This window comes from Euprymna scolopes, chromosome 32 (genome assembly GCF_053919585.1).
Source record: "Euprymna scolopes isolate OS-2025 chromosome 32, ASM5391958v1, whole genome shotgun sequence".
Taxonomy (NCBI): Eukaryota; Metazoa; Mollusca; class Cephalopoda; order Sepiida; family Sepiolidae; genus Euprymna; species Euprymna scolopes.
The window spans coordinates 57,959,901-58,031,989 of record NC_136513.1 but is presented as its reverse complement, the minus strand read 5'-3'; the positions used below and the strand labels follow the sequence as shown (position 1 = coordinate 58,031,989).

Sequence of the window (72,089 nt, the reverse complement as noted above, 5' to 3'; positions counted from 1 at the left end):
TTAAAACACCATATAAAGATTATCGACTTCGTAATAAATATGCTAATCGACTTACATTAAATAGTGATAATTATAGTTTCCTAAATGTGTTCTGTAACTGGTTAGAAACTTGGAATAGCATTCCTGGAAGAACTGGTAAGTGAACAAAGGAAACATATACCGCTTTGCACCATACTACTTACGCAAGTTTATAATTGACTAAATATTGTATAAATGTACTGAACATGGTGTATATATTACCAGGAAAGTTTCAGACAGATAACCTTGAAGCAAGGTTTAGCCAGTATCGACAACTTAGTCGAGATCAGTATAATATATCGATACGTCAGGTGTATGAATGTGAAAAAAAAACTCCGAATGTTGTCAGTTTTAAAATTGAGCTTACCAATTAATAATCGTACTATTGAATTGAAAAATTTAAAAGAAACTAACTGGGATGAAATGACAAAGGAGCAAGAGTTACATGTTTATAAATTTAACATAGATGTAACAGAAGATGATGTTAATCAATTCAAGGAAGTACTTCCTGTTATATTATACTTAGCAGGTTATTGCTGTCATGCAGTTTTCAAAGACTGAAATGCAATAGCTGCAAAAATTTAATATCCGGAAGAGAGGCTGTTTGAAGAAATAGCTGAATTAAACAGCTACTTTCAGGGTATTAACAGAGGTTCTCTGCTATACCCAAATGATATAACTAATAATTTTGTCTTATATAATTATATAGTTATAAACAAACTTACAAAATGCGATTCTTTTTTACATTAGATTCATCAGAGAAAATTAGCAATGTACATAACTTTAAATATTTTGGCTGATCAAAATCGATTATTTCATGTTGACTTGTGATGAGGGTCACACTATTCAGCAAATTAAAAGAATGCAGATATGGGGTTCATCGAATTGCCTTATAAACAATTTTTGTCGCAAAGAGAATGACACTATTAGTAAAAAAAATATCAGAAAAAGAAAAATTCAAACTTTTAATTAAATTCTACAACAGATTTTTCAAAAGTTTTAATATTCAATGCTTGAAATATTTCTGCTTTAGTAACTTTGTTTATACTAACATTTGTTTGAATTTAATTTTTAACTTATTGTTTGTTATTCAGTTAAACTAATTGTTCGTATTTCAGTTAAACTAATTTATTGTTCGTTTTTCAGTTTTGATTTTTTAAATATTGTTTTTTTTTATTTAAAAATGATTCATTGTTCATTTTTATTTATTTCTATTGAATAAACTTCAGTTACATACAAATCAAATCGTATTCCTTTTCTTTTTAAACTTTTTAACAACTTTTCTTCCTTTCAATTCGTTTTTTATTATTAATATTTTTATTATGAGTTTCAGTACAAAGTATCATGTCTATCTTTTTTAATCCAATTTTGAAGTTTTATAATGCTTTCTGTAAAAAAAATGTCTGCTCATTATCGACAGACTGTGTTCCACTTATCTTGCTTGCTAAGACCTATGGCGATTACGTCATTTTTCAGCTGACATGACATATATGACGATGGTCACGGTTGAAGTCAGTCATTATGGAAATTTTTAACACGCCACGGGGAGATAACTCCATGTAAAGCGCCGACACTCCCTCCCCATCTTTACTACTAGATTTTCTTCCTAAAAATCAAACCTTTTGCTCGGTATCATAAATTGATTTTCGCTGTCAAAAAAAATAAAAAACTACTTGATGAAATTAAGTGAAATTTTTTTTTCGTCCTAGTGACATATGGCCGCGTGGTCCTAGACGCTGTATCAAAGTTTACACTTACCCAAAGGTGCTGAGTTCAATCCTGAATGAAGGCAGTGAAAAAATAACATTCAAAACAGAGAATCAGCAACTATGTCCCAAAGCCTAGCTGGAGTCCGAACACGGTACCCCCGTAATAATAATAATAAAGGGTTGGGTTCGAGACTCCTAACAAACGGTTCCCCAGTTCGATACAAGACACCTGCCGGAGGGCAAAACGGCCGAAACGTTGTGACAATAACAACCAAGATGAGGAAGTCAGTCCGACAATCTCAATCAATGAAAACACCTCGTCTCAAAAATACAGACAATTACTTGCGCATGAATAATGGATTTTTATAAATTTAAACCCATTTTTTTTTTAAACAACTTGCTTTTTTGTTTGTTTCTTTTGTTTGTTGTTTTTTTTTTTTTTAATCGTGCATACGTTAAATTTACTCTTTGTTTTGTTTTTTCTTTTGTTTGTTTTTTCAGAGTTTATACAAAATGAACGTTCGATTTTTAGGATTCAGCATCGTCAAACACCGACTTAAGTATATCACACTATAGTTTCCACAAGAAAACGAAGTAACTTGTAATAATTTTGTCCAGTCCGAATTCTTAACATGATTGAAGATATATAGCGTGATCTGCAGAAAAGTAAGCGTTTTTGTATAATGCATTATTGATCTGTGAGGGGATAATTGTTTTAAAAAATTCGTTTATTTTTTTTTTTATATGAGAATTTAGCTCAGTGAAACCAATACGTGAAATTGTAGGAAAAGAAAGGTGCGACGATTTTTTTTTTAAACAAAGTTTATTACACGAATAACAAAAAAAATTGTTTAAACGTTACAAAAAGAAGGACAGTGAGACCAAAGTTGAATTGCAATTCTTATTAAACTTTTTTAAATCAAAAATTCTTATTGAACTTCGTTAAATTAAAAATTCTTATTGAACTTTGTTAAATTAAAAATATCGTCGAAGCTTCCTTTTCTTTTGTAATGTTTCCATTCTTTGTTATTTTTTTATTAAAAAAACCTGAAAATTTAATCACGCTCTTAACTTTCTTTAATTGTATTAAAAAAAAAACATTTTTAGTTAAAAAAAAATTACAAATGTTTTTTTTAATACAATTTACAATCCCTCTGCAATTATCATCGCATTTTCTTTCCATGTTATTAACGTTATAAACTTTGTTACATTAAAAAAATATATTCGCAGTTTTTTTTTTCTTTTGTAATGTTTTCATTCTTTTAAATTAATTCATTGATTTTTTTTTTTTAAAGTAATCACACCTCAGTGGTGTTGGTTTCATCGTACTAAATTCTCCTAGAACACAAAAAAAATGAACACATATCTTAGTAAAATGGAGTTACCTCCCTTAGATCAAGACTGAGCACCGAACAGTGCTAACATCAAGGGAAGACATTCACATTCAGTTTGTTCAAGTTACTTCCCTTGAATGTATGATTTTTTTTTTTCTATTGTTTAATTATTTACTTTTGTTTTTTAATGTATTAACGAGTCACCATTTTACAAGGTCCATAGATATTTTGAAGATAAGGGATGAAGATTTTGTGAAGAGACAGTGAAATAACAGCATGAAAATTGATAACAATGGCTGAGACTGGTCAGAATTAGCTTATTAAAGACGACGGCTCAGCAGCAAAAGTTTTAACCTTAGACTTGAAAATAACCATGATATAGTCAGTTGGAGAGCAGCTCCCGTGGGATGAGTTTTTTTTTTTTTTTTTTTTTTTTTAAATGAATCGAGTGGCGTAATTGCTAAATTTGATGCAGTGTTGAGTTCTTATCGAAAAAATATAAATTTTTGAACATTGTACACAATTTTTATTTCAAATTCTAAGCAGAAACATAGATGAACAGACGTCATCAATATTTTTAGAGTATTACTAAATAAAATCAGTAAATGTCACCTTACGCTACAACAGAACACCGACCACTCTAATTTGTTTTTTTTTAGGGGTATTCGAGGTCGCTGACAACGAATCTGATAATCAAACCCGCCGCAAATTTACCGTTTGCATGGTACGAACCCCTAGACCTTGGGACTATTTTGTGCTATTTCACCGCCTTCGGTAGTGTTTTTCTTACAAACGGGCATAGTGAAGTGTCTTATCACATCGCGTAGGAATCTTTCAAATAAGAAAGTAGTTACGTAGTTTTTAATTCTTTTTTAATTGATCAAAAAATAAAGTTTTCACGAGCGGTTTGCAAAAACATAAGCACCAAACACATTTTTATGTTTTACGTTCTTTTTTTTTGGGGGGGTATTACATTAACAGATGCTTCTGCAGTTTACTTAACCGTTTTTCCGTAAGTAACGCGCCGACATTTACCATTTCACAAAAATTCTGTTTACATTGGAGAGGGGGCGTGGGGGCGGTGGTGGTGCTGGGGCACGAAGCACCCATTAAACTACATAAGTCTTATAATTGAATACACCCACCCCCAAAAAGAACGAAAGACATAAAAATATGTTTGGTTGTTATGTTTTTGTAAAACGATTGTGAAAACTTTTCTTTTTAGATCAATTAAAAAACATTAAAAACTACGTAAGATGAAACAAAATAAATAAATAAACCACATTTTTTCTACTTTATTTGAAATGATCAAGATTTCGGCATGCCAAGATTCCTACGCGATGTGATAAGACACCCCACTACGTCTATTCGCACGCGAACGAATCATGTAAGAAAAACACTAGCATTTCAGCCTGGGGTTGCCCGGGTGTTTGGAGGCGTATATTGAGAAAAAAAAAAAAAAAAGGTCAATTTTTTAAAAACTTTTGACCCCTATTATGACCCCTTAACAGTTATTGTTTTGGGCTCAAATCAAGTTATTAAGTTAGATTTATATCCAAGGAACCTATATTTAAAATTTCAAGTGTTTAGACCCAAAATTGGCGGAGGAGTTTGGTAGAGTTCTCAAATATCAAATCCTTGAACTTTGACTCCTTAACAGCAAAATCTCTGGCCAAAAATGGATTAGAAAGATTTTCCCAAATCTCAGTACCCTGTATATCAAATTTCGAGTCTGTAGACTAAAAATTGACAGAGTTATTGCGTAGGGAAATGTATACAGACACACACAGACACGTTCACTTTTATAGATATATTAGCATTTCAGCCCGGCGTTGCCCGGGTGTTCGGAGGTGTATGTTGAGCAAAAAAAACAAAAAAAAAACAGTCAATTTTTTTTAACTTTTGACCCCTATTATGACCCCTTAACATTTATTGTTTTGGGCTCAAATCAAGTTATTAAGTTAGATCCATGTTCACGGAACCTATATCTAAAATTTCAAGTGCTCAGATCCAAAATTGACGGAGGATTTTGGTAGAGTTCTCAAAGCTCAAGACGTTGTACTTTGGCCCCTTAACAGCCAAATTTCTGACCGTAAACGGATTACAAAGATTTTCCCAAATCTCAGTACCCTATATATCAAATTTCGAGTCTGTAGACTGAAAATTGACAGCTATTGGATTGGAAAGAAATACGTTCACATTTATATATATAATAGATAAATTGTTGCTGCATCTACTAATACTAATAATAATAAAAATAACAACTGACAGTACCTGTGGAAATAAGCAAACAAATAAAATGAGGCTGTCTTTCAATAGAATAATCAGTGGAATATTAGTTTGGATCAGACCATGAATTAAAACAAACTGTTTTGTAGACAAATAAGGAAACTACTTGAGATGATTACAAGAAATAGAACTATAGTTAGACATCTAGAGATGTTAATTTTATTAAAGTGACTTGTAAACCAGTAATAATTATGTCACTATTTTTTCTTCATAATCTGATAATTTGGCATGTGCACAAGCCTTTTCTAGTCTCACACAAAAACATGCGTTCACATTTCAAGCTATATTACTTGTCATATACATACGCGCACACAAACATACGCTCCCACGTCCACACACGTAACATATTCATGTTTGCGTACATACACACACACACTAACGTACGCACATACACGCACGCATGGACAACGTCACTTCCCCCTTCAAAGGAAATCCACACATGCGCAAAAGACCACTGGAAACGACTATAAAAGCAAGAAACAAGCTGTTTCCAGTCTTTTCAGACCAGCTTCCTAGCTGGGCGGTCTACAGACCGACAGCGTGCCTTTTCGGCATGCACGCGTGTACCTCACACAACTTGCTACTATGTGGGGCAAAAAGCTAACAAACAGTACGTACACTTTATATGCTTTCTATCTCCATAACCGGGATTGACTTTCTCACTCTATCTCCCCTTCGTTTTGGTCCATCAACACAGATATGTGCGCGACTCTCTACTGAGCTTAACCCTCTCTTTCTATAGGCCGGCTTGCCACTTCGCGTTTCTCTATTGCATTCCCCTTTCCTTCCACATGCGTAGTTGTCAACAGCTGAATGAACACGTGTACACCCAAGACTTTCATTTCTCAACAGAAAATAAACGACATGTTTATTTTATTCCAGCATTTCATTTTTTGTTCCTCTACTCTATTTCCTTTTCTTGCCACACGCAACATGAAATGGTGAACTCTTTATTTAAAATGAAATGGATGAGTTTGAACGAAACACTCATACACACACAGACTCTCTCTCTCTACAACAATACACTTTCCCTCTCACCAGCTAACAATGAGAGACGCACGCCAAACAATACACTTTTCTTCTCACCAGTAAACAACGAGACGCACGCCAAACTAAACACGTGTAGTACCCTTTTCTTTCATGTTTCTTCACAAAATAAATCCTAGTTCGTTTAATTCAATTTAACACGTACTTCCTCTCTTTCTCAATTCATTTTCCCTATTTTGCACCACCTCAACACATGTAAGTAATTAGAGTTGATAGAAACACGTTACAACTTAACTATTTGCAAATTTTTCATAGTGGTAAGAAAATAGGGGTCAATTTGCAATGAGATTTAATGATGGAATGAATCAGTAAGTAGTTTGATTAGTGGGATTAAAGAATAAAAAAGGTGGGGGGTTTTTTCAGATTATATGACAACACTTGAAATATATTCCATAAATTTTTTTTTTTAATTTCATTATGAAATTTCATGTCTGAATTTGTTAGAGGTGTTTTTGTTATTATCAAAGTTATTTGAACTCTAATCACATCTTTTTTGTTATTTTTGCAAGATATTGATTGTTAGAATTTTTGCTAGATGAGTTTTGATTGTTAATATTATTCAAATTATTCTGACTTTACTCTTATTTTGATTGCTATCTTGTTTGTCTGATTTGCAGAATTTGTATTCGATTGGATATTCAGCATTGACATCACTCTTTAAAAAGTGATATCAACTCTTAATATTGTAAAGAATATTTTTGCAAAGATCTGGATTTTTAAAATGAATTACGTCCACACAACCAATAATGATTGAGGAATGAAAACATTTACTTTTTCATTTTGAATAAAAACAATTCAAACTTTTAAATTGTAGGAGAGAATATTGCTTGATTATTTTATTTTTTCATAAATTATAATCATACCATATCTAAAAGATTTTTTTAATATTCTGGAAAAAAAAGGTCTTGATATCTATGAAGAATAATTATTTCTTTATAGCTTAAACAGAATTCAATAAAGATTTTCAAATGAAAAAGAAATGTTTCCTGAATGTTTAATTAATAAACATGTCCACATGAAACAAACTGGCATTGAATTATCATAATAAAGAAAGGTTTTTATTCAAATTCAAGTCTGAATAAATCCATTAAGTTGTTGAAAATAAAAAAAAATATGTTCTTTTTCAGATTTCAATCAAAACTCATCAATTGAGTTTCAGAATATCAACAATTAATATTCTCTTTGAATTTTAATGAGCAATACAAAAAATCCTATATTACATTGAAATAAGGTAATATTTAAATTCAAATCCTTGAATATTTTGAAAAGTTAAAAATGATAATCTCTGCACATAATAATGACAACACAAAACATTAATTTATATAACAAAGAAACAATATTAGATATAAATTTTAATAGAAAATTATGAATATGTATATGGTATTTCTTTAATTTTAAGTATCACATAGATTGAGGATGTTCGAATAAATGAAAGTTTTCTTATGCTAGAAAAGTTTCATTTATTAAAAAGAGATAGTTTTCTTATGCAAAAAAGCTATCTTTATTTTGATTTTTTTTTTCAATAAAGATTTGGAAATTCAGAGATTATTTTCTTGAAATAGAGTTAAAAAGTAGAATTATTGATACAGATCTCAATTAATGCTCTTTACTTCTAGATAATATAAACAGAACTTACCTGAAGTTTCTATCGCAAAGCATTTTCCTTAAAAAATGCTGTGTTATGTGTTTCCATGCCTTGTCGTAAGTGATTGTGTAAGTCTCATGACATGCATTCAAATCAAATATAAGTTGTATGACCTAAAGTAGGTTGTACATTTCAAATTGAACTTTTTGTCAATGGCATAAGTAATGTAAACAAATCGGAGTCGTCCTTTTTTGTTATTATTCTAATTTTCGATTATAAGAAAATCAAAATGTGATGATTTTCTTCAAATATACAGGGTGTTTCAAAAGTCTTGGGAACATAACGATTTTAAATATGTTGTAATGTTCCCAAGACTTTTGAAACACCCTGTATATTTCCATCCAACTCTTGTATGGAGGAAATGAGTTTTTTTTAATTCAAATGTAAGTTTGAATATATTAAATGAATCTTTGAAAAGCAACCAAAATTATATACTTAACATATCAACAGAGTATTAGAAATATTATCAATTGAAAATTTCACTAAATTTAAATTACAAATGATCGAATGAAGAATCTGATATTTCATTGTTCAATTCTAATCAATGACTTTTTATAAAAGTTGAACTAAATATGTTTTTCTATCTCTGTATTAATATGCATGTTAATCATAGTCTAGAATATTGATATATAAAAGTGAAAAAAATGATTTAATAACGTTTCATAAACATTTTTAAAATGTTTTTAAATGTTAAAATTCCAATAACATAATGAATATAAAAGATTTTTGAATAAAAGAAAATGTCTTTTTCAAATTTTCCAATGCAGAGAATTTCAATCTATAAATTGTTGGAAATGCAGATTTTCCCCTTAACACCTCACTAAATACAGATTTAAAATTTCCTAGAAAAGTTGTTTACATTTAAAGAGATATTTCAAAATAGGTCAAATAAAAAATAAATACATACATAAAAATATGTACATAAAAATCAGGAGATTAATACACTTGAACAGAAAGTTAAAACTGCCATACTTTTTTTTTTTTTTAAGTTTTTAAGCAAGATTTTTTTTATCCAATCAGAATGTGGCTAGGGTTTACAGTGACACCAATTTTGAAAGTTTTATTAGCCATTTAGAATATTCTATTTTCCTTTTAAATGATGTCATGAAGGGAATTGGCAGGCAGACAGACAAACAGATAGATAGATAGATAGATAGATAGATAGATAGATAGATAGATGATAATAATAATAATAATAATAATAATCAGCAGCAGCAGCAGCAGAAGCAAAAAAAAAAAAAAAAAAAAAAATTGACAGCCCAAGATGCATAGCTTTTTTTTTTCACAAATTCTATATCACTAATGTGAATCCAAAGGAAAGAATTGATATTTAATGTTTGAGAGAGTTATTTCCCTTGCATAAATAATTAACAGTGTTGCCATCTTTCCGTATTTGCTGACAGTGCCTATAAGCATTATTGAGAGGTTGTCTACACGATGATAAGTTTAGTCAAGCAAAGGTTGCACAATCAACAACCACTATCGAGTGTTATTTATTCTGTACTATTGTATTGAAAGTAATCAATAATGCCAAAAAATTGACAAAAAATCTAATGAAATGTAAAATGTTTATTTAATACAAGTAAAAATAATATAAGATGAAGATCTTTCAAACTGTTTACATGGTCAGGTTGAGTGGTGGTGGTGGTGGCGGTGGCGGTGGCGGTAGCGGTAGCGAGCGCCGTGTAACAAGTGTGACAACTCATCATCACGAATTGTGGCATCGTCATTAAATCGTTTGTGCCATTTTCTTTATTTGATAAGAATGGTGTATTAATGGTTAAAATTCAACAAAAGCAATTTTCAGATTGCTGTTTTCATGAGAGTAGCTTGAATGAACTAAAACATTCTTTTGGTTACTCAGGTGTTTCACATTAGAATCAAAATGAAATATGAGGTGCTTTCCAGGCTTTTTTTTTAGTACAGGCATTTAAAATTGTCATAGAATCTTGAAAATTTAGTATATTATTGCTATAAATCTTATGACTGACCATTTTTTTTATGCTTTCAGGTTCAAATGAACAGCTACAGCATGAATTGAAATACACCCTGATTGTGACAATCAGGGTGTATTTCAAAAATATAATCTGGGTGTGAGGACACTTTAGAGGAGCGATATGCAATAAAATTTTGTTTTAAACTTGGAAAAAATACCACAGAAACATATGGAATGCTTCAGACTGGTTTTGGACCGTCTTACACGAATTGGGCATCAGTTTTTGAGTCTGTGAGGGATGATGAGAGATGTGGGAGGAGTAAGGAAGTCAGAACACTAGAGTTGATTGGCCAAATAAAGAATTTCATGCACAAGGACCATCGTGTGTCTGTATGGACAAGAAGTGCACAGTTTGATGTCAGGGTGAGAACTGTACACACAGTTATTAGTGAGGAACTAAAGATGCAGAAGATTTGTGTGAAGTTTGTCTGAATGCACCAGTCCGCAACTTCATCCTTGTCGCAAACTATCTGACCAAGATGGACATCAAGACAGTTCCTCACCCTCCCTATAATCCCGACCTTGCTCCCTGTGACTTTTGGTTATTATTAAGGAAAATCTTAGAAGCTGCTGTTACGAGACACTTCAGTAGATAAAAGAGGCTGTGGCAAAGGGTCATTGACATGCTCACACAAGAGGACTTGGGTCCTTCCAGAAGTTGTTAGAACAGTACAACAACCGGAGGAGACTACTTCAAAGAGGACTAGAGTTTCATGTGTGCTATGAATAAAATTGCTCATACGAAAAAAGTCTGGAAACTTATTAAAGGCATCTCATAAATCATACAAAAGAAAGTTGTAATACTGTGGTGTGTGTAATTTAAAGTAACTACACATGATACACTTACCAGCTGCCATCATTGTATTAAGTGTGACTTCAAACAGGTTATAGTAAAAAAAATAATGTTATATTCATTACTTACTAGGGATCAAATTAGTATATGGCAGGGTGAGCAAAAAATTTATTTCTTGATTTTTACTAGTAGTTTTGTCAAAAACAACCTTGAAACTAAGTTAAACAGTCATTTCTTTTTCTTCGTTACATTATTATATTTTTTAAAATTTTCTTTATTTTTAACCGTTTGCAATAGACGGATAGATGTAAGGAAAGGGAGAAAAAGAAAGGAAGATGTTACACACAATTTGTTTTAACACTGAGTTACTATCTATGCCCTTTACAAAGTCAGGTAGATTTACTAGTTGAACACAAGAAGCAAACTGATATATCCAACAAATTCTTCATAATGTCAACAACAAAAATTCAAATTGGTCATTTTGGAACGTTTTCAAGGTTGTTTCCATTTATTGTTTACATTACATTTATGCTCGACAACCTTTCTTGTGTAAATTTCTTCTCTTTACAAAATCAAAACAAAAGAGAAATTGCATCTAAGTATAAACTTGACTAAGCGTAAGTGAGAATTATCTATACAAAGCAATAGCCAACGTGATTTGACGATCCCATTGTTAACTCACTCCTATGGTTTCGAAGCATTTGATTCATATCTAATAATACTGATCATCTGGAGATAGTTCAAAGACTGGCTATTTGAATAATGTAGGGACTATGAAAACCAATTCAAACCAAGAAGCTTAAACTTTTCTGCCTTGATTATGTGGCGATTTCATTTTGACCTCTTCCTCAATAGTCATTATGGTCATTCTCACAACTAATCACTCATACGTAATGGATGACTCATTTTGATTTATGATCGATCACATTTCAATTTAAACGTTTTAGGGGCTTGCAGCGACTTATATTTAGTACCAACAACATCTCATTGCTAAGACAGAGATGGAATTTCTTTATTTTCTGCAAATCTTTTACAAATTTTAATATGAATTTGTTTGGAGTGGTTAAATCCACTTGATGTTTCAGTTTCTCTTTGTAACATCACCATGTTAACAGTTTTTTATGAATTGACCTAAAACCATGGAGACTCAACTCCTCTATCTATTGTGCTACAGGCCCTGAATGGCAATCAAAGTTGGATTTTTTTGTCTTATGAATCCAAATTTTTCGTTCTTATCTGGTCTTCCATTTCCGGGTCCATACCGAATGGTATATTATTATTGGAATCCTTTGAGATGAGTAATTTGTATATTTTATTTATTTGCTGTTATCCTCATAGGGATATATATATATATGTAGTTATCCTGTTATCCTCATCTTCATGGTTGTTGTTTCACAACGCTTCGGCCAACTATTCTTCTGGCTTTCATCATCGTATAACGATTAGATCGATTAGATAACTGTCTGACTGACGTAATGAACATTTAAATTAAAATGTTTAAAATTCAACGCTATTTCACACGGTTAATGGTAGCCGAATGGATACGGTCTCCGCTAATCAAGCCAGAGATGTCTCATGTCGCGGGGTTCGAATCGTTCGACTGGTGTTAATCGTGACACCCTGCACTGAAGAATCCCAAAAGGATGAAACACTAGTGTCTGTAGGTATTTAATTATTATAGTAAAAAATAATTATGACAGCCCCTTTAAGAAATTCATTTCTTATCGTTGAGCACTTTCAGTTGAATTAAAAGTCGGTCAATTTAGCTCTTATGCATAGATCATCGTATAACGATTAGATCACTGTCTGACTGACGTAATGAACATTTAAATTAAAATGTTTAAAATTCAACGCTATTTCACACGGTTAATGGTAGCCGAATGGATACGGTCTCCGCTAATCATGCCAGAGATGTCTCGTGTCGCGGGGTTCGAATCGTTTGACTGGTGTTAATCGTGACACCCTGCACTGAAGAATCCCAAAAGGATGAAACACTAGTGTCTGTAGGTATTTAATTAATATAGTAAAAAAATAATTATATATATATATATATATGTTTTTGTATATATATATATATGTAGTTGTATTTGTATATATATATATATATATTATATACATATGCAGTTATATATATCATATATATATGTAGTTATATATATCATATATGCATATATAGTTATACATATATGTAGTTATATATATATCATATATATATATATATGTAGTTATATATATCATATATATATGCATTTAAATATATATCATATATATATATATAGTTATATTATATATATGAAATTATATATATCATATATATATGTATTTGTATATATATATATATATCATATATATATGTATTTATATATACATATTATATATATGCATTTATATACATTATATATATATGTATTTGTATATATATTTATATATATATTATATATATATTGTATATATTTATATATTATATATATATTGTATATATTTATATATTATATATATATTGTATATATATATTATATATATATACATTTATATATATATGTATCTATATATATTACATATATATACTTATATGTGTATATAAACATTATATTTGTATATATATATTTATACATATATATATTATATATATGTTTTTATATCAATATTCAAATATATATATATATATATTATATTTATATATACATATATTCATATATATATTTATATACATATTCATATATACATATATTCATATATATATTTATATACATATTCATATATATATATATATATATGTATAGATATATATCTATATATAGTTATTTTTACATACATATATATGTAATCATATTTATATATATAGTTTTATTTATGTATATATTTATATACACATATATAATTATATTTATATACATATATATAATTATATTTATATATATATATAATTATATTTATATATATATATATAATTATATTTATATATATATATATAATTATATTTATATATATATATATATATATATATTTATACATATATAATTATATTTATATATATATATTTATACACATATATATAATTATATATATATACATAATTATATTTATATATATATTTATATACATATGTATAATTATATTAATATATGTATTTATATACATATATATATATAATTATATTTATATATATATATATAATTATATTTTTATATGTATTTATATACATATATATAATTATATTTATATATGTATTTATATACATATATATATAGTTATATTTATATATATATTCACATACATATATATAATTATATTTATATATATATTTATATACATATATACATAACTATATTTATATATATATTCACATACATATATATAATTATATTTATATATATATTTATATACATATAATACCTACAGACACTAGGGTTTCATCCTTTCGGGATTCTTCAGTGCAGGGTGTCACGATTAACACAAGTCGAACGATTAGAACCCCGCGACACGAGACATCTCTGGCTCGATTAGCAGAGACCGTATCCATTCGGCTACCATAAACCGTGTGACATAGCGTTGAATTTTAAACATTTTAATTTAAATGTTCATTACGTCAGTCAGACAGTGATCTAATCGTTATACGATGATCTATGCATAAATATATATATGAATATAAATATATACATAAATATATATACATCAATATATATATAATTATATAAATTAGTTTATTGTTATATAAATATGCTCACATCCCGCTGCTACGAATAGCCACTTGTTTCAATCAAACAACAGATATCATCAGGCAGCGACTTGACTATTCAAAAGTTCAAACCCGAGTATAATTATATATATATAAATATATATAATTATATATATATATTAAAATATATCTATATATAAATATATATTATTATAAGTATATATATAAATATATATTAATATATATATATATATATATATATATAAAAATATATATATATAAATATATAAAAATATATATTTTAATATATATATATAAATATACATATACATAAATATATACATATGTTTATATTTATACACATATATATATATAAAAATATATATATAAATATATATACAAATATATACATATACATATATATATATTTATATATATAAATATATATACACGAAAATATATAAAAATATATATATATATAAATAAATATATAAATGTATACATATAAAATATATATATAAATATATATGAATACACATATATATATAATATATATAAATAAATATATATATAAACATAAATATATATAAATATAAATATATATATTTATAAATATGTATATTCATATATATATATATAAATATATATATGAATATATATATGTTGTATAAATATATTTATAAATATATATATATATTTATAAAGATATATAAATAAATATATATATATATTTCTATATAACCATACATATGTATATTTATATATATTTTTATAAATAAATATGTATATATTTATATATATATAAATATATATAAATAAATGTATATATATTTTATGAATAAATATATATACATTTATATATATATTTGTAAATATATATATATGTTTATATATACATATTTTAAATATATATGAATAAATATATATAAATAAATATAAGTATTTATATATATATATATTTACAAATATATATAAATAAATATATCAATTTATATATATATTTACAAATATATATATAAATATATAGATACAAATATATATATATTTATATATATATATTATAAATATATATTTATATATATATATATACAACTATATATATAAATATGTACAAAACAATATATATATTTCAAATATATATATTTATTCATATATATACATATAAATATAAATATATATATAAATATATATATATGCATAATATATATATAAATATATATGCATAAATATATATACAAATATACATATATATATGCATAAATATATGTACATATGCATATATATATATAATTATATATATGTACATAAATATATATATATGCACAAATATATATATATAAATATATATATATATATATACATAAATATATATATATATGCATAAAATTATATATATATAAATATATATATATATAAACTAATATATATATATATACATAAATATATAAATATATATATGCTTCAATATATATATAAATATATATATATGTACATAAACATATATATATAAATATATATATGTACATAAATATATATATACATAAATATATATATATATGTACATAATATATATAAAAATATATATATATTTACATAAATATATGTATATACATAAATATATATATATATATATACATAAATATATATATACATATATAAACATGCATATATATACATATATATATATACATAAATGTATATATATACATATATAAACATGCATATATATACATATATATACATAAATGTATATATATACGTATATATACATAAAAATATACACATATATATACATAAATATATATATACATACATATATATACATAAAAATATACATATATATATACATAAATATATATATACATACATATATATACATAAATATATATAAATACATACATATATATACATATATATACATAAATATATATACAAACATACATATATATACGTACATATGCATAAATATATATACAAACATACATATATATACATAAATATATATACAAACATACATATATATACGTACATATGCATAAATATATATACAAACATACATATATATACATAAATATATATATATACACCTATATATATACATATATACATAAATATTAATATAAACATACATATATATACATATATATATAAACATAAATATATATACATATATATAGATAAATATATATATAAACATAAATATATATATACATATATATACATAAATATATATATATATAAACATACATATATATACATAAATATATATATATATAAAAATTCATATATGTATACATATATATACATAAATATATATATAAACATACATATATGTATACATATATATACATAAATATATATATAAACATATATATATGTATACATATATATACATAAATATATATAAACATACATATATGTATACATATATATACATAAATATATATAAACATACATATATGTATACATATATATACATAAATATATATAAACATACATATATGTATACATATATATACATAAATATATATAAACATACATATATGTATACATATATATACATGAATATATATAAACATACATATATGTATACATATATATACATGAATATATATAAACATACATATATGTATACATATATATACATAAATATATATAAACATACATATATATACATATATATACATAAATATATATACAAAATATATATATATATATATAAATATATATATATATAAATATATATATACATAAATATATATATACATAAATATATATATACATATAAATATATACATATAAATATATATATACATATAAATATATATATACATATAAATATATATATACATATAAATATATATATACATATAAATATATATATAAAGATATATATATACATAAATATATATATAAAGATATAAATATATATACATAAATATATATATAAAGATATATATATATACATAAATATATATATAAAGATATATATATATATACATAAATATATATATAAAGATATATATATATATACATAAATATATATATAAAGATATATATATATATATACATAAATATATATATAAAGATATATATATATATACATAAATATATATATAAAGATATATATATATACATAAATATATATATAAAGATATATATATATATACATAAATATATATATAAAGATATATATATGCATACATAAATATATATATAAAGATATATATATACATACATAAATATATATATAAAGATATATATATACATACATAAATATATATATAAAGATATATATATATATACATAAATATATATATAAAGATATATATATATATACATAAATATATATATAAAGATATATATATATATACATAAATATATATATAAAGATATATATATATATACATAAATATATATATAAAGATATATATATATATACATAAATATATATATAAAGATATATATATACATACATAAATATATATATAAAGATATATATATACATACATAAATATATATATAAAGATATATATATACATACATAAATATATATATATAAAGATATATATATATATATACATAAATATATATATAAAGATATATATATACATATATATATATAAAGATGTATATATATACATAAATATATATATAAAGATATATATATATATATAAATATAAAGATATATATAAATAAATATATATATATATATATATAAAGATATATATACATAAATATATATAAAGATATATATACATAAATATATATATATATATACATAAATATATATATATAAATATATAAATATAAATATATGAATATATAAATATAAATATATATATATATATATATAAATATATATAAATATATATATATAAATATATATAAATATATATATATAAATATATATAAATATATATATATAAATATATATAAATATATATATATAAATATATATATATATAAATATATATAAATATATATATATATAAATATATATATAAATATATATATAAATATATATATAAATATATATATATAAATATATATATAAATATATATATAAATATATATATAAATATATATATATAAATATATATATATAAATATATATATATATATAAATATATATTAGTAATGGGACGATTCCAAAATCTTTCCCAATGCCGATACAATTCCCAATTTATTAGTTGTTTTATGGCTAAATTTTCAACTATCCATTATTTTTCCTATAAGAAAATCAATGAAGAAAATGGGGAAAATTTCTTCTGTTGTACCAGTTTGTAAGAATTCTGGCGAAAAAAACTGACCCATTAAATTATCCTCCCATTAGCCTCCTCCTGCTTTTCGTCAAAATATTTGAGTCCATAATAAATCAAGCTCTAGTCCATCACCTTATAGCTGCTAAACTTCTCACCGACCAAGAATATGGATTTAGGCAAGCCCGTTTGACAGCAGATATCCTAACTGCAATTTCTGAACGTAAATACCATACACTGAACAAAGCAAGGGAGGGTAATGTGGTAACCCTAGATATATTTAAGGTTTTTGACAGGGTATGGCAAGATGGTTTTCTCATGAAAATCAGATCATATGGTATCACTGGGAGAATACATGACATAATTAAATCCATCTTAAGCAAGAGAAGAATCCAGGTTGTCCTCGACGGTCATACATCTAAACAATATGATATAAATGCGGCAGTACCTCAGGGGTTTATCCTTGGACCTTTATTATTCCTAATATTCATAAATGACCTGCCTGATAAAATTGTCTCTGAGATGTGTATATTTGCTGATGACACCACACTCTATAACAGATATGAGGTGAAAACAAATGAACAGATATCTAAAGAAATGGCAGAAACACTAGAGGAAAACCTTCAATCTGTAGTGGAATGGGGACACAAATGGACGGTCATATTCAATGCTGCCAAGGCTCAACCGGTTTCCTTCAATAATTACAAGAAACCTTCTCTACCACCAATAGCAATGGCCAAAAACACATTACTTGAAAGCACGTCTTTTAAACTCCTCAGCCCAACGTTCACAGGGAACATGAGTTGGAACAGATACATTGAGAGCATTGCCAAGGATACTGCTAAGAAGGTGGGCTCTCTCTATCATGCTACTTATGCCTGAAAGTATTCTGTACCGCTATAAGGCCACCATTCGCATATGTATGGAGTACTGTTGTCATATTTGGGCTGATGCATCTGCTAATAGTCTCTCACTCCTGGACAGGGTCCAAAAGAGAGTCATCAACCTGATAGGTTCTGAACTAAGCTTCATCTAAACTTCAGCCTCTGTCCCATCAACGAAATATTGCATCCCTCTGCCTGTTCTACAAGTATTTTAATGGTGAATGCTCTGACGAATTTCAAGCACTTGTACCCTCTCGATGTAAATATCCCCGACAAACACAAGCAGCTAAATCCTACCCCTACACAGAGATCCGCAGATGTAAGGAAGCCTTCTACTCTAATAGTTTCTTCCCCAGAACTGCTAGACTTTCGAACTCCCTTCCGAGATTCTGCTTTCCAACTGTACTGACATTCAGAAGTTCAAATGTAATGTGAACAGACATCTTGCTGCTCATCTCCCTCTATAGTACTTCTGCAACTTATTTCCCCGATAGTAGCCACGTACTCCAAAGTAGAACTGTGCCTTGTTTGGGGTGAAAATGGAATAAATAAAAAAAAATTTTTAAATGAAAAATTCCAAAAGATGCACCTGAAGAGAGTTAACAGTTCCTATTTACAATGCCTCTCCACGGGAAAGAGTTAGACCCCAGAGTCGTTTTTTAACATGGAGAAAAGGTAAAAAAAAATTAAAAATTGTCTCAATCGTGAAGGATTTCTCCTCTACTGACAGAGAATAAGAAATTGAAGTGTAGCATCTGAAGAACAGATACTACACTTTGATCTCGGCCCAAAGGCCAGGTTTAACGGTTACAGCTGAATTAAGTTAAATACATTATTAATCTCCATTTCAAAAATTTCAAAGCATGAGAGAGAGAGAGGGAGATTGTGTGGTGATACTGGAACACACGCACACACATATGTGTATATATATATATATATATATATATATGTGTATATATATTTTTTTTTTTTTACATCACATTGGAATATTATTTCCATAATTTGCATCATAAATACATATATATTTATGTGTGTGTATTAACATTTTCATTATATTCCAAATAAAGAGTTCACACAATGGTATACAAGTTTACGATTATTAACAGTCAATATTTATTTTTAATTATACAATATAACACAAAATTCTTAGCAACAGCTTCCTTCATAAGAACAAGATTTGGGAAAAAATCAAATCATATGCAGGAAAAAAGAAATGCAAAGCGTTCTTATAACAAATAAAAAGTAAACATTTATTCAACATTGAATATTGCCATCAAATAGAAAATAGTCATACTAATTTGCTAAGGGAGAAAATTCAGACTTTTTAAGATTCAAAAAAATTATTCACGTTTTTCTTACTCACCTTTTTTCACTCTTATTCATCCTACTAAATATTTTAAATCAGTGAGAAAACTTTAATCAAACTATATTTATGTCTTATAAATAAAGTTAAATAAATTTATATTTGTAAATTTATATTATCATTATATATCTATATAATTAATTAGCACAATTTTAAATTAAGTCTTAATCTGGCAGTGTCATACTTATATATTTTAATCTATTTAAAGTTAATATATTCATCAAGATACATTATTATTCAGATCAAGTCTATATTATAAATTATTTTAAAGAATGTAGTTAATTTTTTATTTGATTATTTGATAACTGTTGACACAAACGTATTGCATACAATCATCATTGTAGGCTCAGTCTACACATTCACACTCAAAGACAAACAATTTCAAAAACTACCTGGCAAATATACCCGGTAAACCAAGTGCAAGAGAGGTTCTAACAATAGCACTTAGAGGGACGGTCAAGATCTTAAAAAGATCTTTTGGTTAGAAGATTTGAGTTAGCGGGTAAATGTTTGGCATCTGGAAGGATGCCTCATCCCCAGTTTCAACAAACTTATAAGAAAATTAAAAGAGAGATACTTTGAATGCCTACTAGACACTATCTTCGAATGACTAAAGTCTCTCTGCACCAGGGTTTGTGAAGACAACATGGCATGAGGAAACTATTACAAATAAACCCTGATTAAATATAAAAGAATAACAATATTTGAAGTTGAAATAAGATCACCTCAAAATGGCTACACATTGTCTCATGCAAGGAACAGCATATTTTTCAAAGTGATTTTGTCTCTTGCAACAGCACGATGTTGCATACTCCACCAGATTATATGTATCTTTGTCTTAGAATCAAGTAAGAGCAATAGACCACAAGAAAGATATAACATAGTTAACTGGTCAATTAAGGAGAGGAAAATTAATATTCTTCATTTCTTTTCTAACTCAGCGTTAAAAAGGTCAAGAAAATTTTCAATGCTCATCATATAAACTATTAGTCATAAGAAGAGGAATCATTGACTGCTTGGAACTTATAACCCTTATCCCTGAGTGGCTTCCGGGCCTTGATAAGTGGTGACCATCTTGTAAAAAAAAAATTTAAAAAAAAACTTCTACTGAAGTAAAATGACAAAAAGACATAGCAATAGTAAATATACACAAACATATATAACGTGTATGTAATACAAAGTGATTTACAATTTATGACATAATATATATTTTCCTGTCTCATAATATATGAATTCTGTGGAAGCTAAAGTCTATCAATTGCGTTAATTTTACACCTGCATTTGTATCTTAGATTTGAATATTTTACATATTTGTAAAAATAAGGTAAGATATTTTCTTGTCTCATTAGGATACAACTAAAGTTAAAACATGTGACTTTATTTAACATATATGGTACATTTCATATAGATTTATAGCACATTTGTATCATTTTATTTGATATATGGTATATTTCATATATGAATGTGCTTTAAATATATAAATATACTTGTGGTATTTGAATTGTTTATAAATTATATATATATATATATATATATATATATATATATATATATGCAATCGGCCACCCGATCTCTAATTACTTTTCAAAAGACTAAATTAAAATTGCAACTGATATTCAGCACCTTTGAGAAAGCTTACTTCAAAATGTAGACCTGTCCATTTATGGGGATGGTCAAGGTAGAGGCTTCACTTTGAGATTCACTCGTTTGAAACCAAATTTCATGAAAATCAGTCAATGAAAAATGAGATCAATTTTTATTAAAAATAATTGAACGAACAAGTTTTTTTTCCACCAATTGCATACGAAAACAACAAAAATGTTGATCTGTGAAAAATTGTTTTCAAGATGACAAAAAATGTAGGCTTATTATGTCAGTTGGCGCCATTTATTTTTAACTATACATAAAACAAAACAAACTAAGACCTATAGTTTGCCACCGGGATGAAATTGCTAAATGATAATACCTAGAGAACACAATGGATGATGACTAACTTCATCACATCTGTCACATCTTTTCTAGTTTTGTATGGATATTAATTTCCTGAAATTTAATAATTGAATATGTAACTGAACAAAGTAATATTCAGATATCACCAATGTGTCTTTAAACATATTGGACTTCATAAACTTTCATTTTACAGGATAAATTAATTAAAATTTCTCTGTAAAAAAGAGCTTAAAATCTAATTGTACCTATTTACTATGCCTCTCCACGGGACAGAGTTAGACACCAGAGTCGTTAAAACCATTCAAGGTGCACAGTGTTTGTTAGCTTTCAAAATGTATCCATGCAGTCAAAGTGATTCAAAATATTCATACCACTTATAGAGAAAAATGATGGTTTTAAAAATTCAGATATGAAATGAGAATGATGAGGATATCTAATTGAGTATGATGTTCATTATGGCATCATTTAAAGAAAACTCTGCAGTATCGATTGAAGAATTTGGGATGAAACTTTCCTTGTCATCTTCAATAATTTAATAAAACTGGGAAATAGCTGTCATAAAGACACCTGTTTAACTCAACTTAAAATTTATTGTTGCCTTCAAACAATTCATTTTCGAAGCCTAGAAATTTTTGCAAGAAAATGTAGAAGACTTATTTGTGAAAATGTTCAACTGATAATTTTGTCAATCACCATCTGCACGTTCTCTCTTGCATTTTTTTTCTTCATGAGCTGAATATTTTGAGTCACTTCAACTGTCAAGTTTTTTTTAAACTTATAAGTCTATAGATGCTTCTTGAACATTGCCTAATTTTTCATGTTAAATATATTATAAAATTAAATGTATATATATATATAAATATATATTTAGATTCTTTGTATGTTCTTATCTTGAATGTTATTTTTATGTTTCGGTCGATGTAACCTCCAATCTTTTTCAGATGTGTCGAGGTTGCATACTCTTGTTCTATTAACAATGATTGTGTAAAAGTCTTAAGTAATTTGCATTTGTATTTGTACAGACCTGGTAAAATTCAGTTGTAAAAAGTTAGTCTTCTGAAGGTCGATGGTTCAATCCTCAGAGCATGTGACACCCAAAATGCAATTGTGAATTACTTGGAACTTCTACCTAGACATGACTAATGGTACGAAAGCATGGTATCTCCATGGATAAAATAAAGGGTTCAGTTCAAAATCCTTTGGAGATTTGTGAGTTTAGAAGAAAGATTCAGCAAGATAAATCTGAAGAAGGTGGAAACAGGAAAATAACATTCAAGATAAACACAATGGTCTGAAGAATCGAAAAATACATAAATATACACATATAAATATATATTTAAATTTACACATGTAAATATAAATAAATATACACATATAAATATATATTTAAATTTACACATGTAAATATAAATAAATATATACATATAAATATATATAAATATACACATATATTTACTTTGCACTTATCATTAAATTTTGGAGAATTAAAATCCATACCTGATTAGATGATTCATCAATGAAGTTTTTAAATAATTCTATAACAATATTTAACTGTGACTTTAAAATTAAAAATACTATAAATTTGTGAAATAGTAAAAGAATCAAAGAAATTTTGAATGTCCTTTGGTTTTGCTTATTTTATAAAGATATTTTGCTAAATTAAAGGGATTAGCTCCCAAAATTGCTTTCAAATTACATTCAGTTATGTTTGATTTTCCAAACAGTGAAAGGGCACATTTAGTTTACAAATATGGTTTTCTGATTTTTGCAGACATAGTTTTCATTTGTATTTTGCCAATAATTATAAATTAAGTAACATATAATAAACGTAAACAGTTTTTATTAAAAATTATCATGATTGACACCAAGACTGAGGGTATATTTTCTTATTTATAAGAAACAAATAATAAAATCAAACAAAGTTTATAAAAAAAGAAATTCATATAAATTACACAATAAATCAATACAGTGGATTAATTTGCCCCATTACTGCTTGGAAAATCAGATATAACTAGACAATAAATTTTAACGGCCATTTTGGGAGTTACCTGCTTTAATATAATTAGTTTAAATTTTTTATACATAAAAACATTCACGAAATAAATACAAATCATAAACAAATATAAAGAAAAAATATGAAAATTGTTTTGAAGAAATGTTCTTTAAAACTAAGAATTTTGAATTCAATGCACGCAACATGATCAACTAATTTTGAGTGCCACTTGTTTTCAAAAATTTTGATGAATACTAGTGTCGGATGATGAAGTCTTTGTATTCAATGGTAACCAATTCATGTTCATTTCGGAACTCACATCGGTCGATAACAGATGCTGGACTGCCAGTGGTTCTTAACCAAACTTTCCTGAAAAAGACAACACATTCCGTAAATAGAAGCAATGAAGATTAGAAATGCCTTATGTTTATGAAAATGTTCATATTATTAGCTTATTCAAGAAATACAGACTAATTTTTGATTTTTATAAAAATGTTTTAGACATTATTTTAATGGCTACTTTTTAATAAATTTGCAATTATTTTGTTAAGAATATAATTTTCAAGCATAGAAGGCAGAATTAATGAAGAAATTTGAATATTTTTTTTGTTTCAGAATTTTTGAGATGAGGATTAATAATTTGTATTATTTCATTTATTAAGACTACTTTTCTCATCTTGCATGTTATTCACAATATTCTGATATAACCCTTGACCTCTTTCAGGCACATATTGACAAATTCAATAATTTGTAGTTATTTAGTGTAAATTCCTTTTGTTCTGTCATCCATGACAAAGTATAAGCACAGTAGAACCCCGGGATATGGTAGCCCCGGGATATATTTTTTTCAGGTTACAATGTGAAATACAATGTTTTTCCGACTCCTGGTTACAGTATTTGCCCTGCTTTAAAGTGTTATTTGTTATTTGATTATATACATGTGTATTATATACTGTAGTATATTTTGTTACTAATTTTTAATATGTACTGTAAAAAATTTTGCTTAGGTCCTGCTATACAACAATTTTACCAACTCCGGAATTTATATACAATAAAAAAAGTGCCTCATAAGAACAACATTGTTAAATGGATGAAAAAATTTAAAGAGACAGACTCTGTCCATGATAAACCACAGTCTGGAAGGCCATGTGTCAATGACGAAAGTGTTGTTTCCATAGAAGAATCCTTTACTGCAAGTCCAAGAAAGTCTGTAAGACGGGCATCATTGGAGCTCGGGCTGCCAAAATCTACTGTGCATAAGATTCTGCAGGCAAAACTTCATATTAAAGCTTACAAAATTCCATTACATCAACAGTTGTTAGAAGAGGATTATTATGCACGGCTAACTTTCTGTCACCAGTTCAATGAAACAATTTGCAATGATGATGCATTTGTGAGTAATTTACTGTTTTCTGATGAAGCAACATTTCACATTAGTTTCACATTAGTGGCAAAGGCAACAGGCATAATTGCCGAATTTGGGGAACTGAAAATCCAAAGGAAACTGTTGAATATGAAAGGGACTCTCTTAAAGTTAATGTGTGGTGTGCTTTGGGAATAAATCGAATCATAGGGCCATATTTTTTTGAACATTGTGTTATTAACAGTGACAGCTACTTAGATATGTTGCAGAATTACTTTATTCCGCAACTTGAAAAATTAAACTTGAAAGATGATACAGTGTTTCACACAAGATGGAGCTCCTTGTCACTATGCTCGGCATGTTAGACAGTTTCTAAATCAGGAATTTCCTAATAGATGGATCGGAAGGGGTGGACCATTTCATTGGCTTCCACATTCGCTAGATTTTTTTTTTTTTTTTTTTGACTTCATTAGATTTTTTTTCATGGGGACATGTGAAAACAAAGGTGTATGCAACCAAATCTAGTTCATTGGAAGATTTGAAAGCTAGAATAACTAATGTGATTTCAGGCATTACTATAATCATTTGGCAAATGTTTTTCGTGAACTGAAAAATCGTATTACCCTTTGTATTGCTAATGATGGAGGGCATGTGGGAAGTTAAATAAAATTTCAATAAAAGTTTAAACAATATAGATTTACTTCTTTCAAATCCATTTTCAGATTATTTCTATTGCAAATACAAAGTTAAAAATTTGTTAAAGTGCAAACGGACTTTATGGACACCCTGTATATACATATATATATATACACATATATATACATACATATATATGATGATGATTGCAACGTCTTGTCAGACAAGTGCCACTCCGTCAATCACTGAAAGTCCACAAGCCCGAAGATCACCTTTTTTTTGTTTTTTTTAGTCCTGCCAGCAAATTCACACGCTCAAGCAGACATGACATTGAAGACGGTCCTTGGCATACATACATATATATACATACACATAAACATACACACATGCACATATCCATACATCCATACACAATACATATAACACATACATACAAACATATACATACACATATATAATATCATATACAAATGCATACACACATATACATACATATTCACATACATATACGTACAAATGTATGCACATATACATACATATACATAAAGTTACCTACATATGCCTACACATACATATATATGCACATACATGCATATATACATATACATACATACACACAAATATATATACGTATATACAAACACACAAACATATATACACACACACATATATACATACATTTACAAATAGGTATACGTACACTAGTACATATATTAACATACAATGATGATTGCAACGTCTTGTCAGACGAGTGCCACTCCCCCAGGTACTGAAAGTCCATGAGATGAAAATGACTAGTCCTGCCGGCAAAATTCACATGCACAAGCAGACATGACACTGAAGACGGTCACTGGTATATATACATATAAAGCTAAAACTCTGTAACACCGACATATATATACACATATACATACCTATATATACACATATACATACATATACCGACATATATATACACATATACATACCTATATATACACATATACATACATATATATATATACACAGCTGGGCTGATTTTTATGAAATTTCGTATGAAGGTACTTTATGTGCCTAGCAGTGTTCTTACATAAGTTTTGTATTGAAATTTATTTATTATCAATAAGTTTTGTATTGAAATTTATTTATTAGCAATAAGTTTTGTATCGAAATTTATTTATTATCAATAAGTTTTGTATTGAAATTTATTTATTATCAATAAGTTTTGTATTGAAATTTATTTATTATCAATAAGTTTTGTATTGAAATTTATTTATTATCAATAAGTTTTGTATTGAAATTTATTTATTATCAATAAGTTTTGTATTGAAATTTATTTATTATCAGTAAGTTTTGTATTGAAATTTATTTATTATCAATAAGTTTTGTATTGAAATTTATTTATTATCAATAAGTTTTGTATTGAAATTTATTTATTATCAATAAGTTTTGTATTGAAATTTATTTATTATCAGTAAGTTTTGTATTGAAATTTATTTATTATCAATAAGTTTTGTATTGAAATTTATTTATTATCAATAAGTTTTGTATTGAAATTTATTTATTATCAATAAGTTTTGTATTGAAATTTATTTATTATCAATAAGTTTTGTATTGAAATTTATTTATTATCAATAAGTTTTGTATTGAAATTTATTTATTATCAGTAAGTTTTGTATTGAAATTTATTTATTATCAATAAGTTTTGTATTGAAATTTATTTATTATCAATAAGTTTTGTATTGAAATTTATTTATTATCAATAAGTTTTGTATTGAAATTTATTTATTATCAATAAGTTTTGTATTGAAATTTATTTATTATCAATAAGTTTTGTATTGAAATGTATTTATTATCAGTAAGTTTTGTATTGAAATTTATTTATTATCAATAAGTTTTGTATTGAAATTTATTTATTATCAATAAGTTTTGTATTGAAATTTATTTATTATCAATAAGTTTTGTATTGAAATTTATTTATTATCAATAAGTTTTGTATTGAAATTTATTTATTATCAGTAAGTTTTGTATTGAAATTTATTTATTATCAATAAGTTTTGTATTGAAATTTATTTATTATCAATAAGTTTTGTATTGAAATTTATTTATTATCAGTAAGTTTTGTATTGAAATTTATTTATTATCAATAAGTTTTGTATTGAAATTTATTTATTATCAATAAGTTTTGTATTGAAATTTATTTATTATCAATAAGTTTTGTATTGAAATTTATTTATTATCAATAAGTTTTGTATTGAAATTTATTTATTATCAGTAAGTTTTGTATTGAAATTTATTTATTATCAATAAGTTTTGTATTGAAATTTATTTATTATCAATAAGTTTTGTATTGAAATTTATTTATTATCAATAAGTTTTGTATTGAAATTTATTTATTATCAATAAGTTTTGTATTGAAATTTATTTATTATCAGTAAGTTTTGTATTGAAATTTATTTATTATCAATAAGTTTTGTATTGAAATTTATTTATTATCAATAAGTTTTGTATTGAAATTTATTTATTATCAGTAAGTTTTGTATTGAAATTTATTTATTATCAATAAGTTTTGTATTGAAATTTATTTATTATCAATAAGTTTTGTATTGAAATTTATTTATTATCAATAAGTTTTGTATTGAAATTTATTTATTATCAATAAGTTTTGTATTGAAATTTATTTATTATCAATAAGTTTTGTATTGAAATTTATTTATTATCAATAAGTTTTGTATTGAAATTTATTTATTATCAATAATCAAAATAATCAGATGAAAGAAGAAACAGGCGATTTTGACCAAAGTTAACACCTTACACAGCCAAACATCAAAAGTGTATTTGAGAAGTTTTATTACCATGCAAGCCAAAAGATCCGACATATAAAATCAACATTAAGTTCTTTGATATGACAGGAGCACATTCGAGAATAATGTTTCTGTTCAGACCACAATTGAAGCATGATACTTGACTTTTTCATTTTAAACTTAAATTCAAGCCATTATATATAAAAAATAATTTTAAAAAATCAATAGTAGGTTCTCTAGTATAATATATTTTGAACTTCTTCACAGTGAAGACGCATGTGAAGCTTTCTCCATGTGCATCACAAAGGGCCTCCAATTAGACAATGCAATCAATCGATTTGATTGAAAAATGAGCGATTTCATCGATTTTGATGACAATGAAAATACTGGAGTGTGAAACATTCGTTGATCATCATTCAGTCCCAGGCAGCATCGGGTATCCCTGCTAGTATTTAAATATATAAGCATATAACACAAAATTCTTTTAGATAGTTATTGAGTGCAATACTAAAGCTATATTTTTATAGTGTACTGCTTTACCAAGAAGAGGCACTCATTTTATTGTTCATTTCAAAAAGTTAAGGTTTTATTGGCAACACACAATCGTTTCAGCTCATAAATGGTATTTAAACATATATTAATGGTTCTTAATTATGAATTACTAGCAATTCAGTCCGGCTTTGCTCTGGCCCAGTGTACTGTTCATAACTCTATGTGCATAAGGATATATATATTAAAAAATTACATTAAAATTATATTAAAAAATCTGACTCATGTCCAGGTAACATACATCTAAAATTTCAAGTGTTTTGACCCAAAATTGGGGGAGGAGTTTGGTAGAGTCTCCAAATGTCGATTCTTTAAACTTTGACCTCTTTTCAGCCAAATTTTCGCCCAAAAACTTGCTTGCTGCATGTCTGAATATCCTTTATGTAAAATTTCAAATATTTAGACCCAAAATTGGCTGAATAGTTTGCTAGAGACCGCATAGATTAAATCTTTTTAACTTTGACCCCTGGGCAGCCAAATTTCCAGTGAAAAATCGCTTAAAAAACTTGCCCTGTGTCTGAATACACTTTATGTAAAATTTCAAATGTTTAGACCAAAAATTGGCTGAGTAATTTGGTAGAGATCACAGAGGTCAATTTTTTAAAAACTTTGACCTCAATTTTGACCCTTTAACATTTATTGTTTTAGGCTCAAATCAAATTAAAAAGTTTGATCCATGTCCAAGTAACCTATATCTAAAATTTAAAGTGTTTAGACCCCAAATTGACAAAGGAGTTTGGTAGAATTTTCAAAGATAAAATCGTTGAACTTTGATCTGGTCGAAAACCGATTAAAAAGATTTTCCCAATCTCAATACCCCTTATATAAAGTCTCGAGTCTGTAGACTGAAAATTGACAGAGTTATTTGGTACACAAACACACAGACAATTTTACTTACAGCTGGGCAGCTCATCAGTGCAAAAAAGTGCATAAAAAATACATTCTTAAAGACTTAAAAGCCTATACACAGGCATTTCACATGCAGTAATCACAATTTGTTTTTGAACATACTATATATATCATGCGTTTTGAACATGCTATATATCATGCATTTTGAACTATGCTATATATCATGCATTTTGAACTATGCTATATATCATGCATTTTGAACATGCTATATATCATGCGTTCTGAACATGCTATATATCATGCATTTTGAACATGCTATATATCATGCATTTTGAACATGCTATATATCATACGTTTTGAACTATGCTATATATCATGCATTTTGAACATGCTATATATCATGCATTTTGAACATGCTATATATCATGCATGCTATATATCATGTGTTTTAAACTATGCTATATATCATGCGTTTTGAACTATGCTATATATCATGCGTTTTAAACTATGCTATATATCATGCGTTTTAAACTATGCTATATATCATGCATTTTAAACTATGCTATATATCATGCATTTTGAACATGCTATATATCATGCGTTTTAAACTATGCTATATATCATGCGTTTTTAACTATGCTATATATCATGCGTTTTAAACTATGCAATATATCATACGTTTTAAACTATGCTATATATCATGCATTTTGAACATGCTATATATCATGCATTTTGAACATGCTATATATCATGCATTTTGAACATGCTATATATCATGCATTTTGAACATGCTATATATCATGCATTTTGAACATGCTATATATCATGCATTTTGAACATGCTATATATCATGCATTTTGAACATGCTATATATCATGCATTTTGAACATGCTATATATCATGCATTTTGAACATGCTATATATCATGCATTTTGAACATGCTATATATCATGCATTTTGAACATGCTATATATCATGCATTTTGAACATGCTATATATCATGCATTTAGAACATGCTATATATCATGCATTTAGAACATGCTATATATCATGCATTTAGAACATGCTATATATCATGCATTTTGAACATGCTATATATCATGCATTTTGAACATGCTATATATCATGCATTTTGAACATGCTATATATCATGCATTTTGAACATGCTATATATCATGCATTTTGAGCATGCTATATATCATGCATTTTGAACATGCTATATATCATGCATTTTGAACATGCTATATATCATGCATTTTGAACATACTATATATCATGCGTTTTGAACATGCTATATATGCGTTTTGAGCATGCTATATATCATTCATTTTGAACATGCTATATATCATGTATTTTGAACATGCTATAAATCATGTATTTTGAACATGCTATAAATCATGTATTTTGAACATGCTATATATCATGCGTTTTGAACATGCTATATATCATGTATTTTAAACATGCTATAAATCATGCGTTTTGAACATGCTATATATCATGCATTTTGAACATGCTATAAATCATGCATTTTTAACATGCTATCATGTGTTTTGAACATGCTATAAATCATGTATTTTGAACATGCTATAAATCACGCATTTTGAACATGCTATATATCATGCGTTTTGAACATGCTATATATCATGCGTTTTGAACATGCTATATATCATGCGTTTTGAACATGCTATATATCTTGCATTTTGAACATGCTATAAATCATGCATTTTGAACATGCTATATATTTTGCATTTTGAACATGCTATAAATCATGCGTTTTGAACATGCTATATATCTTGCGTTATCACTTATTGTTACACTTCAATACCTTTTTTGTCAGACAATTAAATTAAAATTATTGCAATTAAACAATAACACAAACAATATAACATCCTACAATATGGTCTTCAGGAAAAAAAGAAACAAACAATAATATAAATATTATAAATCATTTGGAAACGAAGGGAACACCACAAATAATAACTCATAATTAAACAGTATAGGAAATATGGTCAACATTGATAGTGGAAGATGGATCACCCCACCAAATAGTGATAATATAAATTATAGATAGAAATTGATCCTTAATATTAATAAGGATGTGAATAATATGCAAAACACTAGAAAAAGGAAAATGACCTTGTTCAACCCTCCATTTAGTATTATGTAAAAACTGGTATTCCCAAGGAATTTCATAAAATAATTGATAATAATTTTATGAGAATGCAATACTAATAAACTACTTAATAAAAATAAAATAAAGTTATCTTATTCCACTATGATAAACATTAAAAAATCTAATAATTTCCTCAACTAAATCAAAACATAGGAAACTAAAGTTGAATACTATGAATCAGGAGAATTTAAGACTTGAAAGAAAATCTAGCTGAAGACATAAAGATGAATCCCTATTGAAGGTGAATGTCTGACAAAAAGTATTGTATATAAGTGTAATATAACAGCGAGTGATAAGTCATTAGCATATATTGGTTATATGGACTGCTGTTCAAATTCAGATACTATAACCATATGCCAGCAATTTAAAAAAACATGTAATATAGATATGAATAAAACCACTATATCACTAAAGTTTCATATAAACGCACTTAAAGAAAGAAAAACAAAAAACAAAAAACAAATAGACTGCCTTCATGAAGGCTAGTAAATACACTTCTAATAAAAGATGAAAATGTAACTCATGTATCACAGTAAAGATACTAATACATTAGGGTAATATTATAAATAAATGAAATAAGATATTAGGGTGTTACTTATAAAAGGGAAAGTTTCAACATCAAAAATATTATATAAAAAAAATCAATAAAATAAACGGTTATATAGAGAAAATTATAATAAATAGAAAAAGGAGAGCATATATGTAGCGGTCGCTGTTTACACCTTGGTGTCCAAAATAAACATCCATAAGCTCATTTGTATGCACATTATCAGCGCATATACTACTCTGATTAAAAATAATTATATTTTGAACCAATTAGAAAATTGAATTTATTTGAAATGGTCTTTCTGGGAGTAACTTTGATCCCTTAAAAGAGTCAGGTTTTTCTTCAATAAACCAGTTGAGCAGAAATCCACCAACTGGCACCCATTGCAGCTCTCTGTTGGGTTTCATTTCTGTTGGTATACTATGCATACTCATACTTACATACACATATACTGACTATTCAAATCACTACGTTCTTTTCTGCTTAATCAAAACCTATTCAATGAAATATTCAAACTTCCTCACTGAACTCTATTCCTAATATGAAATTCATTTAAACATTGACTCTTATAAACAACTTTCAATGAATTATAATTTATATTTAACTGAGCAGAGAAGTTTTAAATAGGATTTCCTGACCGCTATAATACACAGCTCTTAATTAATTGATTCAGACTTCTTCAATATCTCCACTAAAAAGATTTACCCACTTGTTTTTTTAATAGAAATCTAAAAAGTTCAAATATTCTATGTTTTTTTTTATTGCTGGAAACTTCCATTTTACACATATGTAACCTTCTTAGTCACACACAATATAGTTTCCGTTCTGCCAGATCTACAGCAAATGTGCTAATGGTTATATCTCATAGGATTAGTGAATCTCTTGACAAAGGTTTCCTTTCTAGAGCAATTGCTCTTGATATATCAAAGGCCTTTGATAAGGTATGGCATAAGGGCCTACTTAACAAGATTTCCAACTACGGTATAACTGGAAATGATTTCTCAATCATTAAATCATTTCTAGGTTCATAAGAGTAGTGGTTTATGAGCAGAAATCAGAGGCCCTCAGTATTAATGCTGGAGGCCCTCAGGGGTCCATCCTGGGCCCACTCTCTTCCTGATCTACATAAATGATCTCCCAAAACACATACTTAAATCATTCATTGACATCTATGCTGATGACACAACCATCTATGGCAACACAGCAAAGGCTGTAAATGACAAAGTTCTCTCTGATTCTCTCTCCTCTGATCTTGAGCGTGTGGTACAGTGGGGGAAGAGATGGCTGGTTACTTTTAATGCATCTAAAACCAAGCTCCTATCTTTACATCATCAATGCTCTGATCCCAATCTGGTATCAATTGAAATGGATGGCTCTCGTCTAGGGGAAGCTCCATGTTTTGATAAGCTCTGGGCTTGATCTTTACTCCTGACCTGAAATGGAACACGTACATCAAGTCAGTTGCCAAGGTCGCTGGAAAAATGTTAGGATCCTTCTACTGCTCCAGAAGATATTTATATAAAAACCAAGTACATCCAAGCATGGAGTACTGCTGCAACATCTGGGCAGGAGCTGCTAAAAACAGCCTATCCTGCCTTGACAGAGCACAAAATAGGCTTTGTGGCTTAGTGGGGGATGCCCTTTTCTCTTCCCTGCAACCTCTCTCCTACAGGAGAGACATTGCGAGCCTGTCTTTGTTTAATCGTTACTTCCATGGCACGTGCTCGTCTGAGCTCCAATCTCTGCACCCCCCTCGCCAATCTTTCACGAAAAACACCTGTCTAGCTGAAACCACTGCCAAAAATTTTCCCCACTCTTTGTCTGTGCCAAAACGAAAACGTAGATTCCATGAACAAAGCTTCTTTCTTAGAAGTGCATGTCTGTGGAACTCTGTTCTGTTTGTCTATTTCCCACCTGACTACAACTTGGATGTCTTCAAATCAAACATAAACAAATTCCTGATGAACCGCCCCCTTAAGTAAGATGCTTTATCAAATCTCCAATACTTATGTACTGTACACGCAATAACTCTTATCTCTGAGTGGCTTCCGGGCCTTGATAAGTGGTGACCACCTTGTAAAAAAAATATATATATATATATATATATATATATATATATATATATAAAATATCATGCTAAAATCAAAACACTAATATTAAACCCTCTCCAAATTTCAGAAACCTCAAATATACAAACATTATATACTTTATTAGAAGATAATTGATTAGATGAATGGATGCAATGACTATTACCAAATAATATACATTAAGTAATAAGTAAATTATATAACTACGGCATATATCATAATTAAAATTAAATATAGAAATAATTGAAATTGATGATGCATAAATACAGGAATAATTGAAATAATAGTTTTGACATGGACACACAGTACTGTAATGTGTGAAATGTAAAATAGAATGCATGATATAATGTGTTATATGTGAATTAAAGAAAATTTATGATAGTACTAATATGCATGGAAAACAAAGTGAAATTATGAGTATCTTACAAAACCAAACTAATTAGTAAATAAATGTAAAAGGAAAATAATGACTAGGAAACGAATATTAAGTGGTAAAATATAAAGATTAAGTGTGTGTGTATATACATATATGTTTGTATGAACTATAATATTATCACTCAAGTTAAATAACAAGTAGAAACAGGATAGCAATTATTATTATAAATATTGTATGTGCTAATGATTATACTAAATCTTGTCTACCCCTTTTGCTAACATTCGATGCTAGGCGACGCATTTATTAGTATGACTATTTGAAAAGTATACTTAAAAATGGAATGGTGTCAACAGTTTTTTTTTTTTTGCTTTTTTTGCAAAAGGAATATGAGGTCTTGAATTCAAAATTAGTAGTGGTTGATCGGCAGAAATCAGAAGCTCACAGTATTAATGCTGGAGTCCTTCAGGGGTCGATCCTGAGCCCAACTCTCTCTCTAATCTACATTAATGATCTCTTACATCACATCCTAAGATCACTTGTAGACATTTATACTGAATACTCTACCATCAATGGCAACACTTAAAAGGCGGTAAACTACCAAGTTCTCTCTGATTCTCTCTTACGCATGACAGACCAACCTAAATACTATTTTAAACTTAGGCATGACAGACGTATGAAATGCTATTGTAACCTTAAGAGTGACAAACCAAATCCTTTAGTTAAACAATAATTCAATTTAGATGTTTGCAAGTGAAAATTGTGAAAGACCAAACTAGACACTTTCAAATTAAAGCATGATGGACCAATTGATGGAAACTCTAGCAGTATGACAAACAGCAGAGCCAAAGTAATGGATCTCAAAAAAATTAATATTTACTTGGTTGAAATATTTCATTCTGATTGGATCAAAATCTTGACTGGTTGCCTATATTAGACTTCAATCAATCAGAAAGAATTACTAAATGGAGCAAGCTATATGGTTGAGTGCACGTGCTCTATCCTTAGTGAGATGCATTGAAAGTCCCAACTTGCAACAGGAACCTATATCATTCACAACTGTTATACATATTATTAGCAGGTAAACAAAATTCTACTGTAGCATCTGGCTATCAGCAACTTCATAAATGACACAAGAGCTTTTAAATAAAGCAACACATATCAGTCTTACAAATCTATGGATTTACAAGCACTTTCTTCATTTTGACTTTTTAACTCTTCTAAACAAAACAACATTCTTTGTCTTGACATTTTGAACTTTTCTTAACTCGTTTTTTGCTTAATTTTGTTTTGTCACGTGTAGATGGAGATGTGTTGAAGAATCATTGACAAAATTTACTATAAAATCAAGGATTACAGTGGTACTCAATTGTAAAACAGTTTGTTCTTAATGAAGCTAGTGATCTTTTATATATAAAAATAAGGTGTTTGCGTATTTACCTAAAAGTCAGAAACCAGACAAGACAGACCGAAAAGCTGATACATTCTTTTAGAGCAATGCTTTGAACAGATTATGGAAACATTTTTGGGAAGAGGAGTCACCAGGAACAGAATTAGTCATCAGGTTCAACACTTAGCATTTTACTTTTTTGTTATTTTTCTTTTCCAATGATCTCTGGTGTGAATGCTGTTTGTGAAAGAAAGAGAGAAGAGGGGTGAGAAGAGAGGTAGAGATAAAACTCTTCTATTATGTTATCCCTGCCCCAGGTCGACTTACGATGTGTGTTCATCTTATAGTATAAAAAATCATGCAATACTCATAATTCTTTTTCATTGCCTTCTAGGATATATTTTTTAGTAATATTTATCGTTTTAAGTATTAACAAGAAAAAATTTAGTTGTGAGGTGTGTTAACATTTAAAATGATTTATTTTTTATGTTTTTATATTTGTTTCATGGACTTTTGGTGTAAAATGGTATTTATGAGAGAGGGAGAGGATGATTGGGAGAGATAAATAGAACTTCCATTTTGTTATCCATCCACTCAGACAACACCAGATAGTCAAGTTCTCTGTTACAATTTTTATTTGTCCCTTTTTTTGTGTAGTAAACTTGGAAATTAATTAACGGATCAATATGAATTTTTTTAATACAGCTGATAGGTGTAAAGATGATTGGTATGGACTTAATGCAGTTTTACATTTAGGAAACTGAGGCACTTTCAATTTGGATGAAATTTTTACTTTGGTATCAGACATTAATTTTTAAATATTAAATATTTCATTCTTTTTTTAGTAGTATATAAATGGAGGCATAATATGGGCACAACTATAATTTGAAAATTCAAATATTTCCAAGTGGTCCTTATATTTTGCGTTACAGTACTAACCCTATGTGGGTTTAACCGGATTCCTCCAAAGGAAGAAGTTCCATGGGAGTATGAAATTCACATACGGTCCCCAGTCGCATGTATATCCCCTTTAGGGGAGATGGCGACATTAGATTTTTGCAACGTCCTCCAACATACAGTGCTTGGAATTCCCAAATTGGTCACCTATCTGATACTGACCAGACTCAACGTTGCTTAACTTCAGTGATCTAATGAGAACTGGTGTGTCGATGTGATTATGCCGTACATATCTTTATATTTTATTGCCTTTAATTCTGGATAAACGGCAATCTAGTAGTACATAAGAAATGCTTATGTTTTTCAACAAGACATAACAACTAAACATAATATATTGCGTCATTTGTTGTTGAAGTGAACATAGACAATCTTGATATTGAGTGAGTGTGATTTACTTCTGAGATTGCCTACTCCTTGTGAACTTACATTTCTTCAACTTTATCCTGTGGACCCTGGATGGTGCCCATGACGGTGCTGTGATCGGAATTGCTCACCCAGCCGACCAACTGATTTTTTTTGGCGATTTCACGAGTGCACTGAAAATGGAGAAAATAAAATAATTGAAATCATTAGGAAATCGCTAAAAATGAAAGAATTTTTGGGCGCTTCTGTGAAAAGGACTAAAATCCAAGGGAAGTAACTCGGTTTTAGTAAAGTACCGATAAGCGTAAAACATACGTAACTTATTAAATGGTAGTTGTTTTACTTAAACAAATTTATTTTAACTTATTAGATGGCAATTTTAATGATGAAAAGCAAACATAAATACTTATTACAATTAATCAATTTAGCAATGAAGCATTATCAGTGGGAAATTTTAAGAATAATAATAACAAAACAAATGCAAGAATTCTATACCTAAACAAAGATCAGATTTTATTTGTAAAAGAATCTATAATATAAATCTCACTTGTCTGTTTAAATGTATGTATGTATGTATGCATGTATGCATGTATATCTGCCTAAAACTTTCGACAGAGGCAACAAATTTTCAGGAGATCAGTATCGTTATGAAGCTTGACCCTTCGGACGACAAATATCAAAAAATTGGATAAAAACATTAATTCCTCACCCTTAACTGGCACTTTTATACAGGGAGAGGTTGCATTTTTCGCCGATATTTTAAAAAATCATCCCTTCTTTTCGATTGACTAGCCTTAATTTAAATCTTTGCCACTTCCTGCTGGGCGGTGAGCACAACAGCAAAGACATCATTTTTTTTTTTTGCATTCTTTTCCTCCTTCACGGTAGGGGTTCGAGCCTGCCTGCCTACTACCACTTAATTTTTTTTTGTTTTTGCTCAACATACACCTACTAACATCCGGGCAATGCCAGGCACCCAATATGTTTTATTATTATCATGTCATTTAACGGACGAAAATGTAGCAAGGTTGTCTAATAGTTAAATAAATTTGTCAATTAACCAAAAAGAGTGTTAACTATATGAGGGAAACATCTCTCTTTTTATGTTCTCTGTCCCAGAAACTCTGTTAAATGAAAGTAGAATATTTCACCATTTGTTCGAAACAGTTTTTGTACAAGTCATTTTGCAGGGACTCCATTTATTTTAATGTAACTGATCAATTAGATATGATGCTGTTCTAGACAAAATCCATGATTGAATTGTCGAGAACCAGGTTTCCTGTGCATTTATAGTATTCTTGGATTCAATTTATTATTATCATATATTTTCTAAGAGGTGGTTATTGTTTTTGGTAATTACACATAGACCCCCCCCGAAAAACATCATAATAGTAATCATAAAATGAATACAACAATATGTGATAGAATTTGTTATCATTAACCAGTTCATTTAATTTTTGTAGTTTGTTAATTAACATTGTGTTTCATTGTTCTATTTGTCGTCTAATAATGTTTCATTGTTCGATAGATTAAGTCTAATCTTTATTTTCATCTTTATTTTCTTAAAATTGCCGTCAAATCAAATCAAATAAAATTGTTTAAAGCTGACAATTATTGTCTAATAAGTTGTGTACGCTTTCAGCGTCGCAACTTTTCACTTCAATTTATAACGTATTTTATTTGGTTACTTCCCTTGCATTTTTAATACTTTTCACATAAATGACTCAGATTCAATTAATATTCTGCAAAGAATAAGGGAAAAATAAAAGAGAGCAGGAGGAAAATAACTAGGAAAGAAGCGTGTATCTTCTGTAATTGAAATGCAGTTTATTTGAAAATTAATTCAGATTTAAAGTTCATGAAGAATTCAGTTTTAGACCAATGTGGTATGAACAGGTTGTAAAATGTGCAGGAGAGATTATCAAACTTTTAAGAATATGCACGGAGGATAATCAGTGTTCTACTACTTTTAAGAATTTCTGGTTATTTAATTTTTCAGCCCTTTTTAGTTTGAGATGACAACATGTCATATCAAGGGGATGGGTAATCTAGTTTTACACGTTTTTTTATCATTAACAAAACAAAGATTTTTTTAAAATTTGTGTTTAATTATGTACACATAAATATATATATATATAGATAGATAGATGAAATAAAAACGTTTATCATTCTTAATATATATCTATATATACAAAAATGAAATTGTCTGTCAGTGTGAGGAATGGATTCTACCAAACTCCTCTGTCTATTTTTGGTCTACAGACTTAAATTTGGTATATAGAGAATTTGGACCCGTGGAACAAAATCGATTTTAATTTTAGTCAGTAAAAATAGTTGCTAAGGGATTTAAATTGATAGAAAAAAACACCAGAACTTGGCATGCACAATTTGACTTAAGTACTCTTGTACGTATGCGCAAATATCCATTTTACAACATAATTTTATTAGTTTGTATGAGCATAAGGAGATAGTACAGATGGTAATGAATAAGGTTGGACAGCTATATATTTTGGTTTCGATTCTAGCTGATGGCATCCAAGTTATATTTTTTCCTTTTGAAATCACTAATATATATTGGGTACAATATTATTGGTAGAGAATTGACTCTATAATAATAAATATGGAATCTGAATGAATAAAAAAAATCATATTTAAGAGTATTTTACAACTGGGCAACCTGCTAATAGCTGCCCTGATGAGCTGTGATACAGCGAAACAGTACTGTGTGTGGATGATTATAAATGCTCCCTATCTTGGGTTGAACATATGGGGAACAAAATAACAAACTGCTGCTAGCATAAAAAGCAATGTTCTTTGTGTAAAAAAATGGCGTTTAGATCGTTTGGACAATGTTTTGCATACCCATCTCACCAGCAGCAAAATAGCATAATGGTGAGAAGCGCTGTCACTTGGCTTGAGCAAGTTGCTGGTCTAGCCACACTGATGAGCTGTGATACAACGAAAGAGTACTGTATGTGGATGACTATATATATATATATACTAGCAAAAGTACCCGTCGTTGACTGAGTTAAAAAACAACCTACAGAAAATGGACTCTGATTTGATTTATGAAAGTATGATAGGTTATGAAAAGGAAGGGTTGCAAATTTGGGTTGAATTTGGGAGTATCAAAACTAAAGCAAAATATGATGAAAATAAAAATAAAATAGATAAGCACCATAATTTATTATACCATACGCGTTCATACTGAAACACTTATCACAATATTCTGTGGATCTATATTAAAAAACCGTGTTAAAATTTGTGACATATTTCCATTCTATGGAGGTCAGGTGCAAACAAACACCCCATAATTTTATTATACCATATTTCTTCAAACTGAAACATAATTATCAAAGTATATTTACGCAGATAGATATGAAAAGTCTTTATTAAAGTGTGTGCCTATTTCCATTCTATGGAGGCCAGGCGTGAATGCAGACCCCACAATTTTATTATACCATCCCCATTTAAGTTAAAACATACATCAAAGTATTATTATGTACATCTATACCAAAAACACTTGTAAACGTTTTTTTTTTAATTTTTAAATTTTTTATTTCCATACTTTGTGGACCAGGCACGTACGCAGACACCCAGAATTTTAATGAATTATCGTTCTGCCAGATCAAACATACCTATTCCTGTGTTTTGATTCATCTTCTATCATTATATGTAATCAGTTTTTTAAAATAGTGAACCATATAGGAGCCTATTCGTGACCAGACACACACACAGACATTCCCCTTTATTTCTATATATATATATATATATATATATATATATATATATATATATATATATATATATATATATAACTTGTTTGATGGCATGTGAATAATACTTGAATAAGGAATGGAGTGGATTTTAACAAACGCAATACATATGGGACGATTCCAAAAGTTTTTGCAATTCTGATACAATTACTGATTCCATACTAAATTCCCGATTCTGATTCTTTATAAATCATTAATAATTTAACTATATAGTTGTAATTTCCCTTGATTACCATAAAGAATGAACGTGCATATATTTTCTCAGATGTAAAAATATACTTGTGAGCGATGATCTATATTTGACCAGCAGTTTAAAATCAATAAGTATTTATTATTTTATCATTACTACTAACAGTGGAAGATCTTGTTTAAAAAAAATCAGAAAAAAAGAAAATTAAAAATCATTTGTGGCATCAGAAATTAGACACAAATTTTTCCGATTCCAATACGGATACACCAAAATGTTCCAATTTTTGATTCCGATTAATCATCCTAACTCCTCCTCAAATGATTAAAATTTTGTATACTTTCCTAACAGGTTCATAAGAAATAAATTTTCAAAAACAAGATTTCTATTTTATACTAGCAGGCCGCCCAGCATTGTCCAGTCGTAAGCTACGCTTATTTATGATATTTTGACTCATGCAGATTTTGTATTTATTATATTATATTGGACCCAATATATAGTAATGATTTTAAAAGTTTTCAAAAAAAAAAAAAACAAAAAAACTGATTTGTGCACCGCCACTGAGAATTGAAACCAAAACGTTTAGCTTATAGGGTGTAGTTTGCTTGAAGCATTGTATAGTATGTAGTTAAATAGAATTGTAGAAGACGGCACAATGCAGAAGTAACGGAAAGACACAAGCTGAAGCAGGTGAGAAATTTATTAATACAACTTATAAATACATGTGTACATATTCATATTTCATATATGCAGTATATTTATATTTGCACAGTGGTAACCTGGGAAAGTCGGTCTGGTGGTATGTTCGTGTAATATAATATTTCAAGAAAGATTTCTTCGTCAGATATTTACTTGACTTTGACAAACGTGCTGTTGTAAGCAGTAACTATACTGCCGCAAATCATCGCTCGGAACTTGTGGGTAGTATATGATTAGGGTTTTTTTGTTTTTTTTTCTTAATTCTTATTTTATATTTCTAAATTATTTATTTTATTTTATATTGTATTTTATTTATGTTTTTTTTTGTAATAATAGTTTATCTTTGGTTCAAACGTGTTGTTGTAAACAGTAAAAGTATCGGGCTAAATAATTGTCCGGACCTTGTTGGTGGCTTTTTAATTTATTATGATTGAGTTTATTTTGTTTTTTTTTTACTTATTTTTATTTCTAATTTATTTATTTGTTTTATTTATTTATTTATTGTTTTTTATATAGTAGTTTATGTTTATATTGAGATTTAATTAACTAATTTATTTGTTGTTTGTGTTTCTGCGTTCTGTTTGGGGTGGTGGGAGCATAGACTTAGAATAAATCGGTTGGTCAAGGGAGACTACTTGATGAGTTGTTACTGATATTTCTTCTCAGTTAGATGTATAATGTTGCATTAATTTTTTATGTATTTATTTGTTTGCTTATTTATTTTATTTTAGTGATATTATTCTCATTCTGGGGGTATTTTATTTAATTCGTTATGTAGTGTATATATACTCATTTATGGATTCTTGTATCTTTTAATTCAATTATATAGTAACTATAATTATTTATTTATATATGCAATGTGTTATGACGAAGTGGTTAGAAGTTATTTCGAGAGTTTTAGTAATTTTTATTTTTTTTATAATGTATTTGTTTATTTGAGTTAACTTGGATTTCTGTTTTTGGTGTATTATGTCTTATTGTTATTTGCGGTTAATATTGTTAGGTTTACTCAGAGAAAACAATTGGGTTATATTGGGGCATATAAACTTATAAATTTGCATGAGTCATATGCATGTAGCCGTGTAGCCCACACGCTCGCACCATCTAATTCATATATCTTAGGCTTGCTATTTAATTGTTATACATTGTTATTATTATTAATGTGTAGTAATCTTGAATAGGGATTGCTTATTTATTATTTTGTTTGTTTATTTATTTTGGTTTATTTTAATTTAATTTGGATTTATTTTTTTAAATTTTATTTTGTTTGTTTATTTATTTTGGTTTATTTTAATTTAGTTTTGGATTTATTTTTTTAAATTTTATTTTGTTTGTTTATTTATTTTTTAATTGTATTATACAATGGTGGGATGGTGTGCATTAAGTTGAGAATGAAGAGCCTAATTCATGTCGGCGATTAATCTTGGGATGTAATTTGGCAATCAGGATTGATTCTTTGATACGAAGGTTGCCAACATTGCGTTCGGTGGCTAAAATATCTACTCTGATGGATTTGTTAGTGTTGCCGCATGTGTAAAGGTGTTTGCGAACAGAAGAGGCTTGTGTTTGTATGTGTTCTTTTACTCTAATGTGCAGGTGTCTCACTGAGCTACCGACGTATGATTGGTCACATTTGGTGCACTGTATGCGATATACTGTGTATGTACGGTGGCACATGTTAGTGGTGTTCATCAGGCAGTTAGTTAGGGTGCAGGGTACGTTGCTTAGGTGGGTTTTGCGTTTTGACAAATGCTGTCGTAGTGATGGCCCGGTGTGTATAAGTTGTATGTCTAGACCCTCTCTGTGTATAGCTTTGCGGATGGCTGTTGTGATCTTGTCGTTGAAATGGGGCAGCTTTAGAAAGCAGGTGTTAGAGGAAGAATGTTGCGTGCGTCTTCTAGATTTATTGAGGTTTTCAATGGTTGGTTTTGGGTATCCATTGATTTCTAGCACTTGGTTGAATTTATTTGTGTATTTTTATCCGCTTTATTGCTGCATTTGTTGCGGATGCGCGCTATTTCATTCCTCGCATAGCTTATTTTAGCTTTACGGGGAAAGGCAGATTTATAGTGTACGAAGAGATCTGTACAGGCGGCTTTCTTGTAGAATTTGGTGGATATATTACTGTCTTCCAAGATCTTGAGGCTGAAGTCTAAAAGTGCCAGGGATCCAGAGCTGTCGAGGTGCTCGTTGGTGAACTCAATGTGTGGGTCGGTGTTGTTAAACATGTTAAAATTTGAGTTTGCGTCCTCCCGGGAAGGTGTTAGGAGTAGGATATCATCAACGTATCGCGTGAAGAAGGTGTAGGAGTAGCAAGAGTTGAGGGCGCGGCGTTCGAGTTTGTCCATGAATGCGATAGCGAGTAGTCCTGACAGGCTGGACCCCATAGGCAATCCCGTGATTTGTTTATATGTGCTTTGTTTGTATGTGAAGTAAGTGTTATCTATTATTATTTCTAGGAGGTCATGTATGTCAGTTCCAGTGAGGCCAAAGCAATAGAGGCTACAGGACGAAATGCAGTCGGTAATTATGTCAATTGCCGGGTATGCAGGGACAGATGTGTAGAGGGCAACGACGTCTAGGCTGAAGGGATATCTGTTTTGCTTGAGTTGTTCTGATGTAAGTGAACGTAACCTAGAGATGACTTCGTTAGAGCTGCTGACGTGTCCTGGGAAGGTTGGAAGAAGTGGTTTTAAGAGATGGGAAAGAAGCCAGGAAATTTTGTAGAGTGGTCCTTCTTTGCTGGATACTATGGGTCATATTTTGGTGGTGGGGCCTGTTTTATGGGTCTTAATGAGGTGGTAGAATGTGGGAAGTCTACTGTTTCTTGTGGTGAAGTTGTGTCTATATTTGCTAGGGGTTCTCCTTTTGTTGCAAATGTTGGTCCAGGCTGTATTGATGCGGTGTTCTATTTGTATAGAGTAAATGTTGTTAACTGGTGCGTATAGTGTGTCATCGCTAAGGTGAGAGAAAGCAAGTGTGTCGTATGTGGCCTGTGAGATCACATAAAATTCTTTCCCCTTGTCTGAGGGTAGGAAGATGAAATCTTTGTTTCTTAGGTTTTCTAGTGTAGTGCGTTGTGATCTTGTTAGGTTGGGTATAAACATAAACTACTATATAAAAAATAAATAAATAAATAAAACAAATAAATAAATTAGAAAAAAAAAAAAAAAAAAAAAAAAAACTCAATCATATTAAATTAAAAAGCCACCAACAAGGTCCGGACAATTATTTAGCTCGATACTGTTACTGTTTACAACAACACGTTTGAACCAAAGATAAACTATTATTACAAAAAAAATAAATAAAATACAATATAAAATAAAATAAATAATTTAGAAATATAAAATAAGAATTAAGAAAAAAAAAAAAACCCTAATCATATACTACCCACAAGTTCCGAGTGATGATTTGCTGCAGTATAGTTACTGCTTACAACAGCACGTTTGTCAAAGTCAAGTAAATATCTGACGAAGAAATCTTTCTCGAAATATTATATTACACGGACATACCACCAGACCGACTTTCCCAGGTGACCACTGTGCAAATATAAATATACTGCGTATATGAAATATGAATATGTACACATGTATTTATAAGTTGTATTAATAAATTTCTCACCTGCTTCAGCTTGTGTCTTTCCGTTACTTCTGCATTGTACCGACTTCTACAATTCTGTTTAGCTTATAATTTATTTTTTCCTTTGCAGTTAATGACTGAGTTATGAAGACATGTTTACTGCAAGGCTAAAAATTAAAACATGAAACAATAGCTACTACATTACACATGCATATTCGTAATGCCAGCGTTCGACCTTTACCTGGTAAATTTCATTTTTTTTTTTTTTTTACACTTTTGTACTGATTTTCTTGAACTAAAACCCAAATATAAAGTTTAGCATTGGTTCAAATACCTTATATATGAAGTTTCATGTCTGTAGACCAAAAACTCTAGGAGTTTGGTAGGTAACATTTTTTAAACCAAAATATTTACATATACATAAATATGTATGGAAAGAGATTTTTGTTTACTATAACCTTTTTACGCAAGTATAAATCATTTAGAATATCTGCATGAATATAATTACACGTAATAGTTAACTAAAGATGATCATCACATAAGAAAAACGAAAAAAAAAACTAATAGACAATTAATATGAATGTTTTAAAGAATATGCGAATTAGCTAGATCTTTTGCTAGTGAATACAATTCCACAACCCATACATAAGAAAGTTGTATTTACTTTTTAAATAAATAGAAAATGGTTTTTAATATGAATATCAATACACACACAAAAAAATTTATTGGAGTGTGTATATTTATATATATATATATATATATATATATATATACTAGCAGGGGTTACCCGGCGTTGCCTGGGTGATCGGCCCCCCTTCCCACTCCGAGGGGTAACAAAAAAAGTCACCCCTCTGGATTTACATGCTTGGTGCTGGCCTCCCCCCTTCAGGGAGAGATAATCCCCAACCCCACCTTCAGGGAGGAGGGTGCCTGGAGGCTTCTCCCCCACCCCCAAAGAAAAAAGTCACCTCCTCCTGGCCTCTTCGCCCCCCCCACCCTTGGGGGGGGACACCGGCTCCCTCCTTTGGGGGGAGAAGCTTCCCCTTTTGGTGGGGGGATGGTGGCGTGGCCTTCGTTATAAAGTTGGCCGGCCAGTTGAAAAAATGACGTCATCGCCGAGGTCCCAACAAGCAAGATATGTGGAACTCTTAGACTGTCAAGAATGAACAGTAGTTTTTACAGACAGCGTTACAAAACTTAAAAATTGGATTGAAATAAAGAACACGATAATTTATACTGAAACTCATCAAATATTAATAATAAAAAAATAATAAAAAAAAAACACAAGTTGTTTGTTTAAGTATTATAAGCAATTGAATATTTCGTTGTATTATAGATTTTAAAGATTAGAATGCGTTCTTTAATTACTTATAAATTACATTTTAAAAAAGTGAAGGAACACGATTTGATTTGTAGTAAACTTGAAGTTTATTTAATATAATTAAATGAAAATTATGCATGTAAGATTATGAATATTTGAAGCAGAACACAAGCAAAACATTTGATATGAGTTAAGACAATAAACAAATATTAAAATTAAACTATTTTTTTAATCAAAATGATTTTTTTTTAAATCAAAATGAAGGTTTTTTAATTGAAATGAACAATATTTTTTTAAAATCAAAATGAATATTTTTTTAATCAAAATGAATATTTTTTAATGGGTTTGTATTACTGTACACATAGATTCGAAAAATTTGTCAAAAAACAAATATATAACAAATAAATGTTATCAAAGGCAAGATAAGTTACTTTTCTACCAAACTGGATATATTTTTCGTATTTTTATTCAATGTAACATGTTTATTCAGCTCGAAAACCATACAGTGTTTACCGATGTATTGGAAAATTCAAGATGGCGCCTGACTCCCTCTTTAACACGGTAAGTTTGGGAAAAGGTGTTATAAATAAAAAACTGGATAAAATACTGTTAAAAACTCGCTCAATATATGTTACCGTGACATAGCTTGACATATATTCGGCGGGTTTTTAATAGTATTTTTTCTAGTTTTTTTTTATTTATAACACCTTTTCCCATACTTACCGTGTTAAAGAGGGAGTCAGGCACCATTTTGAATTTTCCAATACATCGGTAAACACTGTATGGTTTTCGAGCTGAATAAACATGTTACATTGAATAAAAACACAAAAAATATATCCAGTATAGTAGAAAAGTAACTTATCTTGCCTTTGATAACATTTACTTGTTATATATTTGTTTTTTGACAACTTTTTCGAATCTATGTGTACAGTAATACAAACCCGAAATGAACTTAAGACCACGAGTGAACGCGCGTTTTTTTTTTTAGTTTAGTTTCATATATAATATATATATAAAAATAAGTATTTTTAAATTTTATCTTTCTAGCTTTAAAAAAAAGTTTTAAAATTTTATCAGCCGGCATAATTTATTTTTAAATATTGAAAAATTTCAGGAAAATTAATTTTTGCTAGATTTTTAAAACATGCTTAAAAAAATCGTCTCTTCAAAAGAACGTGTTTTAAAGAGGACGGTAGTGAATGTGTGTGTGTGTGCGTGTGTGCTGGGTAGGACAGCGTTTGTTTTCGTGTTGTGTGTATGTGTGTGCGGCTAGCGCCAGAATGGCGGACGTGGTGTCGGAGGTTGGATTGTGATGGCTGATGTAAGTTTCGTAATTTTGTAATTTGTAAATGGCAAGTTAGGAAAAAAATAAACCCTTCCAAGATGGACAATAAATAAAGCCATAATATTTTATGGTAAATTTAAGAGCGTAGGAACCATAGTTTTTTAGGAGATGTGATTATTGGATTAACCAATCAGAAATCGTCTGTGGCACACACATCTCTGTTTTTATATATATATATATATATATACATATATATATATATATATATATATATATATATATATATATATCCACGGTGCCTTCAGTAAGTTTCCAGACTTTTGTACAGGCATTTAAAATTGTCGTAGACTTGAAAATTCTATGTTATTGTTGTACATTTTATGAGATGACTGACCAATTTTTATGATTTAAGGTGAAAATAAACAGCTACAGTAGGAAGTAGAATACACTCTATAAAAGCCTGATTGTCACTAGTGTATTTCAAAAATGCAATCTGGGTGTGAGGACACTTTAGAAGAACGATATGCAATAAAATTATGTTTTAAACTTGGAAAAAATGCCACAGAAACATATGCAATATTTCAGACTGCTTTTGGGCCATCTTGCATAAATTGAGCATCACTTTTTAAGTGATATAAGAGAGTCAATAAAGGCAGAGAATCTGGAAGGGATGATGAGAGGTGTGGGAGGAGTAAGGAAGTTAGAACACCAGAGTTGATTGGCCAAATAAAGGATTTCATGAATAAGGACTGTAGTGTGTCTATAGAGACAATAAGTGCACAGTTCAATGTGAATAGGGGAATTGTATACACAATTGTTCATGAGGAACTTAAGATGCAGAAGATTTGCTTGAAGTTTGTCCCAAGAGTGCACAGAGAAGATCACAAACTATTTAACCAAGATGGGCATCAAGACAGTTCCTAACTCTTCTTATTGTCCACAACTTGCTCCCTGTGACTTTTGGTTATTCCCTAAACTCAAGGGAAACCTTACAGGTTGTCCTTTATGAAACAATTGAGGAGATAAAAGAGCTGTGAAAAAGGTTATTAATAGGGCTAGGACAACAGCATATTCTTTTTATTGTTTTGATTCTCAAGTGTGTATCCGTTTATATCTTATATGCTTTTATATAGAGTGATGTGGTTCTTGGTTGATTAACTGCATCTGTGTCGGATATATACTCGAGAGTCAAAACAATGAAAAGAATATGCTGTTGTCATAGCCCTAGTTATTAACACGCTCACACAAAAAAGGACTTCCATGGCACCTTCTAGAGGTTGTTGGAATGGTACAAGTGCATTGCAGCCAGAGGAGATTACTTTGAAAGGGACTAGAGTTTCACGTGTGTACTATCAAAAAAAGTGCCCATATAAAAAAGTCTGAAACTTATTGAAATCACCTCGTATAATTACATATATAATTAAATATATGAGTTAAATCACAGATTTGATAATTAAATGAAGTATTGCCTTATTAAATATATATTTATACTAAAAAATATGCCAGAAAATAAACTCCAAGAATATAACAAATTCGCAGCTTTTTTATGTCCTCTTATGAAGATTAAAATCAAGATGTAATGATACTAAACCTATTTATTATTCCTATTTTGATCGAAATTTATTCCATCATTTGGATTATTAAAAATGTCTAAAATTTACGGGCTTCAGGTTTCTTGAGAAAAAAATTGTAATTAAAGGAATTTATACTTAATTGGTTGTGAATGATTATGGATAAAATTTAATGTAGAGTTGACATAGTTGAACTTCCAAATGGAAGGTTAAACCCATATCATGCCTCCTAAAAAAAACTTAAAATCTGAAATTTAGAGAATATTTCTTAATGGATTTAATATACTTATTGTTAAAATAACACAATCGAATCTGACCTGCATAAACTTCAACACCTTATTTCTCTTTATTGCACTAAATATAGTTAAAATAAATCCTATAAGCTGTGATCCCAAATCTATAATGATCAGTTAATCAGTTTAGACATGAATCTTATACATAAAACTAAATAAAAATATACAAATACCTAATCATGTATAAATATGTTCACACATATGTATATCTTCTACTATTATATAAAAGGAACTCTGTCTGTGTGTGCGAGTTCGTTCCCTATACACTTGAAAACGGCTGGGCCGATTTATATGAAATTTCACACAATAAACTTATGTAATTGACAGTGTTCTTAGATAGGTTTTTTTTATTGGAATGTCTTCGAAATAATTCGATAAAGGAAGGAACAGGCTATTTTTACTAAAGCTAACACCTCACCCAACCTAACATCACAAGTGCTACATACCTGCAAAATGAATGCCGATGCTCAAAATGTATAAACATTTTGACCCTCCCTTTAATTAAAAGTTTACCAAAAATCAAGAAATTAATCAATTTTAATGAAATTTTTTGAAATTTCCAAATAATTACGGAATATAATGAATCTATTATTTTTATTTAAATACTAGTGAAAATGTATTATTTTGTTTCAACAAAATCCATCTTTACTAAAGTTATGGATTTCAGTAGTAAAAAAAAATGCATGAATTTAGTTTTGCATTTTTTTACTGAAAATAACGCATCATAAATTGTAACAAAAAAAATTCATTTTTACAGGAACATTATGAAAAAAGCCCCTAAAGTCTGTATTAATGAATTTGATATAACTCAAAGAAAAATTAATTTCTCGAACTACTGATATTATTATTGAGTTAAGCATTGTTTATTTAATATTTTCACACAAAAAAGTTATAATTGCAAAAATATTTCTACTTTAGTTTTGAGATTACAGGTTTCACATAATTTTTATTTGTAAGATTTTATATGTAAGGTTTCACATAATTTTTATATGTAAGATATATATTCCTTGCTTGAATGAATGTGAAACTTTTGGTGTAAGATAATTTTTATATAATCTTGAAAAATAAAAATTGAATTTAAAAGCAGCAACATAGAAAAATAATTAAATTAAAAAGTGGTAAAAAATATACAAACGTTCACGATAGGAATGTATGGATGCATGATTATGAAAAAAAAAAACCCCAAAAAAAAAACAGCACCCCCCCACCTCCATTTAACTATCTGACGTCATTTTCAGACAGTCTTTCAACTTTCTAACATTTTGGTTTCTGTATAATTTATGTTACATGACTTCCATATTGCTGTGATTCTCTTTTGGGGGGATAATTAAGCTTCTTTTTTTTTTGTAAAAATAAAGTGTTTTTTTATTTAATTCAATGCCTTAGGACTTTACTAATTATCTTGGAAATATACCCAGGAAGCTAATATTTATCTTTCAAAGGATTTTCACAATTAATTTACTTAATTTCAAAATTTAGCTGAATTTGTTAGCTCGCCATGTCGCCATGAAAACATTTTTGATTACAACTTATTTTCCACATGTACAAATAGTTTTTTCCTTTTGAAAATTAACTTTAGTCTTTAATCTTTCAAATATAATAAAAAAATAGTTGGAAATCTACAAAAAAATTATGACAAACCGGTTTTCAAAACTATATCTCATTATTTTTTCAAGCCATTTTTGCCCATACCTAACAAGTGCATTTCAGAAGTGTTATTACTACACAAGCCATTAGGCCCGACATATAAAATCAACAAAGGTTTTTTCATATGACATGGATGCATTCGAAATGAGTGTTTCTCATTAAAGCACAACTGCACCATGATACTTGACTTTTTCATTTTAAACTTAAGTTCAAGCCATTATCACCGAGCAAGCAGTAAAGCCAGGCATAGGTTTTTTGATATGACTGGGGCGCATTCTAAATTAATGTTTCTGATTAAAGCACAATTGCACTATGATATCTGAATTTTTTCATTTTAAACGTTAATTAAAATCTTATAAAATCAACACTACGTTCTCTACAGTGTAATGTAGCTACAATGTACTGTGGAGTAAGTCACTGTGAGGAGGCATGTGAAACTTTCTCTGATGCACCGTAGTGGGTTCCTAACTAGAACAGGCAATCAATTGATTCGATTGGAAAAGAGGCAATTGGTCTGATTCCGATGACAATAAAAATATGGAAGTGTGAAAGATTTGTTGATCATCACTCAATCCTGGGCAACGTCGGAGTCTCCCTGTTAGTTTATATATATATATGTAATCGGATCTTAAAATTAATATAGATAAAAATAAGAAAATGAATTTCCTAGATATTACCCCCAACTTAAATGATAATACATGTAAACTTTATCATATGCTAATCAGAAAATATTTTACATAGATTATCAAATTGGCCAAAACAAATTAAAAGAACGCTTATAAGACAAAATATATATGACAAAATTTCAAAACTCTGGTGGCAAAAATAAATTTAATGAAAATAAGAAATATTATAATGATGCACTTAAAAGATTTTACATGTTGAGCCTTTCGGCTTATGTGGTAATAAAACTTCTCAAATGCACTTGTGATGTTAGGCTGTGTAAAGCGTTAACTTCAGTCCAAATTGGCTGTTCTTTCTTTCATCAGATTTCTTCAATTATTGATACTTATCGAAAACATGCTAATACAAAACCTATCCAAGAACACTGCAAGTCACATGAAGTTTCTTCCTCTGAAATTTCATAAAAATCGACCCAGACGTTTTCGAGTCCATAAGGAATAAGTATAGATTTTTGGAGAAAAATAAAAATTAACCCCAAAAGAGGTAGGTTTTTTTTTTTACCCCGGCACTTTTCCCAGGGTAACATATGTTTCCAAATGTATATTCTTTAGTCTTGCTTTTGGGTAATTTTCAGCAAAATCTAAAGGTCGGAAAAGATTCTATTGTGAAAACAACTTACCAAGATGAGTGTGATAGTCCAAACATTCAAAATTAATACCAATTCTCATCTCAAAAACAAACTGAAAACAATTTATCTAACTCGAATAAATCAAATTTATAGAAATTTTGTTCAAATGCAAAAGAAATAAATTTGAAAACTTTATAAAATCGAGTAATGCTGATAATTTTTGTTATTAAATGAAAAAATGAATAATTTGCCAGATTGCCGCATTAATTTCTATTTTCAGTCACATAAATTCTTTAGAGTTAAATGATTTTGGCATTTCTGCCGAATAAATTACCCCTACTTAAACCATTTTTGTAATAATAATAATAAAATGATAACTTAAAAAGAGTTAGTTATAGCGGGTTTGGCACTTATGTATGACACGGACCGAGATACACAATTGCCAGACTATGATTATTTTTCAAGATCAAATGTTTAAGAAAAAAGGCCAAATTAAAAAAAAAGAAGCCACACTTTTTGCGATAAACAGACAATTGGTGTGTCTATATTATTCGAGCAAATGAAATATTGAATTTCACATAAAACAAGTGGTACTTACGTAATTGTACTAACGAAAATACTAACATATCCAAAAATTATGAAAAACGAGGAGAAAGTAAATTAATTATTAATACAAAAAGGAAATTTGTGGAATTGGTGTTTACGAGTGAAATGCGACAAAAAATAACATGTACTGTTGTATTTAATGACCCACGCTGTAATAATCACGTTACCATTTAGCAACTTATTATTTAACATGGGAAGGGGAGGGTGTATCTATTCTGTACTTTCACCTAACAAGTTAATAAAAATGATATAGTAAAACTTGAATTTAACTTGTAAGTACTATTTAACAAATAGCGCAGGTCATTAAATAACAAAAGTACCAAATGACATCTACTATATCCAAATAAAACTGTAAAAATATTTATTGTATCATAATATAAGGCACTTATGCATTATAAAGGCGGGCCCATTTTGTGTTGTTGGATTTCATAGAACGTCTAATAGAGAATGCAACTTTTCAACCTAATTCAACAGTGACAATAATTAAAATTATATTTTGTTATAGTTTTACTTTAATACAAACAATTTTTTATTAAAAATTCTATTTTTCTTTCCAATAAATTGTTTGAAAAAAAAAATCCAATGATGCTTCAATTCAAAAAATGTTTTAAAATTGTTTGAAAAAATCCAATGTTGCTTTAATTTTTATTAAAATTCTATTTTCCTACAATGAGTTTGTTAAATTGTTTGAAAAAAAATCCAATGTTGCTTTAATTTTTATTAAAATTCTATTTTCCTGCAATGAGTTTCTGTTAAATTGTTTGAAAAAAATCCAATGTTGCTTTAATTTTTATTAAAATTCTATTTTCCTACAATGAGTTTCTGTTAAATTGTTTGAAAAAAAACCCAATGTTGCTTTAATTTTTATTAAAATTCTATTTTCCTACAATGAGTTTCTGTTAAATTGTTTGAAAAAAATCCAATGTTGCTTTAATTTTTATTAAAATTCTATTTTCCTACAATGAGTTTCTGTTAAATTGTTTGAAAAAAAACCAATGTTGCTTTAATTTTTATTAAAATTCTATTTTCCTACAATGAGTTTCTGTTAAATTGTTTGAAAAAAAATCCAATGTTGCTTTAATTTTTATTAAAATTCTATTTTCCTACAATGAGTTTCTGTTAAATTGTTTGAAAAAAAATCCAATGTTGCTTTAATTTTTATTAAAATTCTATTTTCCTACAATGAGTTTCCGTTAAATTGTTTGAAAAAAAATCCAATGTTCCTATTTACTTGCCTCTTCATGAGGGCAGAGTTAGACATAATGTCGGTTTTTAATGTGGGGAAAGGAACAAAAATTAAAATTGCCTCAGTCTAGAAGGATTTCTTCTCCACTGACTGAGCACAGAAAAGAGGATGTGTAGTATCAGAACAGATGCTACACTTTCCTCCCATCCAAAAGACCAAATAATGTTGCTTTAATTCAAAAATGTATTTTTCAATAACTGTTTTTACAATTATATTTTAAGACATTTTTATCCAATAATTTTCGGTTTTCAAGTATTTTGGTGTTATTTATTTTTTTATTTATTTTGTGTGCTATTTGACCAAGAAGAAATTATGTTTTTTTTTTAATCTAGACGAGAAACAATTCAATGACTTTTTTGGTAAATGTAAAGTTTAAGCACAATGTTTTTTTTTTAACATTATTATTTAGAAACCTATTATTTAACATGGAAGAGGGTTGTTTTGTAACTATTCCAAGAAGAAATTGGAGTTATCGCCCATAACAATGGCGTCGTCCGTATAATGCATAAGTGCCTAAAAACAATTTTCGTTCAAATTCAACGTAGAAATTAATATCCTTCTAGATCGAGGCAATTTTTATTTTTGTTCCTATCCAGTGCCCCTTTTTGGGGAGCTAGATTTTCCCCACATTAATAACAGACCTTGTGTCTAACTCTGCCCTCGTGAGGAGGGAAGTAAATAGGAACAATATTAAAAAAATAAAAAAATAAAAACTTAACAATCAAAAGGGAAATAACCTAAAAAAAAAATTTCTGAGACAGAGAAAGAAATAAATCAGATTTTTTCATTTTGATTTTAAAAAATCCACATTTTTTTACTCCTTTTTACCCCTGGGGATGAAACCAGAATTTTTCCAGAGTCAAATATTACATTTCCAGATGAATATCCATGGAGTCTTGCTTTTGGGTAATTTTCAGCAAAATCTAATAGTCAGAAATTATTCTATATACAAAAAAGTGCTATCTTTGGTGATTTTGACCACTTTTGGCCCCCTGGGGACGCAACCAGAATTTTCCCAGGGTCAAATATCATGTTTTCAAATGCATATCATGTAGTCTTGCTTTTGAGTAATTTTCAGTAAAATCGGACGATTGGAAAAGATTCTATGTTGTGAAAAGTGTTATTTTTTACAATTTTGGACTAAAAAAACATTTTTGCTTTTAACCCCCTGAGGACGCAACCAGAACTTTGCTATCGTCAGATGTTATGTTTTCAGATGTATATCTATGCAGTTTTGCTCTTGGGTAATCTTCAGTAAAATCTAATAGTTAGAAAAGATTCTATGTCCCGAAATTTGCTATTTTGGGGCCATTTTGGGCTAAAAATCACCATTTTTTTTTTACCCCTTTTGACACCCTGGGGACAAAACCAAAGTTTTCCCAGGATAAAATATTATGTTTCCAGATGTATATCTATGTGGTCTTGCATTTGGGTAATTTTCAACAAAATCTAATGGTCAGAAAATATTCTATGTGCTGAAAAGTGCTATTTTTGGCCATTTTGACCCCTTTTAATCCCCTGCGGATGCAACCAAAATTTTTATCAACTAACTAACTTAACAGTAAGTGAAAGTTGTTAGCCAAGACAAAACCCATTATGTGGTCATTCTATCGGAGACAGACGTTTGAATCTCATTCAGTTTCATTTGTTATCTTTGTGATTCCCTTTTCTTATTTCAAGTCCCATGCACTAAATTAGCCAGTTTTTAAAGGATATTTTCAATGTAAACTTGATTGTTATAGAGAAGCAATAAAATACATGATATACATATAAATACATACATGTACAAGGTAAACAAATGCATTAACATATATAAGCATATGTATACATACATATACAAGGTAAACAAACAAATGCATTAACATATATAAGCATATGTATACATACATATACAAGGTAAACAAACAAATGCATTAACATATATAAGCATATGTATACATACATATACAAGGTAAACAAACAAATGCATTAACATATATAAGCATATGTATACATACATATACAAGGTAAACAAATAAATGCATTAACATATATAAGCATATGTATACATACATATACATAAAAATGGATACATACATATACATAAAAAGTATTCAAACACATGCACACACTCCTATGTATGGATAAATGCATAGGTATACATATAAATACCTATGCATACATGTAAAGGCGTTATACATATAGATGTGACCTGATATTAGTTTGTTAATTTAGTGAAATTAATAAAATAAAAATGTCTTTAAAGAAAGCTGGTTCAACAGGATTTTGAACAAGAAGTATAAACAAATATCCTTTTCTGAATTATCATTCTAAACGGATTTTTTTAAATTTTGGTTTATAAAAATGATAAAAGAAAAGCAATTTCTTATTTGAGGCAATCAGGCAACAAAGTTTTAATTATTAAAAGTTAAAGTATCAAAACCATAAATTGGAAATGTATTTTTCATTTACGATTTAAAATACTACAGAGTTCACATGTTCATTGCTTACCTGTTAACAATTAAATAGGCATGTTATTGCCAAAATAGCCCAGGCTCATACTGTGAATTAACTGATGGCTCCTCTTACATACATGAAACAAAGATTTTTATTGACTCATCAGTTATAAAATACTATCATTTTATTACACTAGCATGGGTGCCCGGCGTTGCCCGGGTGTGAGGTGTATGCTATGTATGTGAGGTCCATTTTTTTAAACTTTGACCCCTATTATGACCCCTTAAAATTTATTGTTTAGGGCTCTAATCAAGTTATTAAGTTAGATGAGTTAAAATTGTCAGAGGAGTTTGGTAGAGTTCTCAAAGGTCAAATCGTTGAACTTTGACCCCTTAACAGCCAAATTTTTGGCCGAAAACCAATCACATAGATTTTCCCAAATCTCAGTACCCTGTATATCAAATTTCGAATCCATAGACTAAAAATTGACAGAGTTATTACGTAGGGAAATGTATACAGACAGACAGACACACACAGACACATTAACTTTTATAGATATACTAGCATGGGTGCCCGGCGTTGCCCGGGTATTTGGAGATGCATGTTGAGCAAAAAAAAAAAAAAAGTGGTCAATTTTTTTAACTTTGACCCCTATTATGACCCCTTAAAATTTATTGTTTTGAGCTCAAATCAAATTATTAAGTTAGATCCATGTCCAAGGAACCTATATCTAAAATTTCAAGTGTTTAGACCCAAAATTGTCGGGGGAGTTTGGTAGAGTTCTCAAAGGTCAAATCGTTGAACTTTGACCCCTTAATCGCCAAATTTCTGGCCGAAAACCGATCACCTATATTTTCCCAAATCTCAGTACCCTGTAGATCAAATTTCGAGTCTGTAGACTTAAAATTGACAGAGTTATTACGTAGGGAAATGTACACACACAGATACACACACAGACAGACACTTTCACTTTTATAGATATATAGATAAATAGATAGACTAATAGATTAAACAAAAATATATACGTATACATAAATATATATGGAGACAATTTTGTGTTTACTGTTAAGATTTTATGCAAATATTATGCAAGTATAAATCATGTAGAATATCTGCATGAATATAATTACACATAATAGTTAACTCTAGATGATCATCCCATTAGAAAACCGAAAAAAACTAATAGGGAATTAATTAAAATGAATGTTTAAAAGAATATGCAAATTAGCTAGATCTTTTGCTAGTGAATGCAATTCCACAACCCATATATAAGAAAATTGTATTTTCTTTTTAAATAAATAGAAAAGAGGGTTTTTGATATGAATATCAATACACACAAAAGAAAAACGAATTTATAGGAGTATATATAGATAGATTTCACCCCAAAGAAGGAACGTTGCCACTTTGATGTAGGGGTCTACTATCAGGGAGCTAACTTGCAGGAGTACTATGTAGGGAGTTTAGCAGAAAGGTGTCTGTTCACATTACACTTGAACTTCTGCATGTCAGTACAGTTGGGGAAGCAGGAAACCGGAAGAGAATTCCAAAGTCCTGCAGTTCTGGGAAATAAGAGTAAAAGGCTTTCTTACATCTAGGGATCTCAACTGTGTAGGGGTGGGACTTCGCTGCTTGTCGGGTTTGTTCGTCGAGGGGTTACAAGGGTTCGTCAGAGCAGTCACCATTAAAATACTTGTAAAACAGGCAGAGGGATGCAACATTTCGTCGGTGGGACAGGGCCTGAAGTTGACAGGTCAGGACCTATTAGGTTAGCGACTCTCTTTTGGACTCTGTCCAGGAGCGAGAGACTCGTAGCAGATGCACCAGCCCAAATGTGACAGCAGTACTTCATACATGGGCGAATGGTGGCTTTGTAGAGGTACAGGATACTTTCAGGTGTAACTTTCTAGCATGATAGAGAGAGCCCACCTTCTTTGCAGCAGCCTTAGCAATAAGCTCGATGTATCTATTCCAACTCATGTTTCCTGTGAACATTAAGCCAAGGAGCTTGAACGAAGTGCTCTCAGGTAAAGTATCTCTAGCCATAGCTATTGGTGGTTGGTAAGGTTTCATGTAATGTAGAAAATGCAAAACAATCTGTAATTAGTTAACCAACCAGAATAGTTGTTCACGTTAAAATTTTCAATAAAAGAACTTCAGAGATATCAAAGTCAGCAATCAATCAGAAACAAATACAAAACAGAAATTCTCTCAAATTTTATTTCAATATAAGAAACAAAGTCACCAAGAAAATTCCAAATTTTTATGATAGGGCAAAAAACGAGCTTTGAAATATAATGTGAAAGATATATTTGAGAAAAAATACAAAATATGGTTCACTTACTTTGCGGAAAAAAACTCCTGCAAAAAAAAAAAAAAAGAGAGATAAATAAATAAATAAAATAAAAATTAATCGAAAATTTAATGAGTAATACAAGCATTGGTACTTGGTCAGAAAAAAAAAAACACCACATTAATAAAATTATTTTATCAATATTTATGGGTCTCTGTATTTGACTTTAGATTTATTTATTTTTATTTGCTATTGAAATAAAACAATTGTAATAATGTAAAGTACCAACAATAATGTTTTTCCAGATTAAGTGAACTGACTACTACAAACAAAAGCTGTATATACAAATCTGTTCTGACATTTATGTAAATGTTTTCAGAAAATATCCATTCCTTCCAGTCATTTTGAATACGTTTATATTTTTTTCAGTTAAGCAACTTCTAACGGTTTTCTATGCAGAAATTCTCAAATCTAGATCCCATGCCACTTACACTTGGAAGTATTTTTTAAAGGGTGACTATTTTTTCCTAGTGACGTTATCATGCTAATTCCTTCACTTTTGCTATTGTCTCTGAGCTACTCTAAATTTTTAACAAAAATAATGGTAGTGTTTTTAACAAAATACCAACTATATTTTTATATTTTGGTAGTGTTTTGATTCCTGGATTATGCCTGGTACATAAATTTACTTCACTTTCTATCTTTATACATTTAGGACTGATTTACATGGGTTTAGTAATGCAATAGTATTCTGGGCATATTGAATTAAGAGATTGGTAGAATAAAATATTTATTTCTTTAGTTTACATTTTACATAATAATAAACTTTAGCAAATTTACAAATATGCAGATAAAGTATTAAAGTCTATTTATATTTTTATAAAATAACATATAGCGACATCTTCAATAAACAAAATTTGCATTTTAAGCATCAAAATGGCAACTTTTTTTTATTCTGTAAAACACTCTAATTGTAAGGGCATTATTAAATAATAAAGATTTTTTATTAATATCAAACTACATACATGTTTCATCCATTTTGAGAATCGTTTTATACACACACATATATATATATATATATATATATATATATATATACCAAGTTAAATGTATTCAGGAGATAAAACTCATGAATTAAAACGAGGTTATAAAGAGTGTTCAATAAAAAGAGCAAAATATAATATTTTTATTTATATAGACAAATATCACCTAGTTGCTACACTAAACATGCTAATGTTTCAGACAATTGGTTTGCAAGAAACCAAAAGTCCCTCGTCAGACAACCAATGCAATAAAGTTTATTTGTCACCGAAGGTATCTGGTTCTCAAATGAAAGAAGTGAAATATATTTTTTTTATTTATAAAAATAAAATATTAAGATGCTTAATTTAAGTGGGAGGGGTGACATTAAGTGATATTTTACAATCAAAATAGGAGGCGATAGGGGGGGGGAGAGACAATGTCAAGACTTAACAGGATAAATGGGAGCAGGAGAAAGAGATAAAGAGGTAAAAGGAAAAGAAAAAGAAAGAAAGAACAGAAAGACGAAAGAAGGACTTAGGGGTCAGCATGATTACATTACTATAAGGAATGGGAAGGGGTGAAAATATTTCACATCAACTTATATTAAGGGTTTAGAGTTAAAGTGTCAAAGAAAGAAAGAGGTCGACTAAGGGGGGGGGGTAAAGACAAATTAGCATATAGGGTTTCCAGTGAGGCATACTAACACATACTTACATGTGTGTCAGCAACTCAGTCAAACAAATACACAGACACATGCACATGTGTGCGTAACCTGAGACAACCTTATGCATAGGTAATTAAGCTATGTTTTCATAAACATAAGTCATATTTATCAAAATGAAGTTAATAATTTAAAATTAAAATTTCCAGTAGTGAAAATTAAAGATATTATTATTATTATTATTATTATTATTATTATTATTATTATTATTATAATGATAATAATAATACATATAAAAATAGGAGTAAAAAAGTTAAAAGAGTTTGTGATAAGATTTAGGGATGTGAGTTAAAATGTTCAGAAAATATAGTACCTAATAAAAAGATGAAGTACAAGTATAAGGAAATAAAGAAATAAAACAATAAAGAAAATAAGGAAAACATAAAGAAAAATATAATAAAATTAATATAAAGGAAAGGATTGAGTAAGAAATTATAGGGGAATAAATTAGTACATAGTATTGCCATCGTAATAGCTTAATAAAAAATAAATATACAATGATTATAAAAATATGAGTTAAATTTAGTAAGTAATAAAAATATGTAGAATATAAAATAAACTAGAATGTATGGGTAAAAATAATTGTAAGAATAATGATTAATGATTAGAATGACATAGAAGAGAAAGATTAAAATACAGTGATAATTATGGAAGTGATATGGACGTTAAGAAATGCCAAATAAGTAATAGTAAAAACATAATACAATCATAGATGTAGCAGTAAATAACAAAAGTGTACATCAAAATATTTTTAAAATTTCATAAACCTTTTTAAAATATAAAAAAAAATTAATATTTAAAAAAATTTTAAATCTAAAAGGCTTGAAAAAAAACTTTTTGTAGTGGCAAAACTTAAGCATGTTTAGTGTAGCGACTATGTAATATTTGTCTATATAAATAAAAATATTATATATATATATATATATATATATATATAATATTTATAAAACTGGAAAACTGGAATTTTCAACTTTGTACAGCATTCATATATATTTTGAGATGTCATCTGCTCTTTATCAAAAAGTGATATAAAATGAATAAAATTGAAACTGTTAAGGAAAATGGAATTTTTCAACTTTGTGCAACTTCTTGAAATATCCAAATAAAAATAATTACATAAACATCATTTTAATGTTTCATACATCATTAATCACCCTTAAAATACTTATCTAGAAGCATACATACAATAACAAATTCTATATGTGTGAGTGTGTGATTTTATTTATGAACGTTTTATCAGGAAAAATGTGAAAATAACATTCAAGATGAGAATAGTTGTTAGAACAATCCAAACAATACAAATTATTTATCCTCATCCACAAAATTCCAAGATCTGTAACAGAAACCATCATTTTCGCATCATGTATATTAAACATATACATGTGCGACATTTTTTTCATTCCCATTTTCTATCTTCACAATTGTCAGGAAGAGACTAGACGCCAGCTGTGGAGCAGAGAGTGACAGAATGATTAAAAACTTTTACTGACTTAAATCCCACTATCTGGCTGGGAAGCACACTGTGTCAAGAGAAGGATACTCAGCCAGCTGAGAATGGTGGTGTGTTGATTAAAAGATGGGATTAGAAAAACTGACACAACCATCTGGAACATGGAGTGGAAGACTCTAGTATGTAACACTGATTTATATGTCTTTTACTGTCCAATCACCGCAACTTGAAAAGATTTTGCTTGGTATAATGCAAAGGAGTTTGTAAAAACATGGGAATTTCTCGCATGACGAGATGCTTCGAAGATGCGAAAAAGAAAACTACATTTCGGCATTGAATAAAATATGGAATGTAGTCATTTTGATCACTGATTTTCTACTCAAGCTTCTTTAATATCTGCAAAGACTTATTCATGCCATAAATTACATTGTTTGATTATTTTAATGATATTTTTATTTTTTAAACTTTTATTAACCTCAAAAAAGGCACATTGTCACTGAAACGAAAGGAGCTACTCTGACTAGAAGATAGATTTAAAAGGAGCATCATAAATGAGAAATTGTTCAATGTTTGTTTATATTGTATTTAAATGCATGTTAGTACAGCCGAGGAAACAAGGAGAAAGGCATGAATTGCAAAGCCAAGTGAGCAAAGTTGAAAGTTAAAGTTGAAAGTTTTCTATCATCTAATGGGATTTTAATGTTTATCGTATTGAAGTCGAGAGAATACAAATGCAGAAAGTTCAGTGGGATTCATTCTGTGGAAGTATTTTAAAATAAGCTGTAGGACAGAGGCTGGAGATTTGTAGACAGTCTAGGAGTAAGTTAAATACTCGTTTTCGCATCATGTATATTATGTTATGATATTTTGCTATAAGTTTATTTAGTTGTATGATATTTAAGCATAAAAAATGGTGGAAACCTTGCAAGTGTGTAAAAAGTGATCGAGAATATACATAAATGTGGAAATTAGAAAACAACATAGAAAAAAAATATGTTTCAGTTCTGCTGAAATTTCCTTTCGGTTTTGTATACAGTGTTTATTAACACCTTTTAATGCAAATATATATATATATATATATATATATATATATATATATATATATATATATATATGCTTCTGGTAATCGGAGGAAACGGTAGTGATTTTCTCAAAGGATTATTTTACACACACACACGCCATGTTTAATGATTTGAGATCTCTAATCGTTCCGGTGCAATTTTTTTTTTTTTTTTTTTTTTTTTTTTATTCAATTTTCACCCCAAACAAGGCACAGTGCCACTTTGAAGCAGGGGGCTACTATTTGTCTGTGACCTTCTCCAGATTGCTTCCAGGTTTGTCTTCTGTTTTCTAAGAAACAAAGATATTGTTAGAGTAAAAAGCCTTGATTACATGCATTTACTTTGGTTCATCAAGAAACTTGTGTAAAAGTTATTTTATTTTTTTTTAACTTTTATTAAAGCATGAAATAATATAATTTTGAATGTAACATACTATTTACAAGCTCTGTCAGATATTTTAAATATTGAACTACACTTTACACTGGAAACTGGTCCTTATTTGATTTGAACTTACATAGTTCAGATCAAATAAGAATCAGTTTTCAATTTTTTTCCTATCAACATTGTATATATACATAATTATATAATTATATTTCAAAAACAATAAATATATATATATATATATATATATTATATATATAATTTTAAAAATAATATACATATATATAATTATATTTTAAAAACAATATATATAAAGAGAGAAAGGGAGATATTATAGCCAGTAAATTTCCACTGCACTGATGATTGGCGGCAGTTAAGCTAAAGAAATAGGAGAGTTAAGTATGGTATGTGTGTTAGAGTTTTTGATTTAGAAAGCCCAAGTTAAAAAGGTTGAGAACTCCTAATGCTGATGATATTATAAAGGAGGCTGAATAGAATATTTTGCCACTGCTGCTCCTCTAAAAAAGTCAAGGAATAAGATGAGGAAGGGGGTTAAGGGAAGAAAAAAAGGGAAGAAAGGTTTAGAATTTCTTTTTTTTTTTTTTTTTTTTTTTTTTTTTTTGCAAGCCACCGTCAAGGTTTGATGATCATGAAACAATTTTTCCCCTTAGCCTTTTTCTGTGCTTGCAAGCCTTCCTTTGTCCAGGATAAAGAAAAAGGATTTTTTTTTCTTCTTTGCCCTACTCTAAACTCAATGGGAGTCAAGTATGAGGTAGGATGTGCAAAAACAAAAATAGCCCCCCCTACCCCGCCTTCTCCCTTTATGGATAAAATGGAAGTAGCTGCTAAAAATGAAAATATGGCTAGTTTTTTGTATTTTGACTAAAAAATGACAAAACAATTTGAAAAAAAAATAATTTAAAAAAATGAACACTATTTCCGCTTAATAATTTCTTGGAAAAAAAAATGAAACTAAAATGTTAATCTTTGTAAAAGAAAAGGGACCAAATAATTTATTTTAAACAAAAACCTATTAAGAAATTATTCAAACAATCATTTTGCTTTGCCTACTCATTTGTGATTTTTTATGTTTAAAAATAAAAAGATATTTAATAGAAGTTATAAATCTTTTAGGTTCTCTAAATATCGGGTCTGAAGAAAATGACCATCTTTTTTAGTCAGTAACGCAAACAAAGATGACCACTTTCCTCAGATCAGATATTTATGGCATATTAAATATTTATTTATGAAAACAAACGAATGAGTCAGCAAAGCAAAATTCTTTTTAACTAATTTCCCAACAGTATTTATTGAAAAATAATGTATGTCTTTAATAGTAAGAATTACCTAAAAATGAAAGTAAAATCTAAATGTTTGTATAAGAAAATGAAAAAATAGCACAAGCATATAATATTTAAAGAAGAAACCAGGTGGATTAGAAAATAATTGTAAAGTAGTGACATTTTTTTGGTAAATCTGATTAAATATTCAAGAAAATTTGATGATATATTGTATACAACACAAAGTTAAATAATGTATATTTTATATATTTCTATGCATATGATTTACTCCTAAACAAATTAATCAATCGTTATGAATTTAGGAAAACTGCTAGGTTTAAAGGTTCGCAATGTGATCTTTATTTAAATTTAGTTTTATGTAAAGGGGTTAAAAGGAAGTGGAAAACTTGAATGCGAAAATTCAGGTGCATCCAATATTTGTGAGATTTGAAGCACAGTATTTGATATTAATAAAAATTTAGGTGCATCCAATATTTGTGAGATTTGAAGCACAGTATTTGATATCAATAAAAATTTAGGTGCATCAAATATTTGTGAGATTTGAAGCACAGTATTTGATATCAATAAAAATTTAGGTGCATCCATAATTTGTGAGATTTGAAGCACAGTATTTGATATCAATAAAAATTTAGGGGCATCCAATATTTGTGAGATTTGAAGCACAGTATTTGATATCAATAAAAATTTAGGTACATCCAATATTTGTGAGATTTGAAGCACAGTATTTGATATCAATAAAAATTTAGGTGCATCCAATATTTGTGAGATTTGAAGCACAGTATTTGATATCAATAAAAATTTAGGTGCATCCAATATTTGTGAGATTTGAAGCACAGTATTTGATATTAATAAAAATTTAGGTGCATCCAATATTTGTGAGATTTGAAGCACAGTATTTGATATTAATAAAAATTTAGGTGCATCCAATATTTGTGAGATTTGAAGCACAGTATTTGATATCAATAAAAATTTAGGTGCATCCAATATTTGTGAGATTTGAAGCACAGTATTTGATATTAATAAAAATTTAGGTGCATCCAATATTTGTGAGATTTGAAGCACAGTATTTGATATTAATAAAAATTTAGGTGCATCCAATATTTGTGAGATTTGAAGCACAGTATTTGATATTAATAAAAATTTAGGTGCATCCAATATTTGTGAGATTTGAAGCACAGTATTTGATATCAATAAAAATTTAGGTGCATCCAATATTTGTGAGATTTGAAGCACAGTATTTGATATCAATAAAAATTTAGGTGCATCCAATATTTGTGAGATTTGAAGCACAGTATTTGATATTAATAAAAATTTAGGTGCATCCAATATTTGTGAGATTTGAAGCACAGTATTTGATATTAATAAAAATTTAGGTGCATCCAATATTTGTGAGATTTGAAGCACAGTATTTGATATCAATAAAAATTTAGGTGCATCCAATATTTGTGAGATTTGAAGCACAGTATTTGATATTAATAAAAATTTAGGTACATCCAATATTTGTGAGATTTGAAGCACAGTATTTGATATCAATAAAAATTTAGGGGCATCCAATATTTGTGAGATTTGAAGCACAGTATTTGATATCAATAAAAATTTAGGTGCATCCAATATTTGTGAGATTTGAAGCACAGTATTTAATATCAATAAAAATTTAGGTGCATCCAATATTTGTGAGATTTGAAGCACAGTATTTGATATCAATAAAAATTTAGGTACATCCAATATTTGTGAGATTTGAAGCACAGTATTTGATATCAATAAAAATTTAGGTGCATCCAATATTTGTGAGATTTGAAGCACAGTATTTGATATTAATAATAAAAATTTAGGTACATCCAATATTTGTGAGATTTGAAGCACAGTATTTGATATCAATAAAAATTTAGGGGCATCCAATATTTGTGAGATTTGAAGCACAGTATTTGATATCAATAAAAATTTAGGTGCATCCAATATTTGTGAGATTTGAAGCACAGTATTTGATATTAATAAAAATTTAGGTGCATCCAATATTTGTGAGATTTGAAGCACAGTATTTGATATTAATAAAAATTTAGGTGCATCCAATATTTGTGAGATTTGAAGCACAGTATTTGATATCAATAAAAATTTAGGTGCATCCAATATTTGTGAGATTTGAAGCACAGTATTTGATATCAATAAAAATTTAGGTGCATCCAATATTTGTGAGATTTGAAGCACAGTATTTGATATTAATAAAAATTTAGGTGCATCCAATATTTGTGAGATTTGAAGCACAGTATTTGATATCAATAAAAATTTAGGTGCATCCAATATTTGTGAGATTTGAAGCACAGTATTTGATATCAATAAAAATTTAGGGGCATCCAATATTTGTGAGATTTGAAGCACAGTATTTGATATTAATAAAAATTTAGGTGCATCCAATATTTGTGAGATTTGAAGCACAGTATTTGATATTAATAAAAATTTAGGTGCATCCAATATTTGTGAGATTTGAAGCACAGTATTTGATATCAATAAAAATTTAGGTGCATCCAATATTTGTGAGATTTGAAGCACAGTATTTGATATTAATAAAAATTTAGGTGCATCCAATATTTGTGAGATTTGAAGCACAGTATTTGATATTAATAAAAATTTAGGTGCATCCAATATTTGTGAGATTTGAAGCACAGTATTTGATATCAATAAAAATTTAGGTGCATCCAATATTTGTGAGATTTGAAGCACAGTATTTGATATCAATAAAAATTTAGGTGCATCCAATATTTGTGAGATTTGAAGCACAGTATTTGATATTAATAAAAATTTAGGTGCATCCAATATTTGTGAGATTTGAAGCACAGTATTTGATATTAATAAAAATTTAGGTGCATCCAATATTTGTGAGATTTGAAGCACAGTATTTGATATCAATAAAAATTTAGGTGCATCCAATATTTGTGAGATTTGAAGCACAGTATTTGATATCAATAAAAATTTAGGTGCATCCAATATTTGTGAGATTTGAAGCACAGTATTTGATATTAATAAAAATTTAGGTGCATCCAATATTTGTGAGATTTGAAGCACAGTATTTGATATCAATAAAAATTTAGGTGCATCCAATATTTGTGAGATTTGAAGCACAGTATTTGATATCAATAAAAATTTAGGTGCATCCAATATTTGTGAGATTTGAAGCACAGTATTTGATATTAATAAAAAATTTAGGTGCATCCAATATTTGTGAGATTTGAAGCACAGTATTTGATATTAATAAAAATTTAGGTGCATCCAATATTTGTGAGATTTGAAGCACAGTATTTGATATCAATAAAAATTTAGGTGCATCCAATATTTGTGAGATTTGAAGCACAGTATTTGATATCAATAAAAATTTAGGTGCATCCAATATTTGTGAGATTTGAAGCACAGTATTTGATATTAATAAAAATTTAGGTGCATCCAATATTTGTGAGATTTGAAGCACAGTATTTGATATTAATAAAAATTTAGGTGCATCCAATATTTGTGAGATTTGAAGCACAGTATTTGATATCAATAAAAATTTAGGTGCATCCAATATTTGTGAGATTTGAAGCACAGTATTTGATATTAATAAAAATTTAGGTGCATCCAATATTTGTGAGATTTGAAGCACAGTATTTGATATTAATAAAAATTTAGGTGCATCCAATATTTGTGAGATTTGAAGCACAGTATTTGATATCAATAAAAATTTAGGTGCATCCAATATTTGTGAGATTTGAAGCACAGTATTTGATATCAATAAAAATTTAGGTGCATCCAATATTTGTGAGATTTGAAGCACAGTATTTGATATTAATAAAAATTTAGGTGCATCCAATATTTGTGAGATTTGAAGCACAGTATTTGATATTAATAAAAATTTAGGTGCATCCAATATTTGTGAGATTTGAAGCACAGTATTTGATATCAATAAAAATTTAGGTGCATCCAATATTTGTGAGATTTGAAGCACAGTATTTGATATCAATAAAAATTTAGGTGCATCCAATATTTGTGAGATTTGAAGCACAGTATTTGATATTAATAAAAATTTAGGTGCATCCAATATTTGTGAGATTTGAAGCACAGTATTTGATATTAATAAAAATTTAGGTGCATCCAATATTTGTGAGATTTGAAGCACAGTATTTGATATCAATAAAAATTTAGGTGCATCCAATATTTGTGAGATTTGAAGCACAGTATTTGATATCAATAAAAATTTAGGTGCATCCAATATTTGTGAGATTTGAAGCACAGTATTTGATATCAATAAAAATTTAGGTGCATCCAATATTTGTGAGATTTGAAGCACAGTATTTGATATTAATAAAAATTTAGGTGCATCCAATATTTGTGAGATTTGAAGCACAGTATTTGATATCAATAAAAATTTAGGTGCATCCAATATTTGTGAGATTTGAAGCACAGTATTTGATATCAATAAAAATTTAGGTGCATCCAATATTTGTGAGATTTGAAGCACAGTATTTGATATCAATAAAAATTTAGGTGCATCCAATATTTGTGAGATTTGAAGCACAGTATTTGATATTAATAAAAATTTAGGTACATCCAATATTTGTGAGATTTGAAGCACAGTATTTGATATTAATAAAAATTTAGGTGCATCCAATATTTGTGAGATTTGAAGCACAGTATTTGATATCAATAAAAATTTAGGTGCATCCAATATTTGTGAGATTTGAAGCACAGTATTTGATATCAATAAAAATTTAGGTGCATCCAATATTTGTGAGATTTGAAGCACAGTATTTGATATCAATAAAAATTTAGGTGCATCCAATATTTGTGAGATTTGAAGCACAGTATTTGATATTAATAAAAATTTAGGTGCATCCAATATTTGTGAGATTTGAAGCACAGTATTTGATATTAATAAAAATTTAGGTGCATCCAATATTTGTGAG

General features: G+C 28.5%; 1 long non-coding RNA gene across 1 annotated transcript; it reads right to left on the bottom strand.

The window, feature by feature from the left end:
* Positions 1–20,740: 20,740 nt before the first annotated feature.
* LOC145256378 (uncharacterized) lies at positions 20,741–61,369 on the bottom strand. The gene is made up of 3 exons (XR_013863984.1): positions 61,273–61,369; positions 39,097–39,206; positions 20,741–25,332 (listed from the first exon to the last, which is right to left on the bottom strand). It is a non-coding gene; the product is annotated as an uncharacterized LOC145256378 (long non-coding RNA).
* Positions 61,370–72,089: the final 10,720 nt, after the last annotated feature.